Source organism: Sus scrofa, chromosome 4 (genome assembly GCF_054392235.1).
Source record: "Sus scrofa isolate SSC_HxYL_T2T_F1_AM1 chromosome 4, Sscrofa_HxYL_maternal_Yorkshire_Landrace_v2.0, whole genome shotgun sequence".
Lineage (NCBI taxonomy): Eukaryota > Metazoa > Chordata > Mammalia > Artiodactyla > Suidae > Sus > Sus scrofa.
Genome location: NC_139386.1, coordinates 79788302 through 79860390, shown reverse-complemented (window position 1 = coordinate 79860390; position 72089 = coordinate 79788302).

Here is a 72089-nt window from a genome sequence, read left to right as displayed (position 1 = left end):
CTATGAACCTGAAGCGCAGGACGGGGCAAGGGGCTGAGAAAGGTGTTTGACCTGCCACGGGGTGCCTCCTGGGGCACACGGTGCTGAGCATGGAAAGGCGCCTTAGCAGCTTGGAAAAGTCGAAGCTTAAGACTGAAAGGGGACTTGGGGATAAATTATTCCAGCCTTTATTCAATAGATATGGGAAAAACGGAGGTTCAGAGAGCCCGAGGGACCAGTCCAGACAGCGGCAGAACCAGGTCCTCGCGCATCTCTCTTAGGGAGAGATCGCTAGGACCTCCCTCGGGCCTGGTTGTTTCTGTTGGAGCAATTCCTGTCTGCTCGGAGTTGGCTTCTCTTAGTGAACCAACATCTTTCTCCGCAGCGTTTCAAAGGTCAGGGGAGAGAGAAAAGGAGAGAGGGCTGGCTTGTCCTGAAGAGTAAGGATGGGGTATTAGTGCCCTGGGCGCTGGGGAGGTAGTGGGAACTGAATGAATGTGTGTGGACTGACTGGCTGAAAGAACACCGTGGGGAGAGGTGGGTTTGGTTTGCATGCCCTGAACAGCGAGGACGTCTGCCTCTCACCTCCTCCCGCTTCCCCTGGGGCTCAAGGGCGTCCACTTCGGTATTCATTTCTATATGTTTGAACAGTGGACGTGAACTGCAAGGGATGCGTCTTTTTATGATCCTTTCAATATTTGTCAAAAGCTAATAGATTTGGCAGTTATCTTCTGGGAAAAAAAAAAAAGCTGCTCTAGAAATCAGACTCAAAACAGAGAAGGGAATCTTAAAGCATTTAATCCAGAGAATTCTGATTCCCAGGCTAGGATCAAGACCTTGTCTTCTTCTGATCCTATGGAAACAAACATTAAAAGATTCTCATTACCGAGACCAAGAAATGTGACTTTTAAAGGCCTGATGATGAGTGGTGTTTTAGTCAGTTCATGTATTCTGGGAGCCTGTAGGAGGGATTTTAAAAAGTCCTTCCCTGCCCTCTTCCGTTGGAAGGTGCCTAAATTGAACCATGTCTTTTAGGGGCTCATTCCTCTTCCGTCTCCCCGCCACCCAGACACACAGGCTTCATCATGGAAACTGATGTCTCTGCCCCTCTCTGTAAACTAGCAGCAGTGGGAGAAGGCAGTTCTGCACTCTGGGGATGGTGTAATGTTTCAGCATGAGAGCACCATGTGCTCAAAGGTTGGATGTTTGGAGTCACACCAGAGGTGGGGCAAATTTGCTCCTTTTCCATTTCAGTGTAAGGCATGGACTTTGCAAGGTAAGATTCTGTGAGCTGAGTGCATTACCGTGAAGGACCACTGTTAGGGCATCTTCTTAGACTGGCTCAGAAAGAACACAGAAGCAGAGAGGCTGTAAGCCGAGTTGGTTGGAAGGAGACGTTTATGCTGTAATAACCCACATCCTAGGGAGGGTAAATGCTGGCCGAGTCTCACCCTCAAACATCCAGGAAGCAAAATCAGCCCCTTGGAAGAAAAAGGGGCCTGGCGTAAGCTGAAAAAGCTGAGTTTAAATAATAGAAAATGTGTCAATGGGTCTCAGAGAAAGAGAGTGAAGTAAAAACAAATAAACATACAAACAAAAAACAGTTGGAACAGGAAATCGAACGAAGCCTGTGGCACACACTGTTTGCATCCTGTAAACTTAGGAGTGAAAAGAGGGCTCTTAAACTTGGCCTTCAGCTCTCAAAGAATAAATTTTAGTATTAAGCACAGATAATTAGACCATGAATAAAACAATTCACATTATGACTCATTAGATTCAATGAAGATACAGCTGCAGATCCAACCAATCTGCAGATTCTGGAGCAGCTTGACTTTTAAAATGACTCTTGGATTTGGTTTGAAGGTGTTTCATAGCTGCACCAGAGACCAGTCATCTTAAAAACTTGTATTGCCTCTTTGGGCCTCGATCTTATTTAATAACTTGGCTGTGATTTGCTTTTGGTGGTGTCCAAAATCAGATTCTAGATCCCACCTACTGGGCCCAAAGAGAAGGGTCTGTTTCAAAGGCATTCATTTGAATGATTGAAAACATCCAGCAAGGAAATGATTTCTACCACGGAGGCAATGCTGGGAGAGAAATTCTAAAAGGTTTTGAACAACAGTAAATCACTGGAGTAAATGCAGTGGCTGCAGGTTACCAGCTTCAGGAGGAAAGTCCTCTGCAAATGACCTACAGCACAAGACTGAGATAGGGTAGAGACTCAGCAAAGATGTTTCTGAAAAACCTGTTCCTCTGGTAGCATCTTTTATAGCTCATGCACTCCTGGGATGCACCCCAAAAATCAAGCTGTTGTCATAGAATTATACGGAGAGGAGTTCCTGTGTGTCTCGGTGAGTTAAGGATCTGACAGTGGCTCCTTCACTGCTATGGCGCAGGTTCTATCCCTGGCCCAGGAATGCTGTATGTGCAGCCAAAAACCAAACCAAAACAGAACCAAACAATTATATGGAGAAAGGGCTAAACCCTACAGATACTCAATTCTAACTCTAGCATTACTCTTGTGTCTACTTTGTTGTATATAGACATTAGAGCTTAGACAAAAATATTATTCTTATGTGCATAAATCCTGTGAACATCAGTATAGAGAAAGTGCACAAAGTGAGATAAGAGGAGAACAGAAAGGTAAACATATATGCTTTCTTTTTTCTACTCTGAAGTTGATATTTGATAATAAATTTAGTAGAAGAGCAAAGCCAGGAAATAGATACTCTAGAAACTAACAGGACACATAATTTCATACAGGGAAACATTTATTTGGGTATTTGGTATTTAGGATTAGAAATGCTCATTTTAATTTCTGTTTCGCTATCACTTGAGCATGCATACTTACGAAAGTTCATCTCTAAACCTAATTTTTCTCCTTTGTACCATGGGGAAAATAAAACCAACCACACTAGTATACATACCATATAGACATTCAATTTATATTAATGACACTTTTTGTTGTGTTGTAGTAAAGTTAAATTTCTGAGGCAGAATGGTTTTTTTTTTCCCCCCCTCAGTTTCTGGATTGTCATGTTCTTGGCCTCTTATTTGTGGAGCTGTGATTTGTGGAGTGTTCAAATAATGAAAACAAGTGAGTATTTTGATAACGGTTGAAGGAAACAGGCTATTTATCTGCCTGGATTCAGTGCTCCAAATTAAAAATCACAGCGATGGAGCAATTTATAATAACTGCAGGTAGCGAGCTGTTTCATGAAATGTAATAAGATAGTGATAGAAAAGGGGATTGGGGATAGCACACATACTCTTATCAATTGTGATTTTATTTGGGCTAGATTACAGAAAATTAATCTTCAGCACTTCTGCGTGGCGCAGAGCCAACTGGGGGAGGTAAAATGCAGAAGGATTTGGATCTGGGCACTCAGGCTCCACGGGGAGGCAGGGTTTGAACAAGCGGACAGGGTAGGAGAGAGAATACAAGGAAGGAACCTGCCCCGGGGACTGCTGTGGGAGTGCAAAGCAGGATGAATGAGGAACTGGGGTGACCTGGGGGCCTCTGGGGGGGGGGCAGCAGGAGTGTTACAGGAGGAAGCAGGTTGCCTGAGCGCTGCTGGAGAGGCCTGGGGACAAGCAGCTGGTCACCCGGGGCTGCGAGGCAGAGAGAGCCCTGGTTCCCGTGAGCCCACCGTCTTCTCCGCAGTGCCCACCCCTACAGTGAGCTCATGAAGGAGCTAGGAAGCCCCCAAGGAGGTTTGTTCAGAGACGGAGGTGAGAAATCCTTCTGTCCTCGGGTATAATGCGAGTTTGGATTTTTCACTTTATATGCCCAGAGAAGATGTGGGAATAAGAGAATCTTAAACCCATGGGGATTATAACGTATCATTTGCCCGGCCCATCAGCTTCCCCTAGAGGGCGCCCCGCACACTTCATTGTTGAATGGACATTCTCTTCAGCTCTTGCCAGGCGTCCTCCAAATGTCTTTGCTTCCTCCACCTAGGTTGTCCCCCTTTCTGCATGTGACGTCCTCCCTAGCCTCAGGAAGCTCATGTCATTGACTACATCCTCCTCTCTTGTAGTGTCAGTTTTAGGTGTTACTTCTTAATCCTCATATACATGAATATGCATAAAATTTTGCTTTTCTTCTCTTGTTTTTATATTTTATTTTATTTTATTTTATTTTATTTTATTTTATTTTATTTTATTTCCAGGGCTGCACCTGTGGGATATGGAAGTTCCTGGGCCGGGGGTTGAATTGGAGCTGTAGCTACCGCCTACACCACAGTTTGTGGCAACACTGGATCCTTAACCCAATGAGCTACAACGGGAACTCCTTTTTGCCTTGTTTTTAAAAAGAGCACTTTCTTCCATCTGCAATTCTCCTCCTCCATGCTCAGCTTCTATGTAACTCTGTCTTCAGTGAAGACAGGTGAAGAATGGCTTGATTCCTTTGTGGGCCCTTCCTTATCTCCTGCAAATCCCTTACTCTGCTGCCATTTTACTTTCCTTCTTTCCATTCAGGTGAAATCATACCTGTTAAGATCAGTAATAACTTTCAGAGGAAAACCCAAGAAACTCTTTTCAGTTCTTATATAACCTGTCGTGTGCAGTATTGCACACTGTTGTTCATTCCCTCTTGCTCGGAATTCTCCCTAACACTGTCCCTCTTCCTTTTTTGGTTGTGCCTTCTAGCTCTGTCTCCTGGACTTTTCTTTCTCCCTCCACCCCTTAAATGGTGATGGTTCCCTATGGTTTTGTCCTATGTCTCATCCCATCTCAAGATACATGTTCTCCTTGGGAAAACTTATCCACTCCAGGACTTGACCTCGCACCTGTGTGTCAATTATTTCCGAGGCTGTTCAGGCTCCTCTGCTGCCTACATGCAAATATTTCAATGTGCATGTGCTCTAGGCACCTCCAACTTATCATGTGTTCAACTGCTTTACTCATCTCATCTTTAAATCTGCCCTTGCTCTTGTGTTCACTCTCAGAGGATGGCAAACAGTTAAAAATCACTCTTTTTAAAAAAATTTTAAATTTAACCTTTTCTCCCCCCCCCTTTTTTGGGTCGCATCTGTGGCATATGGAAGTTGCCAGGCTAGGGGTCAAATTACAGCTACAACTGCTAGGGTACTACAACACAGCCATAGCAATGCAGGATCCAAGCCACATCTGCATCCAAGCCAACTCTCAGCATTGCTGGGATCCTTAACCCACTGAATGAGGCCAGGGATTGAACCCGAATCCTTATGGATCCTAGTTGGGTTCGTTACCACTGAGCCAAGATGGGAACTCCTAAATTTAGCCACTCATTCTTTTTTTTTTTTTTTTTGTCTTTTGTCTTTTTAGGGCTGCACCTGTGGCATATGGAGTTTCTCAGGCTAGGGGTCGAATCGGAGCTACAGCTGCTGGCCTATACCACAGCAACGCAGTATCCAATCCATGTCTGTGAACTACACCACAACTGACTGCAATGCAGGATCCTTAACCCACTGAGAGAGGCCAGGGATTGAACCTGCAACATCATGCTTACTAGTTGGGTTCGTTAACCACTGAGCCATGACAAGAACTCCCAGCCATTCATTCTAAGGCGTGTGTAGTGATAGCTCATAACTTTGATTAGTATTTCTCTAATGACTCTTAATGTGGAGTTTCTTTTCATGTGCTTTCTGGTCATTCATATCTTTTGTGATGTATCAATTTGAATATTTTGTCCATTTTTATTGGGTGGTTTATCTTTTCATGATTGAGTTGTCAGAGGTCTTTATATACCCTGGCTACAGGTCCTTTGTCATAAATACATAATACTGTGAATATTTTCTCCCAGTGTCATGCCTGCCCTTTTATTTTAACTGTATCTTTTGAAAAGCCAAAATTTTTTATCTTAAGAAGTTTTTGCCATCTGTAAGGTTGTGAAGATACTCTTCTGTTTTCTTCTGGCCTTTTTATATGACTAGTACTATACTGATTGCTCTGTTTAGGTCTTTGATATATGTCAAGTTAATATTTGTGTCTGATAAGGGTCAGAGTAAATTTTTTTTCAAACTGAATATCCAGTGTTCCAGACTATTTTGTTCCCATTTAATTATCTTGTCAACTTGGTCAAAAATTAATTGCCCAGAATTCCTTCTTCTTTTAGGGCTTCAGATTTTGTTCTATTAACGCCTTTAACTGATGAACAGAGGGCCACTTACTTTATGGAAGGGAATCTGCTCTATTCAATATCTACTGATTTAAATGTTAATCTCACCTAAAAATATAGAAACATCTTTGCGGAAATATCTAGAAAAATGTTTGACTCAATATCTGGGTACTGTGGCCTAGTTCAGCTGACCCATATGATTAACCATCAAACATGCTATGAATGTCATCTTCAGCAGGTGCCGAGTACAGTGGTTAAGATTACAAGTTTCAGAGCCAGGCAGAAATGTATTTGAACCTTTGACTCTTTAACTTACCAGCTCTGTGAAATGTATATAAAATTTCTAAACCTTATCTAGGTAAAACAAGAAAAGCAAAGGATTGTTCTAATTGTAAGAGAATTAAATCATGATGCAGTTGACATGTTTAGAATTGTACCTGGCATGTACTATGAATTCAGAAATTAATAGCATCTTTTCCTGGTGAAAACAAAACAAGAAGTCTGGTTAAAAGGAGACAAGCCCAGGAGATCTGTTTATGGTTCTCCCTGATCTATCTCAAGTCATATTTTCTCTGAGTAATGCCTTTTTTCTTTGTTGTTGTTCAAATAAAGACTCCATTTCAAAAAAAATTAATTGACCATAAAATTGTGGGTCTATTTCTAAATTCTCCATTCAGTTATTTGTTCCACTAATTCATATGTTTATCTTTATGCTAATATTCCACACTGTCTTGATTACTGTAACTTTATATTAAATTCTGAAGTCAAACAGTGAATTCTCCAACACTGTTCTTTTTTTGTAAATTATTTTAGCCATTACAGGTTCTTTATGTTTCCACATACATTTAGAGGCAACTCATCAATTCCTACAGAAAAGATTGCTGAGATTTTTATTGGGGTGAATTAAATCTGTAGATCAGTTTCAGGAGAAGTGACATTTTAACAATGGTCCCCCAATCCATGAAGATGGTATGTCATTCCATTTATTCAGATCTTCTCTAATTTTGATCAGTAATGTTTTACAGTTTTAAGTGTATAGATATTGCATACATTTTGTAAAATTTATTTCTAAGCATTTCATACCTTTTGATCTCTTTCAAATGGTACTATTTTAAGGTTTATTTTCTATTGTTTGTTACTGGCTCTATTTTTTTTTAGTAGAGAGGGACAAACTCTTATAAGTCCTGATCTAATGTTATTCTACCTTAAATTATAATTCATAGTGCATTTCTCTGCTCCTAGCCTTTTGAGAGTCTTCTTTTAATTCCCCATGTGTAGGCACAGGGACTTGTATTTAATAGGTCTCAATAAAGTTTTTTGAATGAAAGTACCACTTTCAAAATCAAGTCCATTTTGGTTTAATTTTCAAAATACCATTAAAAAGGCACTCAGAATTTAAAACTCTGGGGATTCACATAGCTTGAGCTAAATCTGAAAAGCAGAATGAAGTGATTTGACAATTACTTGACTGATTTGAAAAATGTAGACTTTTTTCTACACTTGATTGGCATCCAAATTGTTCATTGTTCATCTTAGCAAGATAAGTGTCAAATCACATCCTTGCTTATGTTATCCCTGGAGAGAAGACTGAAAGATTAAAAAAAAAAAGAGAGAGAGAAAAAGGGAGAGGGAATGGCCGATTCAAAGACAATAGTAATGCACACAGGTATGGAGGGCAGCAAGCAGAGACAGCTCAGAACCATTACAATAATCACAGAGTCTCAGGGTTGCAAGGAGTTTCAGAGGCAGAAGGGAAGAATTAGAGGTGTCTAGAATCCAAAATCTAGAAAGAGAAGAAGGCTTTCTTAGCTTGACAAGTTGCAGCTCCATCTACTTTGGAGGCTCAAAACTGGAAGCTCCAGGCCAAGTGCCCCATCACAAAAATTTTATTTGCTTGGAGTTTGTTTCAAAAATTTTAAAAATCTGTATTTTAAAATAAAAATGAACAACTAATTAAAAACCAATTTTCATGATTTTAAATTCAGACTTGGGGGAAGAGCAAGATTTGGGAGTTGTCTAGAAAACAGGAAGGTGTAAGAGGCCTTGGCCTTGGTTCTTCAGTGGCAGCAAGGGCTGGAAGAGGAGAGAGGCTGCTCCCTTTATATATGCTTTCTACTTTCCTATCATTGTCCCCATCCTGACCCCTTTCCTTTTTACTAATATATTTTACCTGCTTGGTCCCTGGAGTCAAGCTCTGATGTCTGGGAATTCAAATCAGAAACATACTTATCTGTGAACCCCACCATTGTCCCAAATCTCTAGCTCCCATTCATCTCCAGGCCCTAGTGATTCTACCTTTCTAACAGCTCCTGAATCTGTCACCTCCTCCCTTACCCCCATCCTCACTGCCTTTATCCCTCGCTGTTTCTCAGATGGACCACTACAGACACACTGCATTCATGGGAAGAGGGAAGCAGAGGAAGGTGAGAGAGGTGGGGACTCAAGGTCTTCTGTCCAAAAGGGCAGTAGCAATACTTCTGGAGCAACCTCGGCCAAGGGTCCAATGTCCTGAGCAACATTCTTCCACCCCTTGGATGCAGAAGAAAATGAAGATCCTAAGTGAGGCTTACACTTCATGGTTTTGTTTTTGTTTTGTTTTGTTTTGTTTTGTTTTTGGCTGACAGTCCTGTTCTTATCAGATGAACCAGTGGTCAGTTTTACTCTCATCATCCTCAAAGGTCCAAACGGATCATACTGACAGCTTCTCCTTTTCATCTGACTAGATCTTGGCAATGAGCATTAATTTCAGATGGCTCAGCTATTAGGAGCAGCTTTGAGCGTAACTTCTTTTCTTTTCCTGAATTCAGGAGCCATAAAAACTGACCAGGAGGAAGCCTCAGACCTAGTTCTTTACTGAAGATTTTGCAAAATAGTGACTAATATTTGGAACTTGGCCCATAGATGTGTTCTGTTTGACTTAGACCATGTTTTAAAATTTTGAATCGGTATGCAGCATTCAAGAATAAGAATGCTCACATAAAAACACAAATGTGCAGCCTATTTTGGCTTCCATCTACATGGAGACTCCCGGGTTTGGACTGAGATGCGGTTGTCCTGGGAGGTGGGTGGGTCCTGCAGGCACACATTCCCATCTCTCTGGAGTTTTGAGTCCTGTCACTGGCTCCACAACCCTTACTAAGTGCCTGATTTCAAAGGACTTACCCTCTCTGGGCTCAGTGTATTCATTTGTAAGCTGAGCAAGGATACTTCCAGCCCTCAAATCCATCCAGCTGCGAACATGGCATCTGATGTGGGCTGAGGTGTCCCTGTCACCCTTGACTTTTAAGCCTTCATTTTCCTTCTTCTTTGTCCACAGGGGCAGGGCTCCTGGCAACGAGTCTCTCCTTGCCCAAATCCTAGTCCAGCTCTCCCGAGATGGCTTCCTCCTAGACCTCAAATCTGGTTGAACCCACACTAACCTAGTTTCTCTCTGCACAAGTCTCCTCCCAAAGGTGACTACTCTAGGTGCTCTGAAAGTGCTGGCCTGAGAAAACTCAACTTTGACAAAAGAATTTGATCTTTGTTCCAACTAACCCCTGAAAACAGGGCCCCGTCTCCCAGTCTCGCTGGGAGGGGCGGAGCCGACCTTCCACGAGCATCACCTGGCACATCAGGTGCATTTCACACAGACCAGTCCCCCCAACATCTCTTGCCTGTTTTTTGTATGCACTCACTTCCCTGCCTCTACAGAGCCCCTGCTTGCCCCCCCATCCCATCCCCCCTTCCTCACTCTTCCTTTAAAGGCCCAGTCATTTTCATACAAATGGAAGCTGAGGGCAGCTTCTTCAGGCAGCTTGCTACTCTTGCCATCGTGCATGTCCTCTATTGCCATAGTGCATTTCCTTTATTGCCCTAGGGCATTACTGATTAAAACGGCTTGCAGGGCTCTCCCACTTTGTCTTTGCAAGCCTTCACCTTGGAGGTGTTCAGAGCCAGCCAGTATGTGAAAAACCCTTAGGGGAACCCCAACTGTGTTCCCCACATCAAGCATACATAATATTAATTGGGTCCTAGTACTTGATCTCAGTTCCATTTTTAAGCCTGGGAGCACGTGGGCTCCCAGTAAGCAACCGATGAATGAAGAGATGGTGCAAGCTTGACATTCAGACTTACAGGGAGGGAGAGGCTGCCGTCCTAAAGATTAGATTTTCTTCCATGCACCAAAAAAAGCAATCCTCTGGTGCCACATCCTTAAGGACGTGTAATTAGCAATCTCGGATGAGATGGCTTCCCATAAACTGAGCTGCCAAAATGAGTGAGAAAATATAGTTTACAGTTGGGCTTCTCTCTCTTAAGTGATGCTAGAGTAAATTCTGTTTTTAGTAGTTTGTGTTTTGGTGCAAATAAAACATTTGAAATGTGTAAGTGGCAGAAGAAAGCCAGCTATGGTAGGAAAGTGATTTGAATTTTCAAGTATTGTGGCTTGTTTCCCTGTGAAATGAGTAGATGATTCAGATGATATGGACATGAGATAGAAACTTGACCTTCAGATACTGGCTCATGGAATCGTGGTGGATTTAAATGCTTCTTTCATCCACTCTTATCCAGTGCCTCATGTAAGTAGCATTTATAGAAAAACACAGAGGATGAAAGACAAACATGTATATGCCCACTACCTAGATATAATCTCCGGAATTAATATCGCCATACTTTCCCCCACTTTTAAGGAAATGAATTGTTAAGAAATAAAGCATTACTTTTTCTACTCCTTTTCCAGAAGTCCCACATTTGTCTTAAACCATCCTCCCCAGAGGCACCAGGTTCACGTTATTATTCAGACTTTAATTTCATTCTTAATATTTGATAAGTGGAGAGTTCCCTATATTTTACACTCAATTGTATGTTTGGAAATGCTTTTTTAAGTTCTTACTTTATTTGGTGTTTTGTGTATGTTTAGCAGGAACAGGGCTTCTTTACAGACTTGGTCTGCCACATTGCTAGACAGCCTCTATTTTCAAAGATGGTTTTCTGATTAAAAGCACCCTGAGAGTTTGGTCTCTGGATTTCCATGTGTGTTTCGTTGGTGCCTCAAATGTTTTAAATTAAGTGCTGAATTATTTTCCAAAAGAGTGAAAAATGAGCCCTCCCATCTGAAGCTTGCCATTCTCATGAAATCCAAAAAAGTTCTTTTAAGAATTCCCCATCCAGACAGTTGCATCCTGTACCATCTCGATCTCTGTACTGCAGTTTACATTTCCTTCCCAGTGGCATATGCTTTATACACCTGGTTTCCTCAGTGACTGCCTTTTTCTTCTTGTGAAAGCATCCCCTCAATTACCAGGATCCCGAGGTTAGCACAACTTTCCCTTATTGTTGCAGACTTTTTTCTTTTCTTCTCTCATCAGATAATTAGTGTGAAAACTATGATAATCTGCATATTTGTGCCATTAAGCATTTGGAGATTTGTGGAGAACAGACTTTTCCTTCCTTCCTTTCTTCCTTCTTCCTTCCTTCCTTTCTTCCTTCTTCCTTCCTTCCTTGCTTGCTTTCTTGCTTTCTCTTGCTTTCTTGCTTTCTCTCTTTCTCTCTTCCTTCCTTTCTTTTTCCATGGCTGTACCTGCATCATATGGACGTTCCTGGGTCAGAGATTGAATCTGAGCTGCAATTGCTGGCGTATGCTACAGCCACAGCAACACAGGACCCTTCACCCCCAAGTGAGGCCAGGGATCAAACCCACATCCTCATAGACAGTGTGTTGGGTTCTTAATCTGCTGAGCCACCATGGGAACTCTGAGAACAGACATCTTTCATTTGAGTCCTTTTGGTATGTATGGTTCCATTTTAGGTCTGGAGTGATATGTGCAAAGTATATAACATGCTTTCACCCATGAGGATTGTACCACCTCGTTGACATGAACAGACTTTTACAAGAAAGGATTTTATAATAATAATTAGACAGCATGTAGTCCAGTGCTAACACAATGAATAGTAAGTCCACAGATAAAGGGGGTAACCCCACAGGGAGTAAAAGTTTGAAGAAGTCTCTCCAGGAGCCCGAGTCAGGTTCTGAACACACTGGAGGATTTGGAAGGACACAGAAAGGGAGTGACCGTCCCAAGGGAGAAAGAGCCTGATCAAAATACGATGTGTGCATGGAACATGAAATCTCAGTAAAGGGATTGAAAAGGTCCCCTCAAAAAAATCAGCTTCAGAAACTAAACAATATCAAGGAAACCATCCTTGAAGACAAAATAACTCATTTTCTTGAGGTGTACACTTTGATGGGTGGATGAATCAGCAGCTACGTTTTGTTGGGTCGAATGGAAATCAAAGGGCCAACAAACTGATATTAACTCAGAAACTTCTCCAACCACAACAATTTTTCTTACACATTTGAAGGCATCAGGAGGTGGATTTTCCCTTGCAAAGGAATTTAGAATGTACATTTATCAGTCCTTTTCCTTCTGGGGTCTAGGCTAATATTTGGGAGACAAAATGTGCCATGTATGCAGGTTGGGATGCCCTGATGGTCCTTGTCAGAAAGCTCTGGATTCCTTACACCTCTCCTTCTCTGAGCATCTCTTCTAAAAGTGATTCATCTCTCACCAGTCCTTGGAAATTAAATTTTCTCTCAAATAAACTTAGTTACATCTGCATTCTTTAACAGTCTCAGTCTTGGTGCGTGTATTATTTTCAGGCACGTTACTCAAGAGACCAACATGCTTCCCCCTGAAGAGATTTTCATGTCCCTTCCTGTTTGCACTGTTCCTATCTCTATATTTCACGCTGGAGCCAGCAGGGAGTCCCACATTCTGCCTTGGATCCTCTGTGGGTCTCATCATTCAAGGGCAAGAACAAATTGCTGGCAAGCTGTTCCACACATGGTTATAATCACCAACATGTGCATTGCTCCAACCAAAAGATGCATTTTTCCTACACGCATATATGGAGGATGGTTAGAAAAATCTGTTTTGAGTTAAGCTTCCTCCCTTTGATATGTTTCCAATCGCGAGGCAAATGCTGCTTTACTTTTGTTTGCAGGGAGCTGAACTGACACCACGCAAAAACAGCCCTATTGTTTGGATGGGTCCTAGACTTGGCTCTCCCTGCCGTGGGAATCACCAACATTGGCAGATCAACATTTAGGAAGAAGTCACTTGCTGGACTGAAGGAAACCCAGCAAGACGCTGCTATTATATATATTTTTTTTTCCTGCACGTAGACCTAGTTAGCAGATGGAGTGCACATTTGCACAGGAATTAAAGAAATCTTTATTCCAAAGATGAGGAACCAGTGGGAACTATGGCAGCCATACAGCATTTGTATGGCCAATTGAATGGCCTTTCTATTTACGATGGTCCATTTTAAGTAAACTTCTGCAGGCAGGCTCGCTTTCCTTTCGCTTTTATTTATTTTGAAAAATTAAAGTATAGCTGATTTACCATGCTGTGCCAACTTCTTCTGTACAGCAAAGCCACCCAGTCCTACATATATATACATTTCTTATATTTGCTTCCATCATGGTCTATCCCAGAAGACTGGATGTAGTTCCCTGTGCTGTACAGCAGGACCCCCTTGCATATCCATTCTACGTGTCACAGTCCTCTCTCTTTTAGTGTAGCTTTCTTGCTCATAGGTATCCCACTCGAAACTTCCCATTCATGTCTCTGGGCTCTTATCCTGCTTCTTCCCTCATCTCCCTCCCCCGTTTTCCTGTCTGGACCACACAGCCACCACCGCCTTTCAGAGACCACTGTCCTCAGCGCTGCCCATCTCACCAGCCAGCTCTGGGCACGAGAGACCTCATACTCTCTCCCCTCCTCACTGCAGCTGAGACACATACTTTGGAGCTGGTTTGTGGGTTTGCTAGTTTTGTGCTTCCCCGTTCCTTCATCCTCCTTCGAATGCTCTCTCGTGGCTCCCCAGCAGATCATTCTCCACTCCCCTCTGTGACAAGTAGAGAGATGACCACAGGAATTATTTCACTTGGCATTTTCCTTCTTGCCTTTCCCCAGGGGGAATTCTTCAGTGCAGAGTCATCTTGATGTTTCCAGCGCCGCCATCAAGGCTTCCCTGCTTCCCTAAAACAACAGGGAGAGAAGAAAGAGGAAAATGACCAAGCTCCTTCCTGGGAGCTGGAGAGGCTGAGAAAATGAACGCCTCACAGGATAGTTGGCCCTGATCTCTAATTGGGGTAGTAAGTCTCCAAAAGAATTTCTCTGAAATCATTTGGGTTTTAATGAGGTCAGAAGTAATCAGGACCCTGAAATGGATGCCATTGTTATAAATAAAATTTTGGCTTTCATCGTTAGCAAGCAGACAGATTGTTCTCTGTCTGAAAGCTATGAACTTTCCTACTTTTCATCCAAAATCTCTTCCTTAATTATTTTTGCCTGAACTGTTTTGCAGCTATTTTTCTTTATACTTTGTGTTAGAAACTAAATAAACCTCTTAACTAAGATTTATAAAACAAACTTCTTTCTTTTTTTTTCCTCTCTAGGGCCGCACCCGTGGCACATGGAGGTTTCCAGGCTAGGGGTTTAATCGGAGCTACAGCTGCCGGCCTACACCACAGCCACAGCCATGCAGGAACTGAGACACGTCTGCAACCTACACCACAGCTCACGGCAACACCAGATCCTTAACCCACCAAGTGAGGCCAGGGATCGAACCTGCAACCTCCTAGTTCCTAGTCGGATTCATTTCCTCTGCACCAGGACAGGAACTCCCAAACTTATTTATTAGTCCGTTCTTTGATTTATTATGTACTATTGGAAAAATGATCTATGCAGGGAGTCATTCTTTTTGTGTTAACTGGGAAAGCCTAATGGAAGAATATGGAATCTTTATCAGGAAGGAGCCATCCTTTCTCCTTTTCCAACTTGACAACCCAATTCTCAACCCCAAGGCAAGAGAAAAATGTAAGAGATCTCTCTCTGCCTCCCCTTGGCCTCCACCATCTCTCTCCCCACAGTTGATCCCACAGGTGGAGCTAGGAAAGGAGAGAAATAAGATGTTGCTGGAGTTCCCGTCATGGCTCAGTGGTTAACGAATCTGACTAGGAACCATGAGGTTGCAGGTTCAATCCCTGGCCTTGCTCGGTAGGTTAAGGATCCGGCGTTGCTGTGAGCTGTGGTGTAGGTCGCAGATGCGGCTCGGGTCTCACGTTGCTGTGGCTCTGGCATAGGCCAACGGCTATGGCGCCGATTAGACCCCTAGCCTGGGAACCTCCATATGCCGCGGGAGTGGCCCAAGAAATGGCAAAAAGTCAAAAAGTCAAAAAAAAAAAAAAAAAAAGAAAGAAGACGTTGCTTTCCATTCATTCATTCATTTCATTCCTTCACTTGTCATACTGAATACTGTGTGCAGGGCATTGTGTTTTCCCTGTAAAACCCGGTTCAGACTCAAATGTTCAGTCATCAGTGTGTCTGATGGCAAGTTTGCTGGGAGGATGCTTTAATGTGTTCCACATGCTTGGAATTGACTCGTAAATATTTGCGGCTCAATAAACATTTTGTACCACTGAGGCCACTAAGGTTCTTAGCATGTTGGTTACTGTGGTCCTCTTGCTGCTACTACAGCCACAGTGTCCAAGGCTCGGACCTTCAGGTTGGACTACAATCAGTGTGTTGGACCTGTGGCCACCATGCCTCTCCAGGTGGCTGAAGGAGGCAGGAAGCAGCATTCAGAGTCAGCATTCGCAGCGCAGAAGAGTAAGTGGCAGCTGGAAGCAACTCAGATCCTAGGCCCAGGCAGGCTGCTCCTGAGCTCGGAGCCCTGCCTCCTGCCTCTGCTGCTTCTTTTTGGCTGAATTCTTGTGCTTGGCTCCTTGGTTCCTGCCTTAGATGTTCTTCAGGATCCTCTTGGCTCCGTGCTTCAGGCCCTGGAGCTTATTCGTTAGCTCTTTCTGGCTTCTGCCTGAGTCCAGAGATTAAGTAAATGGTACCCTTTATTATGCAGTTCGGTCCATTTGGAAGAAAAAGCTCCAGAAACAGAACTTACAGTCTTGGTTCTGGTATTGTCTGGGTAACATTAAGACAGTCATATGCATCATGGACATATCTAGTCCTGAAATTTATATTTAGAGATGATTTTGTTATTGCTGAATGATTAGTTAATGAGCTCGTATGATGTGCTGGACACAGAGCAGGGCATCTCTAAGGTCTCCTCTCCTAAATACCTGCTGCAGAATGAGAACTGGGACTCAGGGCAGGCTGACTTCTGAAAGCCATGCCCTGTGTCACCTACTGTAATCTTAGGATGCGCTGTGGCCAGCATTACTAGAAGGCGATTTTTAGTTAAATCTTTATTATACAGATGAGAATATTGAGATGCAGAGAGGGAGAATGTCTTGCTCCAAATCACACAGAGGTGTGGTGGGAGAGCAGGGTGGGGACCCAGTGTCCAGGGTTCTAGCCCAAGGTTCTTCCCACAGTGCTTTTGCCTGTGATTTTGGAGCAGTTCAGCCCAATCAATGAAAATGATTACATAATACATAACCTCACTCAGGTGCCATATGATCCATGCTTTCTGTAAACTTCTTTTTTTATGTGAAAAGTTTCAATCATATACCAAAGCAGAGATCATAAAAGCGTGAACTGTCGTGCAGAACACCAATGACCCATTACCATTTTAGCTTTTTTGGTTTCATCTTTTAAGAATTTTATAACAAGTATTTTAAAACAAATCCCAGACCGTGTCATTTCTCCTACAAATACTCCTGTTTATAGTTCTAACAGTTATGAAATACCATGATCATATTTAATATAATAAGTACCCCAAACGCATTCTATACTGAACCTTTCTCAATTTTCTCAAAAAAGTAACTTTTAACAGTTGCTTTCCTTTGTTCAAATTAGATGCAAAATAAGGAACGTCTGTTTCATTTGGGGGGCTGTGTCTTGTAAAGATTTTTTTCAAACATTTAACAATTATCCATCTTATTTCTTTAGCCCTGCTACTTATGGGCTAAAGAAATAAAGCAATTTTTCTATAAAATTTTTCATATTGCAGACTCAGCCAACCACACCCTTGTTTAACATGTGTTGTTTGACCTATTTCTCCATTGAAGATATTTCCTGTAAACTGGCAAATGTATGTAGAGGCTCTATTTGGTGCAAGTTTGTTTGGGGGTTCAAGTTTTTTTTTGGGTTCAAGTTTATTTTGGGGTGTGAATGTCCTCGATGGTGTTGTGTACTCTTCCAAATTGTATCAGGTGACACTAACACCTGGTTTTTCTACTTCTAGTGATGTTAAGATTAACTGGTGAGTTTAGGTAGGTAGGTCTGATCCATCCATTATAAAATTCCTTATCAGCTTCTCATCTAAGTGTTTTCACTACCATTGCCCAAATAAATTATTTTATTGGGATAAAATTCCTTATCAGCTTCTCATCTAAGTGTTTTCACTACCATTGCCCAAATAAATTATGGTGGTTTTTTATTCTGTCCTTTTTCTGCATTTGTTAACTGGAACTCATGTAAAGAACTTGTCCTCCTCAACCATGTGCTGACTCTAGGATACAATATGCATGTGACAAAGTCAAGATAAATGCCTTCGTTTCCAGTTTTAATAATAATAATAAATTAGTACCCTAGCATGAGAGGCCATGAGGATGATTACTTTGAAATTTCAAGAACTCAGGGGTTTTACATATTTGATGTGCTTTAACCTGGGCTTTAATGTTTTTCATGTTCACGTTGTCAATGGCTAACAGAAGCTCCTTCAAGTTGGTTCCATGTTGAGCGCAACTGCTGTAGCTTTCTTGCCTTAGGCTCAATAAACTGTCTCATCACGTTGTATGTATTCTCCTCTAAACCTGAAATTGGCCATTTCGCCAAGGCATACTGATTTCTTTGAGGGATTAGTACTCAGAAAGCATTACTCATTACTAGGGTCATTATTGCCCTTAGACTTTTCAATTATCATGAATTATGATGATATTATTCATTTATGTAATAGATTGCATGGTTTTTACTCAACTTTGATTTATTATTTATTTTTTGTCTTTTCTTTTTTTTTTAGAGCCTAACCCACGGCATGTGGAAGTTCCCAGGCTAGGGGTGAATTGGAGCTGCAGCTGCCAGCCTACACCACAGCCTCAGCAACGCCAGATCCGAGCCACGTATGCAACCTATACCACAGTATGTGGCCACACCAGATCCTTAATCCACTGAGTGAGGCCAGGGATGGAACCCACATCCTTGTGGATACTAGTCAGGTTCATTACTGCTGAGCCACAATGGGAACTCCCTGTTGAGCTTATACTTATCTCTCTCTCTCTTTTTATGATATTCTCGATACTGCAATGCTTGTGGGGCTCACACATAGTCCCACACGGGGATTGTCCCCGAGAAGACTGGGCCCCTTGAGACTCCCTGACCTGCTCATGGTGAGGCAGCCTTTCTCTCCCTGGAGGGGAGGGAGAGAGGGTGACAGGTTGGTGGAGGGAGAAAAGTGGGGGCTCAGCTGCATTGTTTCTGCCTCGAGGCAGCTTTGCTCTTCACTTCCTGGGTTCTAGCAGAGAGGAGCTGGCTGGGCACACAGAAGGGCTGTCCTCTACCTCCCAGAGGCTCCGGCAAAGCTGCCACGCAGGTAGACCTTTGATTTTGCTACGTGTTCCTCATCCCCTCTCATTTCTCAAAGTCCCACTTTGTTTATTTCTATTATTTGGTTCTCTGCTATTGGCTGAAAAATACACTATTTAAGGAAAAAACTTTGTTCAAGACTGGCTATGCTTTGCTTTTGTTCTTTAGAAAGCAATATGTATTCTGTGAAACATCCAGACACATTTTTCTTGGGATGGCAATTAATTCAGCTTACTGTAACTCAACAAATATGTACTGACTATTTATCTGTAAGATGTGTATGATGGAATAAGTGCCCTGTGGTAAGCACTAAGAATTTTATTTTATTTTTTTATTTTGAGAAAACTCATTTTAGTTTAGTTTAGTTTCATTTTAAAAATGTTTATCGAAGTGTAGTTGACTTACCATGTGATCAGTTCTGCTGTACAACAGAGTGATTCCGTTATCCATGGAAACACATCCATTCTCTTTCAGATTCTTTTCCCACACAGTTGATCACAGAATATTGGGTAGAGTTCCCTGCACGATACAGCAGGTCCCTGTTGGCCAGTCATTCCATAGACCACAGTAGCACTAAGGATTTTAACCTGCAGATAAACAAGTAACATTTAGGAGTATATTTTATGTGCTACAAGAATCACTTTACTACGTGGGTTTAGGACCTAATCCAATTAAAAAAAAAACACCTTTGAAAACATTCTGTCTTTCGGGCAAGCACAGGCATCGTCACCTCAGTCTTGAATAACTTTCTGGGGCTACAGCATGTTCTGGCAAGCAGCAGTCTGTAGAACATTTATCTGGGTTTCAGCTTTTGTCTCTGAAATAATAGCCTGATCGTGTTTCCAAAGAACAAGTCTGGAGTTAGGGCCAATTTTCCTTTGGACTGTGTATCTTTTTAAATAAGAAAATATCTCTGCAAGGAAATGTACTAGAACATCTAGGCAGAGGATGGGATGAAGCATCTCCAGATAAGAGTATGTACAGATCACTAAAAATCAAACTGGAGATAAAGCTAGAAAATGCCCAGTGCCCCTTGGCATTTTCTTTCATCTAAAGCTGCTTCTGTTCCTGAATGTGACGGAATTTCCACCTGGTGAGTGCCTTCCTCATCCTCAAGTCAATGACAAAGCCCTAATTCAGGCACTTCTTTATAGAAGCATATAGTTACACACATTTGCAGTCTCCCGTTCAGACCTCAGTAAGACCTGATCAACTTTTTCCTCGAAGGCCCCTAAGATGGTAAGCAGATAAGAACAGGGACCGAAAATCATAGACGCTGCTGCAAAAATGTTCCATCAACAGAAAGAAGAGCTCCATTTCACTTTTAGGAAAACCAGCTGTGCTCCTTACTGGCAGGTGCTTGCAGCAAATCCCTGAAGGTGTCTGATTATGGTGCATAGGGAAGTGGTGCCTCCTGTACTCAGAATGAGCACAGTATCATTTTACGCTGATCAGTGGATGTGATAGGGACTCAAGAAATTATGTGGCAGGTGGTGCCATGTAGCTTGGTGAGCCACCTGGCTGCATCCCTTCCCCTCTGCCACCCCCGCCCCCCGCCATGTGACAATGTTCTTACTGTAACCGTGTTTTCCTCTTGTTGCACAAAAGCCCTAGAAATGAAGTTTTGAAGTTTCAGCATAAGCCCTGTAAGGAAAAGCAGGAAAAACTGTCAAAATACGATATGAACAGTTCCAACGAGATGTCTTAGAAAAAAAAATAAATAAAATGTGTTTTGGAAGAAAGGTTTGTTTGAGTTTTCTCGCTGCAGGTTTGTCTGGATTTTGGTCCCCAGAGGAAAAGCCAGGCTGCTGCCCTGCCCCCTCCATTACTTCTGTGGCCAGTTGCCCTCAGGTCTGAAGGATGCTCACAGTTTCCAGGCACAACTGGCTCTCTCACTGCTGCTGTGGGGTTCAGGCACACGACGGTATTTGGGAGAAAATGAACATGACCGTCAGAGCCCATGATGGGCAAACCCTGGGAACGGGCTCTATCAAGAGCAAACGTGGGTGGGATCAGCACAGAAATGAAAGGCTTTATCCTCGGCTGCTGAGTGAGAAGCCACCTGGCAATCTGTTCTTACATCTCACTGTCCAGGTGAGTCCAAGTCCAATGCACTTGCTCAGGGAGTGCCAGGTGAAAGAATCCACACTTGGAAACAAGAAATTCTCAAGTTAAAAATGCATCTGGCTGAGAACCATCAGACTATCCTATAGTTGACGTGGTTTTATTTTTCAGTTATCCTTCAATTCGAAGTCCTACGTCCCCTTCTCTTTCTTGCTCACAGGATTGGCCCTGGACTGGAGTTCTGGAAACGCCTGTAGAGGCTCTCGGGGCCTCCATTCTGGTGGCCACAGCTGGGGACCTCGGTGGCACTATGCCTGTCGGTTTAATCTGGCAGCTCTGGCTAATGGGCACAGCATTGCCCAGTAGGGCTTTTCCTGGAACGATCTTAATGACTGTGAAAAATAGTTTGAAAGGCCCAACACCTGATCTTCCATGAACAGAGCTGACTGTTTCGCCCTTAAATGTCCCCAAGAGCCAATGATCCTGAAATCGCCAGTTAGTGTCCCAGGAGGACCCACAGAGCTGTGTACTTCAGCAAAGGCCCCTCGCCTTCCCCATCCGGCCAGTTGGGGAAGGGTGTTTAAGGTGAAAACGCGTCCTTCTACCTTTTTGTACTGGCCCGTTTCTGAGTACTTACTTTGCAAAGCCTCTTGCCCTTGGCATTGGAGGGGAGGGGTCTTGTGTGGGCTGTCAGCCTCCTGCAAGGGGTGGGGGCAGAACCCCCCCTGCCCCATAGCCTTACCTGACTGATCTGATGAAAGACATAGGTACAGGACACAGCTATTCGCTGTGTGATTTTGTAGTTCTCCTGGAATATAGATAAGACCTATGTTGAAAGTGATTGTATTCCAAGGAGTTCCCACTGTGGCCCAGTGGGTTAAGGATCTGGAAGTTTCTCTGAGGTGGCACGGGTTCGATCCTGGCCCTGCATAGTGAGTTAAGGATCAGTGTTACCTCAGCTGTGGTGTAGGTCATGGCTGAGGCTCAGATTCCGTCCCTGGCCTGGGAACATTCATATGCCATGGGTGTAGCTGAAAAAGAAACCAAAAAAAGTATTTCTACTCCAAACAAAGAGCCATTTTCGGGCAGGGCTGCCGTGTTCTTGATGTAGTCCTAAGCTCTGTGGTTCCTGGCAGAGCTGGATGCCGTCACAGGGAGCCTGGAAACTCCAGGTATGGGAGCAGAATAACCAAGAAATGTACAATAATAATCTCATTTGGGAAGAGGCTGAGGGACAGAAACCTCCATGGAGGAATTTTAATAAGGGATTTTTCTCACTTGCAAACCACATTCAGGAACACTGGGTGGATAGCAGGACTGAAGGGAACCAGTGCAGTCTTGAAATTGGCCAGTTTTCCAACTCATTTGGTTTAGGAGATGTAAGAAAAACATTTACATCTGAGATGTGAGAAAAACATTTAAAGCATTTCCACAGATCTTTGGGCCTGTTTATTTTTCCTACTACCTGTTGTAGCAAGCTGATGGTGGGTATGCTGACAAATATTTGGATTTCTTTCCTATCTGCCAGGGGAGTAGATTTTAATTTACATTTATTTTCTATAAGCAAGATTGAGCACCTTGTTATGTGTTTAGGGTCCATTCGCATTTCCTTGTCTAAGAATTTTTGGGTTGTTGCCTCTTGGCCATTTTTCTATCGAGTCGCTGGTGTTTTTCTTCTCTGCTTTTAGGAGTTCTTTATATGTTAGGGAGCTTAGCACTTTGTGTCTATGATACGTTTGTAAATATATTCCCCTGCTTTGTCATTTGTCTTATACGTCGCGACTGCCAACTTACAGTGTTTTAACTTGATGTAGCCAAATTTATCACTCTTTCCCTTAGTGCTTCTGTGTTTTGAACCACAACCAAGAAAGCTTTGTGGATTTTCAGGCAATGAAGAAATTCACTCTTTTTCTTCTCATACTTGTGTGGTTTTATTTCCTACCTTTAAATTTCTAAACAACTTGGAATTTTCCTGTTATCCAATATAAAGAACAGACACTATTTTATCATTTTCCGTATCACAATTCAGTTAGTACAATATCACTTTATTAAGAAATACATTATTTTCCCACTGATTTGAGGTTCTGCCTTTCCCATATACTGCATTTCTTCATGCAACTGTGTCTATTTCTGGATTTTTCTATTTTGTTCTATTAGCCTATCTGCTCATTCATGAACTAATATCATGCTGGTTTTTAGATAGGCTTTATCTTTGATACCTCAGCAATAATTTATAAAATCAGCTCACTTATGGCAAGAAGAGTTTCTCCACTCTACCTGACCCATTGTGCTCCTTTTCCAGGGTTTTTGTAGTTATTCTTATTTGTTTTTTCTTCAAAATGAAATTTATACCCACCTTGTCTGGTTCCAAGAAAAAAAAATATCTGTTGATATTTTACAGAGATGGCTTTAACCTGATAAATTGGCCATGGGAGAATTGATGTATTTACAGCACTGAGTTTTCCTGGTGAGGCATACTGCCTGTCTTCCCATTTGTAAGTAAATGTTGTGGTTTTTAGGAGTATTTTATGCTGTTCCTATATAGGTTTTATATTATACTTAATCTTATTACTTTTATGCTCAAATGTTTTTTAAAATGTAAATAGAATCTTCTTTTGCATTATATATTTCAATTGACTTTTGTTTTCTATATGGAGTCTATTTTTTAAAATATCAACCTGTAAGTACTGTGCTAAACTATCTTATTGTTAGCAGTAGTTTTCCATTGATTTATTTTGGGGGGAGAATATTACAGATGTCTAGTCTATCATCTGTATTCTATCACATGCACATAACTGTATCCCATACCTACTTTTTACTTTTTACTTCTTATGCCACAATTTGCTTTCTCTTGTTTTATTACTTGGGCCCAAATCACCAACAGTGTTTCAATAGTAGCCCATTGCTATTTAAAAATCTATTCCCAGAGGATGAAGTTGATTGGGTGACCCCTCCGTGTTGTTTTGCTCGCCTCCTAGTAGAGGGGTGGTGTGGAACAGCAGAGGGACAGAGGGAACACAGGAAGCTGGATGATTTACAATCGGGAATTCAGACCTCGGGACAGCTACGGTTCCCTTGAAGTGCATCATTTTCTGTCAATATTTCAAGGCTTCATTTTTTTGGGTGCTGCTGAGATAATTAGTCCCTTGATGATCAAGAACCTGCAGGCTTACAGAGATATTTAACTTGAGTGATTTCCTTTGCCAGCCTAAGACCAAGCATGAGTAAAAGACTTAACTTGGATAAGAAGCCCATCTTCTCACACCTTCTGCCAAAGCCAGAAGCCATTTCCCTAAAGTTCTCCTAACATTTATTTAGGGTTTATAAGCTGCCAGATCCGACACTACATATTTTATCTCTTTGTTAAGCATAATACCCCAAACTGAGGTCTGAAGATATGATATGTAACTTGCTCAAAGTGTAATACTCACAAGAGGCAGAGATGGGACTGAAACCCAGGACCGCTGGACTCCAGGCTGCCTCTGGAGTGGCCAGTACTCCAGCTGTGGCCCCTGGTTTGGATGTAAACATGCACCAGCAATGAGGACCTCTGAGGGGAACTTCTAGGGTGTGGGGGTTTCGCGGCTGCCCATAAAATAATCACCAACTATCTCCAAATGATCACAGGCATTAGCATTATTAAACATTCAGTCAACTTGAAGAGTCCATTTGGCCATGTGGCTTTGTCACATCTGCTGACCACAGAAGATGACTCAGTCTATTACCCTGACAAACTGCCTTTCAATCCCTTGAGACAGATATTCAAATCAGAAAATCATCCTCGCTTTTGCACCGAAGCTGCCTCTCTGGCTTCACTGCAATCCGTACCCCCAATCTTCTGACAGAGCAGCAACAATTGGCATGTTTTAAGGCTTCTCTCTCTGTTTTCACCTGAATTATTTACAGTAAAGCTTTGGAAAATTAAAAAAAAAAATAGAAGAATGAATTGCTGCCTGTTTAGGCCTGTTTAGAGAATTAACATGCCCGCCATACTTTCTTCCAACTGAAAATCAAGCTTATTTTTAAGACTTTTTTTATGCTTTTATGAAAATGTTACGTGATTTTTAAAAGTATTATTCATAAAGACAATAGGAAAGTTAAAATAAAATCTTTTTCATTAGTAGGTATTCACTGATGTGTCAAATCTTGATATAACCTCAATTGTCTTCTTTCAACTTTCCTTTTGGGTTTCCTGATTCTAATTTTTCAAAAGTTGACAGACGTCTTGTTATTGTCACTAATTTCTCCCACTCAGCTCTCAGACGTTCATTGTTCTGAGGAAGAAATTGTCCCCTCCCTTCTCCTCTCTGCGGGTTCAGTTTAAGAAAATGAGGCAGTTGTGGGTCTTTTATTCGGGCTTCAGTACAGCCTGGCATTTGATCCTAGAGTGTCTCGAGCCCTGTTCTAGAAAGTTCTGACTCCTCTGCTCTTCAGTCTTCACAGCTTCTGTGGGGTGTGTGTGTGTGTGTGTGTGTGTGTGTGTGTGTGTGTGTGTGTGTGTGGTGGGGATGGTGGTGAAAGGATGACGGCTTTTTTCCAACAGGAAGAAGCCCATGAGGTGATACGTAGCTGCTGGGGGCATCTGTTCTAACCCCTAGTTAGGTGAGAACTTTCAAAACTGATAGGATCCAGCTTCATCTCCAGAGCAGACCAGCAAACTCACCTGGATACTGGGCAGTGATCCATACTTACCTAAAGCTCCCGTGGCCTTCCTTTTGAAGCTCAGCCTACAACTTTCTCCATGGACAGTTTAGACGGCTGGTTTAGTGCAACCCAGTTGGTGGCCTCTCTCATTTAGTGTCTAATTTGAATTCCCCCCCTCTGGAGACAGAGGCGGGGGCTGGGGTCAGGGGAAGACTGCTGGCTGCTCAGGCCACTTCTCCTGATAATTGGAGCCTGAGAAAAATTAGGACTTCAGAGGTCTAATGCTGGCATTCTGGAAAAGCTTTTGTTTCTTGGGGATTTCAGCCTGGCCTTGATGCCTGGAGCCTAGAGGCAGCCCTGTGGGAGGATGTGCTTTGTAAGTTGAGGTGCTGGGGACCTGATGCCCATGTGACTTGCTCTACATCTTTTTTTTCTTTTTTCTTTCTTTCTTTTTTTTTTTTTTTTTTTTTTTTTTTTTGTTCTTTTTGCCTTTTCTATGACCACTCCTGCAGCATATGGAGGTTCCCAGGCTAGGGGTCTAATTGGAGCTGTAGCCCCCGGCCTACACCAAAGCCACAGCAACATGGGATCTGAGCAGTGTCTGCGAACTACACCACAGCTCACGGCAACGCTGGGCAAGGCCAGGGATCGAAACTGCAACCTCATGGTTCCTATTCGGATTCGTTAACCACTGTGCCACAATGGGAACTCCTTGCTCTACATCTTTCAGTAAAAGAGGACCAACACTGCTCACCTGTTTTACTGTTAGATGATCATTGGATGCTTTGTTGGCACAGCTCAGTTCAGGTCCTTTTGACACAGCCATTCCTTGAACCCTTTCTCACTATCAAACCTGCCCCAGTTTGGACTTCAAGCTCTGTTGATTCCTTGTTGTTTTTAGCAACTTCATTATTACATTCTGTATTGCTCTTGTGGAAATGCTTAGTTTCTGGCCTTACCTATTTTTCCTCCTAGCCTAATTTGGGCTAGTCTCTGTCCTCTCCAAATATAGTTAATATCTGAGATGGAATCAGTCAGTCCTGACATTGGATGCTTTATTCTCAGTCAGGCTTTCCAGCCACTTCTGCAAAATATCCACAGTTATTTGTAAAACCAGTAGTGCCAATCATAAGGCAATTTAAAAAAATCCATGTATTGTAAATCTATGCTTTTTAAGGCATCAATTCAGGGCTGTTTAGTATGGTTCTCATAAAGGGGTATCACCAGAAGGTCTTGTTCCTTCCAAGCATCTAATTGCTAAGCATCTAATCCTAGGGACTCAGTAAATTAAGAGGATATGGGTATTTTGGAATTCTATCAAGGATTTGAAATACGGGCCATTTAAGGAAGAGATGAGAATTTCGGGGAGCCTAGCAGGACTGACGCCAAGCAGGGAATCTCTGTGGACCTTCTCCTGGTTGGAGCTGCCCATGTTCCCTGATGGGATGGGCTGATGCGGCCTTTGCACAGACGGCCTGGCTGGTGGTGAGCCGAGGGCCTGGTGCCCACCCCTGCTCCAGCATCTTATTTGGTCTCGGTCCTGCTAGCCTTCTCTCACTCCCTCTGCTCTCTGGGCAATGGTTCATCTTCCAAAGGTCACCAAGCCTCTGGTGTGCAGGATCTTAGCAAGCATCTGCTCATTAAGTCTGAGAGTTCCAGGGTCCAGCATGTGCCCTCCTGGCCTCCGTGGGGCCGTGGCGTTCAGCTCTCTCCCTCGCTGCACCCTCTGCTCCCCGGAGACCTTCCTTTCAATTCCCAGAATGACTTATGGTGACTCCATGATGAGCTTCACTTAGATTCTTCCCAGGTTTAAATGACACTAAGAAACAGAGTTCCTAATGTGCAAAAATGTGCTTTCTGGAAGAGGAAACAGGAGAAAGAAAAGGAGACTCAGTAACTTGAGGAAGAATTCTTCAGAAGGCAAAATTTGACAGCATATAAGGCAGCCAGGTAGTTTCTCAACCTGGAATGTGCATGAGGACCTGTGAAGAGGCAGGTGAGATGCGGACTGCCAGCCTGAGACCCAGTCTGCTGAGTCAGTAGGACCAGGTGGGATCCAGAAACTCACCTTTGTAAAGGTCCACCAGGGATTCCACCACAGAGGCTCATGGACAAAGCTTTAAACCTCTGGCAGCAGCCGTGCCCACACCCAGAGCATTTTGCCAGTGAGCCACCCCCGGGGATGAACAGCCATCCTGGAGGGAAGTGAGGGGTGAAAACTGAGCAAACTGGGCCTTGATTAGATGCTGCAGGGGCCTGCCCTCTCTGGTGGAGGAGCTGCCCCCGCAACAAAAATTCACATACGGCAGATCTCGTCACCACTTAGACTATTTGGACCATACGCAGTGCTTGTTACTTGAAAACTCCAGATGACCTTATTAGGAATGTAGGTTTCCTTTTTCCATGAAGGCAGAATCACATGGAGGAACCCACGGATGTGTGTGCCTATTTTAATCATTAGTAGGGAGCTCCTGGCTCTGTTGCTAGTGTTTCTCTGCAGGCATTTTCTCTCTTTGCTCTGTGTTCTGGAGAAGGGTTCCCACCCCCTCGCTAAGGGCAAACACGTGTTTATCCGAAGATCCAGAGACTTTCAGCCTCTCCTTTGCTTGCCCCATATCTCTGTCTCTGCCTCACCCCCGGGGCACATGAGGGGGTGGGGGCGGTGGGGGGGAACCCTGATTTTGTGCAGATCAGCCTGCCCGGAGAACCAGCCAGCTTCCGCGGTCACAAATATGCAGCAAGAGGCACAGTGAGTTTGTTAGGGAAGCAATGAGCAAGGTGTTATGAAATATTCATGTCTCAGTACAGTGTGATTCTGGTCATCAGATTAACTGGAGTCTTCTTAACTTTGTCTAACCATAAAATTATACATGTTTATGATAGAGAATTAGAGACTGTTAAGAAACATGATGAATGAAATAAAAATCCCCTGTAAACCCACCACTCAGAAATAACTTTGGCCACATTTTGCATATCACCTTCTAATGTGACCTACATAGAAAATATTTATTATTACAAATGTCTACTGTACTACTTATATATTTCATAGAATATTGTGTATACACACATATTATATATAATATTTATATCTGAATATATATACACTGAAACACATGGCAATCATTTTCAAAATTTGGAAAAAATTAGTATTTATTTTGCTTTTCTCATCTAACATTATGTTGTGCTCTTTTCTGGGACTTTCTAAAAACAAAATGAAGGATTATTTTTGGCCATTTTATTGTTGAACAAATATTCATTATCATTCAAAAAATGCTTCAATGAGAAATCCCGAACTTATATCTTGGATCACATCAACCTGTGGCTCCTTTAATAAAGCCCAACCAGGGAAGATTGTGTTCTGCTTTGGGGTCTCAGTGGAGCTAAGTCCAGAAACCCTTCCAGAATCAGCTCACTGACTAGCTCTCCAAATGCCTTGTTCTCAGAGGATGGAAAGGAGCCTGAGAAAGCCTCTCACCTCTCACAGGCTCACAGCACCTTCCCTCCCCATCCATCGAACCCCTCCAGATTCAGGGGAGCCCTTGTTAACACTGGCATCTGGATTCTGACAGCACCAGAGCTGCCTTTGTGGCTATTTCAGTAAAGCCTGTCTGTGTGGCACTGGTGACAATCTCGGAGAATGTGACAGGGCTCACAGAGTATCCACAGAGGAAACGCGGCTGTGCTGAGCTCAGGTAGAGAAACATACCAAAGAGCTCATAGAACATCTTCAGAACCTCAGCCCCTAGGACTTCATGCCTTGGAACAGTCTTTAATTGCTAATAATGATTAACGAGATGTCAGAGTCACCAAAGCGATAAAGGCATTGATTAATAATCGGTTTGTGGAGACGGCAGCCTAGTGACCAGGCATCATCAGCCTCAGTGAAAGCATGACATGAATATGCAAAACGGCCTTTCCACCATCCAAGTCGGAGTGATTATCCCAGTAAATATGGTTTGGCACAGTGAGAAGGCAGAGGTGGAGCTCAAGGTTCAGGATGAAGAAGGAAGATCTGGAGCAATGACTTGAGTTTCTGAGCAAGAGGAAGTTCACTGCTTCAGCAAGCAGTCTCTCGGCAGCTTACCTTGGGGAGGTGGGCTCAGCGCTTGCCTCTGGAGACTGGCCTGGAGGAGGCCTTTGCAATGTCGCTGGGCTTAGGGGGACACTTTTGCGTTAGCCACGCCTGGATACCCCACGCTCACACCAGCTCTGCACTCCTTCTGAGACCTGCCACCAGCCACATCTCCCACCTGAGTCCCCAGCCTGTCTGCCCTTGGCGACCTGTCATTGGCAGCCCTCACTGCCTTATTCTCTTGTGCTGTGGGCATTGTCCCTGGGGGTCTGCTGCTTGGGGCTGATCCTGGCTTTGCCCACTTTCTGCGTCTGCTAGAGACAGATGCTTCACCACAGTGAACCCGTCTCCTACAAAATGAGGCTAAGGAGACCAACGTCATGGGTTCAAGGGGTAGGTGAGGTGATGGACAGCTGGCTGCACTATGAAGACTGAATGGCCACTGTTAGTGATATTATTAGAGTTTGAGAGAGGGTTGGGAGCTCTTCAAAAGTCAGGGGACTCGCTTTAAGCTTCTTACTTTATCCTCGTGGAACATAGCACCAGATCAGACATCGGTCATGCCCCATACTTGTTCTCTGCCCCTTTTTTCCTAGAGTTTGGTGATGTTCTCTCAGCACAGCCTTTCTGGGAGATTCCCAGCTTTCCTGGCAGTGCCCTGGGTGGGGTCTGCAGACCTACATCAAAGGCTGTAGCCTCTTTCCCATTTCATATGCGATCAGCCACTGTTCCTAAATGTTTACCAACCAGCTCTAAAAAAACAGCCCTGCCTTGAAGCACTTTGCGTCCCTGTGCCGTCCATACTCCCACGGTGGCCAGTTTCGAGCTTCCACTGTGATGTGGACTTGCTGCAAAGGCCCTGAGAGATTTTTTGCTGTTGACTTTCTCAAGCTGCCTGCCACTGCGGCTCATCCTCTAGAACTAGAAAGCAGAGGTCTGAGGTGGTGCTTCAGAATTCACCAGGGCTGGGCTGGTGCCTCCTGGGCTATTTAACTTTCCCGAGACCCTGAGTGAAATCCAAATCCACATTCAGACTCCAGCCTCCAAATCGCATGGTGGCGCTTTGGGCCGTGGTGTCTATCCTCCCCAAGATCCTGGGTGTCACCGTGAGACATGTCAGATTTGACCTGCTTTTCGGGGCTAGCCACGTCGTCAGAAGAACCCTCACCAGTCATACGGCTATGTAAAACGGGTTTAACTTGCATCACGGTTGTGGCAATTATACGAACAAGGGCAGCATCTGCAGAGGCTGAGAATGCCCACAGTGCTGTCACGTGGGGTTGCATGCGGCATGCACAACACAGCTTGTTGGGCTCTGGAGGGAACACGCCCCTGGCTGTTGTTGTTGCTGCTTGCTGCCTGTCCTACTTTTATTTCCGTGCCTTCCGTCCCGGGTTCACCGAAGAAGCTGATGACCAAAAAGCTAGAAAATAAGCAATGCCAGAAGGTTCTAATACGGTAGTTTCTCCTGCTCAGAGCTGTAGAAAAGGCATCAGGCTTTCTACCCCCCAGCAGGTACATGGCCTGTATCCAGTTTAGCAAAGATTTGTTAAGTGCTTATCACATATAAGGGATCTGCTCAGAGCAACTATAATATTATAATGCCCCCATGTGCCTGGCACAGATTTGCAGCTGCCATTCGTCCTGTCTTAGAAATTTCTTTTATTTTTTATTTTTGGCTGTGCCATTGGCATGTAGACATCCTGGGCCAGGGTCAAACCCAGGCCACAGCAGTGACCTGAGCTACAGCAGTGACAATGCCAGGTCCTTAACCCAGGGAGCTGCCAGGGAACTCCCTGGACATCTCTTTTATAAAGCAGCACTCTGTTCACCTTCTTCTCTTGGCTGAATCATCCACCTCAGTGTAGTTTCCTTATTTAATTAATTTATTTTTTTAGGGCTGCATCTGTGGCATATGGAAGTTCCCCAGCCAGGGGTTGAATTGGAGCTGCAGTTCTGGCCTTTGCCACAGCCATGGCAACGCCAGATCAGAGCCACATTGGTGACCTACACTGTAGCTCGTGGCAATGCCAGATCTTTAACCCACTGGGTGAGGCCAGGGATTGGACCGCACCCTCATGGATACTAACCTGCTGAGCCATGACAGGAACTCCCACCTCGGTGTATTTTATTGTGCGCTCTACTGTGTAGGGAGAAGGGACAGAACCACAGGCCACCTCCAGAAGTTTCCTATCTTTCTGGGAGAACACATGTGCACATGTGACATCCTTTGGGAATAAAAGACTAAGAATATCCCTTGACAGTGACATAGTGGCTTTGTTTAAAGCCCAAACCCATGCGAAAACACCCATCTAGATGCATGCCATTCTCTCTCATCACTCTGGGAAGCTAAGTATGCGAGGGCTGCTGTCATTGTCCAACCTGTACAGTTCCTCTTTTGAAACTGCCTGCGGAATCCACGGCACATTCTTGTGAACATCCCCGGTTAACACAATTCGTTTTGAGGGTAGATTTAGGGCTAATTCTTGGGAAAACTCATGGCTTCGTTTATAATTTTGAAGATGTGGCAGATGTTATAGGTTGACATTCAATATCCGTCCAGCCCCCGGTCCCTTGCCTTCCTTTATTACAGACGCTGGGGAGCTGAAATATTCAATTTCCTGGCTTTTGTGTGCAGCTCGGTGACCAGGCAATCCTGTCCTCGCTGATAATGTGTAGGTGGAAGCGCTCCTCTCAATTCAAAAGGCAAAGCCTTATGTGGAGGAAGCCTTTGGCCCCTTTGCCTTCTTCCCTGCCTGTGAACCCCCTACCTCCCTGGCATTCTGGGGCCAGGATCAACCAGTTCACAAACACGAGGGGACCTTGAGGACAAAAGCCACACCCTAAGGATGGTTGGACAGGATGACACCCTGACAACATCACAGAATGGCCACCTGTAAGAGGAATTCTCAGTCTAGCTTGTGTCAGGGCTGGATTGGTGAAGACGTATTGCTTCCATCATTCAAGGTTGGGGTGGTTAAGGCTTGGGGACATGGAGGTGATGGAGGGGCTGATTTCACCGAGAGTCCCAGGCACTCTTCACGTGGTGCTTCCTTTAATGAGGTCGATGAAATCAGCTGGTTGCATTCCCACAGCCCCCACATGCAAAGCCGAGGGTTGAGGTCTGAGTACAAGTCAAGGTCTCGAGGGTGTCCCCGCCTGGGATGTTGAGGGTGAAATGGGGCCAAGGGCATCTGAGGAAGGCTCTGTGGACTGGAGCAGGTGTAAGCAGGGAGAATGGGAAGAAGCCTAGCCTGGCTGGAACTGAGAAATCGTTTTGAGAAGCACAAGGTGATAAATGTGGGCAAAGAGAAAGCAGAGACAGGAGGGCAGTGAATTAGGGAGAGTCTCGAATCTTCACCCAGTGACTAGACCACAGGTTGGTAGGAAGCAATTGCACATCCCTTGAGAGGAAAATGGTATATGGGGGCTCCTGGAAGCATCATCTGGCATCAGGTTTCACTCTAAAGAGAAAAGGAAATTGATGTAATCAAGACCAGATTCGACTATTCTTAGGGGACTACTTTTGCCAACATGCTCTTTCTTAGACTGTGTTCCTTGGACATCAGGGACAGTGAGGGTGCCTGGCTGACATGTGTGCTGGAAACTGGTGATGCAGGTAAGGACACTAGACAGGTGTTCACGGAACAAATGGAAGAGGAGTTGGCAACTTGCCTTGATGTCCTTTTACTAACTTTGCATTCTTAGTGCTAATATTTCTCAAGATTTAATAAAGGCTAGACTAGCTCATTGCATCTACAATACAATAGAGCATTAGAAAAATCTGCCATCATTGAAATCAATGCAGTGAAATCATGCATTACACAAAGTAGCAGATTAAGTTTAATTGTCGAAAATTTGAGGCTGCTGAGCTGACTATATTATGGTTAGTATTTAGTCACAGCCTCGTTCTGGTATCGCGGTAACCCTCTTAACAAGGTGGTAAACAGTTAGAGGCTCAGTATGGTTTTAATGAAATAGCTTGAGTCAATTTTTTTTAATTTAGTTTTAATTTCTTTAGATTGAGACTTATTTAATTAGAATTTACCACAGTGTATTTCTGAGGTTTTTGCCAGCTTCTTCACAGTATTTAATTATAGAAGGAGGTTACTGAGACCAGAAGACCAAACTTAAAGTTGATGCTATTAAATATAATAACATTTTTATATGCAGATACCAGTGATTATCTGCTTGATCATTCCTCCTTCCCTGACTGTAGTAACTGCGACTCATCTTCTTTTTCTGCAAATATAGTCTCTGTTAAGCCTTGATGGTGAACCACGGGAGTCACATATAAGACATCATCCATGGATTCGGATATAATCTAGGCAGAGATTTGTATCAGCTCATTTCCCTTAAAACTAAATTAATAAAATATTTACCTAGGTTTTCCATACTTTTCTTCAGACCTAGAACTCTCAGAGGTGTCTGCATGTTGCAAGGATCTAATCCCCATTAGAGGTCTGTTTAGCTCTAGACGTTTTAACTGCTTATTATCTGGAAGCACCCAGGCTGCCCTGAAGCCAAGGAGGGTGGGAGAGAATTGCATTGTCATGGCTGATGCTCAGCCACTAGCCTGGGGCTTAGGCTCCAGCTCATACGGGAGCCTGCCTTTGCTAAACCTAAAGATACATTAAGTGTCCAGGAGGCATGATATGGGACAGTTTTATTGCACTGGTTCTATTTCCGTGATGGGGCTGAAGCTGTTTGTTGCTTGGGGGCATTTTATTTATTTATTTATTTATTTATTTTTTGGCTTTTTAGGGTTTCACCTATGGCGTATGGAAGTTGACCAGGCTAGGGGCCTATACCACAGCCTCAGCAACACCGGATCCTTAACCCACTGAGGGAGGCCAGGGATTGAACCTTCGTCCTCACGGGTACTAGTCAGGTTTGTTACTGCTGAGCCACAGTGGGAACTCCCAACTTGGGGGCATTTTAAATCTCCCTTAAATACACCCTGTCTCAGCCAGCCCCAGCTGGTGTGACAAAATACCACAGACTGGGTGACTTAAACAACAGATGCTTATTTCTCGCAGTTCTGGAGCTGGGATGTCCTAGATCACGGTGCAGGCAGATTCGAGTCTTGCTGGGATCTCTCTTCCTACTACAGAGGGCTGCCACCTTGCAGTGTGCTCACGTGACCTCTTTGTGTGCCGGGGCCCAGAGAAACAAAGGGTTGTGGTCCCTCTTCCTCCTCCTATGAGGGCGCTGATGCTTTCATTGTTAAAACCCTCATGGCCTCGTGTAAATGTAATTACTTTCCAAACACCCCTCACATTGGGGGTCAGGGCTTCAATGTAAAAATTTTGGGAGACACACACCTTCTGTCCACAACACCCCCCCCCACTCCCATTCCTTCAGCCCCCAAACCCTAATGTCTATGCTTCAGTATTCCTCTTCACTTAACAAAGCAGTGGGACCTTTCTTGAAAAGGCTTGTGGGGTTTTGGTTTGGTTTGGTTTGGTTTAGTTTTTGGTTGCACCCGAGGTACGTCGAAGTTCCCAGGCCAGGGATCGAATCTGTGCCACTGTAGTGACCAGAGCTGCTGCAGTGGCAATGCTGGATCCTTATTCCACTGTGCCTCCAATGAACTCTGGCTTATGTTTTCATAATTTTACTTATTTATCTATGGAAAAAGACTGTTTTAGAGGTATTGTGGTGCAAAGCCAGCAACATTTTAGAGGATTTTAAAGCCAACTTCTCTGAGTCATGCCAATGGTGGGGCAACCACATTTGCTTTACATTATTTCTTATTAATATGTTTTGAAATCTTACCCAGATAAATGGCTATTACACAAAGGGTAGATCATAGGCACAGTTACCAACAAATAATCCAGTTGTTTAGAAAATAAAATGGGATCCCTCAACCAAGTTTTGGCGGGAGCTTGTAACAACACTCCTGGTGACATAAAAAGATATCCTGCAGTTAAGAAAAGAAAGAAACAAACAAACAAACAAAACTCCGCAATTCCTGAAATAGTAATTTCATGATGGAAATCTCAAGGTACTTAACCAGCATTTTCAGGGGATACAGTCATCCCTACAGCAATAGAATTGAAATAGGTACATTGTTAATTCATGTGGGGTTAAAAATACTTTGTATTTTTCTTGATAATTTTAGCTCTAAACTCTGGCTCAGAAGTTCTGCAAATTCCTGAAGGAATGTCAGCGCTGCTCACGGCCTCTCCTACACGTCCTTGTCAAACTGCAGCGACTGCTCTTGTCATGAGCTTTACTATTCCTGTTATTTTCCCTGCGGGCACAGAGTTTAGAAAGCCTGCTTTTTTTTTTTCACTTTGTTTGGATCTTTCTTCCCCTTTCTGGAGGGGGAGGACGACATTCATATTCAGTTTCGGGTCCAACTTTGTCCCCTTTCCTTTAGAAAATTTTCACCCAATGTGCAAAACCCCATGAAACCTCGAGGAGGGGGACTAGTCTATTAGTGGGGTTGCTGATAGGACTTACCCCCAAAGAGTGAGTTCCAATTCCTAAGATTTGGCCTCTGCGAGGCTCCGGCATGAGGATCTTTGCTTTATCATGTACCGACGTCTGCACGGGCTTAGAAGGGAAGGAGAACCCACTTGCAGATGCCAAAAGTAGTATTTCTGCCATTGTAGTTACTCATAGCATCTGAAGTGCATGAGACTCTGAGACGTGAATAGCTGGGAATGTCATCGGCGGGAGGGGGACACAGGGAGTCCCCAGGCAAAGGCCAGCCCGGGGAGCTCTCTTTGGCTCCCAGTGGGACAGCGGGAGGACCCTGCAGATCTGGGTTACAACTCCTCTCTCTCCTTGGGGATCTCTTCTCTGCTTGGTCCCAGACTGATCTCTTTATAAGAAGACTTTGCCAGGTGTTTTTTTTTTTAATTTTTTTATTTTTTATTTTATTTTATTTTTTCATTTCTTAAAGTTTTTTGAAGTCGAGTTGATTTACAAGGTTGTGATTGTTTCTGCTGTACAGCAAAGGGATTCAGTTATATATGCAAACACATCCGTTCTCTTTCAGAGGCTTTTCCCACATAGATGATCACAGAATATTGGGCAGAGGTCCCTGTGCGATACAGCAGGTCTCCAGTGGCCAGTCATCCCATAGACCTCAGTGTGCATATGCCAGTCCCAAACCCCCAGTCCATCCCCGTCCCCCAACCTGTCCCCTTTGGTAACCATAATTTTTGCAAAGACTGTGTGTCTGTTTCTGTTCTGCAAATAAGTTCATTAGTATCCTCTTTTTTTTTTTTTTGATTTCCCCATATAAGTGATATGACATGATGTTTGTCTTTCACTGTCTGACTAGCTTCACTTAGTATGATAGTTTCTATGTCATTTGACAGGTATTTTTTTAAGCCTGCAGAAGAGGTCAGAGCAGGGGCAGAGGGAGATGCTGCAGGGTCTGAAATGGAGCACAGGAAGATCCCCCCCCCAACCCCTTTCTTGGAAAAAGGCATGAAGACATTCTTTTCTGACGGTGACTATAACCTTTTAGTAGAGTCCAGAACTGTGTACCCACTGTGTGCCTGGGCCCACGGGTGCTTAACTCTAAAGGGTCCTGGACAACCTCATGGTTTCTCCACGGAGGTGATGATATGCAGGGGAACAATGGAAAGGCAAAATAGTCACAGGTGACAGCAACAATTAGAGTGACAGCAACAATGGACAGAATTCTGGGAGAGGGAAGAGCTTTGTTTCAGGCTCAATTTAGGTAAAGTCATTGGGAAGGGACTGTCTGAACAGTTGGATCCTACTGTGAAGCGTGAGGAGGACCCAGCATGGGGCAGAACAAGGGGACAAGCATTCCACGCAGAGGAAACAGCAGTGACGAAGACGTGGAGGTCCTTTCACCTGGAAAGGAACTGACTTGGGTCACAGTGGACGAGGGTACCTATCTTTCAGCTAATAACCTATCTTTAAAAGGCTCATTCTTGTGAAGAATAATTGGTCCTATCTGCTCTTGATATTGACATTAAGTGTGGATAAGTGGGGCTGGGAGCTGACTATCAAAGATTATATCCTGGGCTGGATAAAAAGTTTGTGACGTTTCTGTTTTTGTTTTGCTGTTGTCCTTGTTTTTTTTGTTTGTTTGTTTTTTCGTCCCCCCCCCCCCCCAGGGAGCTATTTTTCAACCAGAAACCAAATATGGCTTTAATGTTAAAATCCGATTAATAATAAAACACCTGTGCATGTTTTTTTCTTCATTTCTCTTTTGTTCCACCCAAGAGCATGAATATAGGCTTATTTTAAAAGTAGGTGTGAAATAGAAGTGCCTATATCACACGCTTTGGAAGGGCTATAATCCCTCCTTCTGTCAATCAAGTTCATTTTATATAAGAGAAGCTATTTCCTGGCTGTTTTTTGAGAAGTTCTGAATAATTTTCAAAACAAGGTGGCATTTTACTCTTTTTGAAAAAGACAGCAAACTGCATAGCTTTCAATTTGAAAAGGGTGACAGTGTTGTTACTCAGACAGACTTCATTCTTTTCTGAAAAAAAAGTAGTTCTTTTTCTTTTTGTCTAAACTGTTGTATTTGACACTCAGAGTTATTTTGACAATAACACAATTAAAAGTATTAAAATTTTTAAAATTTAATTTAAATTTAGTACGTTGAGGAATTTGTATTTAAGTTAGAACCATGAATCTGTGGTAGCCTTATTTTTTTTGTCTTTTTGACATTTCTTGGGCCACCCCCGAGGCATATGGAGGTTTCCAGGCTAGGGGTCGAATCGCAGCCTACGCCAGAGCCACAGCAACGCGGGGTCTGAGCCGAGTCTGCTACCTACACCACAGTTCATGGCAACGCTGGATCCTTAACCCACTGAGCAAGGCCAGGGATCGAACCTGCTACCTCATGGTTCCTAGTTGGATTCTTTAACTCCTGTGCTAGCCTTATTATAGAATCTTATTTACAATACATTTGGAAATGTGATAGGATCTACTTCTCACAACATTCCTGGTTTGTACTGCCAGGCTAAATAACAAAGAAGTGGAGAACACAGACCCACGGTGGTGAAAAATGGGCACTAGCCTGGGCAATTTGTCTTCAAAATGTTACTCTGTCAGAAGTGGCTTATCTTTCTTGGGCCCGAAAGATCTAAACTATACACTTAGTGCATAAACGAAAGGAAAAGCACAGAAAGAAACGTTCCCAGAATGAGTTTGCTTTAGGTTGTTTTAGCTCAGGGTGAAAGATACGGGAGTGACTAAGAAGAAGTTTCTGGTGAGGAAACAGCTGGTGCAAAGAGCAGATGAATTTCCCCTCTCGCTCCGCCATCTGGGAGGTGTGACATTCCTTTGCTGTCTGTACTGGGAGCGGGTCGTAATTTCTTTGTGATTCTGCTTTAAGGCCTTGGCTTGTTAGACAAAGGAGACAGAAGGCAGGAAGGCTGGGGCAGGAAGGAAGCGGCGTGGTGCTCGGGTCTGTGGACTGTGAGGATCAGCATCCTTCGGCAACACATCATGCAGACATTGGGTACCGCAAATTTCTCGGGGACCGTCTCCTTGTCTTCCTCACTCGTTATGATCATCCACAATGATCCCCAAAGGCCTTTGGCTGAGGTTACCGATGCCCTCGGCCCTCCCAGAGCCGACCCACCTGTGCGTGCTGGACCTTTCTCTCCTCTTCCATCCACTTCAGGAAGCCTCGTCCGCTTCCTGACTGTTTATATGGGTTCCTCTTGGCCACATCCATTTGGGCTCCATCAGGTCCTCCATCAAATCTGCATCCCTTCGGTTTTCTCTCGGGGCCCCTGACCCAGGTTTTCGGTTGCTTACAAATTGCTCCTTCTGGAAGCTTTGCGGACATCAGGTTAACGCATCTAAAATGTAGGGTTTTCCCCCTCGAGTTTAAAACTTACCTTTCTTCTCTGGTTCCGGCCACGGGGGATGCCTGCCGCCACCCCTTTTGTGTAGAGTTTGTTTGCCTATGACTTCATAGCCATCACTGGGTTACGGAGCCCCGTGGGTGCTGTGACATCAATGTCCTCAGTCTGTCCAACCCCAGTGCTGTCCTTCCTGCCTTGAATCCCTCACCACCGTAGCTTCTGTCTGCTACCCTCAGCACACAGAGCGGTGCTGGATACTCTTCCCTCAAAGACAGATGTGGTTCCTTCACCCTGTGGTTTTTAAAGTCCTCAACTGGGGCCCCACCATCCTTGCTGTGGGTAGGATGGAGTCCAAACTTGGCGTGCCTTGATATCTGACTTCACTTACCTCTCATATGGGGTTGATTCAACAAATATTTGTTGTGCACCTAATGTGTGTCAGACGCAGGAAAATGTGAGGATGGGAAGATGGTCCCAGGACGCTTGCAGTCTGGAGGGTCGAGGGACAGACAAGCCAGTGATTGAAAAATAATGAGCGCACGCGTGAAGCATGTGTGCACACACAGCCTTTTACTCTCGGTCACACTGCGCTCCTCACTGCTCCCAGGGCTGGCTGAACCTGACTCTTTTACATGCATTTCTCCTTCTTGGAATTTCCTTTCACCAATTCATTACCGAACCAGGTTTGTTTGCCTGGCTTACAGCAAGCTGAACACTGAGTCTTCGAGGTCTGTGACAGAGGAAGGGTTTATTCACAAGACAGCCAAGCGAGGAGATGGGAGAGCAAGTTTCAGATCTGCCTCCCTGAAGGCGAGGAGTTTGGAATGTTTGTGAGATAAAGAAGCAGGGTGGCCTGAGGGTGGGCACAGGTGATGGGAGACACGAAAAATGATGGAATCGGTGTTCTGCGCAGGCACATCTGAGCATGTGCTTCTTCTTGCGATGAGTGTTGAGAAAATGACGGCCTTAGCAGGATCTGAGGATGGAGGCTTTGGCCCTCTGCTGCCCAAAGGCCATCCATCGGATGCTCCCACAGGCCCAGCTGAATGGTCAGTGGTCTCAGCCAGTCTGATCTGGGCAAGGCTAGCTCCATGTTTCCGAAAAACAAGCAACGGTTACTATGGCAACCCATACGTCAGAGGTGTTACGTATATGCTGGTTAAAGGAGCCTGGCAGTATGTTGTCCAACTTACAGGAAACTTGGAGGGTGTGCCGTTTGTACGAACAAATTAAGGTGAGCTTGAGTGATGAAGGCAGGTTGCAGGATGTTGTTTCTTAAGTAAGTTGTGGTTTAAGGGCTCTGACTGCCCTTGGTTTCACTTTGCTTCCTGCCAAATTCTGGCTCAGGCTTTAAAACCCAGGGGACTCCTGTGCGAAGCTTCTGCATCCTTCTCCAGACAACTGTCTCCGCTTCGGTTCCAGGCTCCTGAAAGGACCAAGGAGATCATCCACTGCCATCCTGCTCCCTGGGAGGGATGGATGTCCTCCTCTCTCTCTCTCTCTCTCTCTCTCTCTCTCTCTCTCTCTCTCACCTTCCTTGCATGCCTGCACCCCACAGATGCCCAAGTTCTGTTTGGTGAGTGAATGAGCATCCACGTTTCATCTAGAGCCAAATATCTCACCCGCAGGGGTACCCACACCCACACCCCGGAGATCCTGGCCCATTGGAACCCTGAGGTCTGAGGTTCCCTAGATGAAACCTTAGAAAGCAAGACTGAAGAAAAGACAGCTTCTCTCTCCTTCCTCCCTCCCATGATTCCTTATTTCCTTCTTCTAGGAAGGAGAAGAGGATCTGGAAAATACTAGCGGGTGATGGCGGCCTGAGGGCTGGCTGAGGAAGGTGCAGGAAGGGTGAGATTGCAGTCACCTCAGGACAAACTGTACCGTGTGCATAGCTCAGTCACCTGTTTTCTGCTTCGTAGATGGGGAGTGGCTTTCTTCACGTTTACACCTTCCCAACGTCACTTGTAACGGATGCATGTGTACATGGGTGTCCTGTAATTTCCTTACCTGAGCCCCCATTTTTTGGGAATTCAGATTGCTGTTTCCTTTGTCCTTTTAAAAAAGTACTTCTGAGGATAGTGAAAGTTGTGGGAGGTGGGGGCCCACTAGTGACCCCACCCCTTGCAGCACCTCCCCAGGGCTGCCTCCTGCCTTTGAACACAATCCCCAGCCATGCCCTTGTCTTTGGCAAGGAAGGCTATGTCTGGCCAGGGCTTTCTGTACCACCCAGCCTGTCCTCTGGTGCAGCCAACCAAAAAAAAAAAAAAAGAAGGAAATAGAAGATCGGATGATTGAAAAAAAAACCTGCCTAAGGAAAAAAAAGTTACTTTTGCTTTATAGCACATGGAACAAAATCTAGTCACTTGTGATGGAACATGATGGAGGATGATGTGAGAAAAAGAATATATATATATGTATGTATGACTAGGTCACTTTGTTGTACAGCAGGAATTGACAGAACATTGTAAATCAACTATAATTAAAAAATAAGAAAGAAAAGAAAAAGAAAAGTTACTTAAAGTCCCAGCTTCCAACATAAGTTTAATGATTGGGCATAGTTTTCTGATCTTTGCTTCTAATCATTATTTTCTAACCCACGGCTGAAAGTATTTTATGGTTTTTCATTTCTCCATGGAACATTAAGCTTTCTATTTTATTATCATCTTTATGAGCCCTATTTTCATGGCTGCATGTTGTTCCACTGAGTAAACTAAAGCATAGTTTATCTGTAATAGTATTAAGAACCATCATTACTCGAGTGCCATTTGAATATCAGGCTCTAGATATTTTATAGACTTTTTTTAAAATAAATCTTTCAACAATCCTGAATTTTTTGCCTCTCTCCCCACTTCAGAGACAATCCTGAGGCTGCATCTGCTGCACCACGTTATTCCAGCTTTCACTGCCTAACTAACAAGGTGATGTCTACATTTGCATTAAGTGTTTTAAAACCGATTTTTTTTTTCTTTTCTAAGGGCAGTTTTGGCAGGTCTTCTTGACACACCTCATTATTACAAACAGAAGAAAGGATGAAGCAACTCAAGCTCTGAAAAGGGGGGAACCTTGAGGAACCTGGGGATCATTGCTTAGGTCCACAGCAGAAACAAGGCTCCAGTGTCTAACATCCATCCGGATAATGTCCTTTCCTGTCCCTTGTGCCGATTATTAACTACTGTTATGCTATTAGTCAACATTATCTCTTTTCCTCAAGACAATTTCAGAGTCATCATGAAGATGTCCCAGACCAGTTTCTAGTGGAAAGTAGAATTTCTCAGTCTAAGCTGGTTTTTCACCCAGGTGGGTCAGCTCTGAGTTGGGCTCCATCGTTAAGATGACACATTTCCAGGTGAATCAATCTGGGACCAACACTGGGGACCGGGAAGATGACAGCTGCTCAGTCACCCACCTACAGCCCAGCTGTGGACCTCCTACTGAGTTAAAGTTGGGCAAAACCACTGCAGGGGGTACTGCTCTCCTGGGGGAAGGACATCATTGATGACTGTCGCTATTTGCAGATAACCGTGCCGAGGCTCCTTGCCTGAAAAAAGAGAGAAAGGTATCATCCCAGGACCATTCTAGAGACACTTTTTTTCTCATCAGAGAAATCTATAACTACTTTCATCTCCAGAGTGATGCTGCATTTCTTAAGCCATATACTTGTCTTTATACCATTGCACAAGAAAAAAAAAAAGAGTAAGTTGTGGATCTATTGTTGAGCTAGGAATTCAAATAATTGATGTCAAAGGGAGGTAAACATGCATAAAGGAGCTGCAGGTAGAAAAGAAAAATTGCAGCTTAAAAACTGAGGGAAGGAACACTGAACTCTCTGTGTATAATTAAAAATTATACCACTTGGAACACAATTACAAAAACAAATTGCACCTGAATCTTTTGTGTCCAATTATATGATTTAATACAGCAGATTTTTTAAAAATCACTGCTCATTGTTATCCATGCATCAAGCATTAACCCCCCAATGGTATTTGTAAGCGTCCATTTTTATTATAGAAGAGAAATAATGAAGGCTATTGTAATTAACTTTTTCATGACTCAAAAATTCTGAGTAATGTAAGCACCTGCTAATGTGACACACAGAATAATATGGTATCTTTAAAAATACTGGCAATTTAAAATAATTTGATAACCCATGGTAAATGAGAGTACCTAGGAAGAAAATTTCTGGAACCATCGTAGGCAAGATTAAGTACAACTTATAAAAATTAAACTTCTGCTCACAGCTTTTTTTTGAAGGACGTGCGTGACTCAAAGAAACCAATTCATGGTGAGGCTGGCAGATGTATAAATTAAAGTATCTGTGCAATATTGAAAGTAATAGTGCCTCTTTGATGGCTTCCATTTGAGGCCCAGGTATAGCCCTTATTTCCATGATAGCCATCCAGATAAAAATGTGCTAACGGAATCAGAAATTCTAAGACTCAGTAAGACGTCCCCTTTTTCCTGATTCTCCTCCAAAGCAGCTATCATTTCTATGGTGTTCCTGTAATTCTCTTTGTTGGAAAAAACAAACAAACGAACATCTGGCGACATATTAATTTTGAACCAGGCTGAGGCTATCGCCTTGTTTGATCAAAATGATGGCTGAATTTTTTAATTTGACTTTTTTCTCAGAGATGATATGCTAAAATCTAGGTTTTGCTTAGCATTGAAATTTCCAGTCAAATGGATGGGGGATAGAATACACTGGTTGGGAGCTGTCTCATCATTTGACGTGGATGTGGTCTTAGGAGCGAGTCGGAGGCCTATTGGTTGACGAGGAGATGTTCCTGGATGGAGTTACTAGGAAACAGAAGATCTGAATTCTGGTTTCAGCCCTGTTGCTCATCCGTTGAGGGACTTTGGGAATCTGCTGGCATCGTGTAAGCCTCGTTTCTTCGTAGTTAAAGAACACAGTGAGCCCTGCCACGGTGAATCATGCTTCAATGTGGGTGGCCTGCTATTGTTTTAAAAAATGGTGCAGGTTGGGATCCAATGTATGTGTTTTTTATATAAACGAGTAATATCAGGCTTCTGATTCTTATGGGTATACAGTGGATAGTGCTTTGTTGCAGGGTGAAATGTTTACAAGAGGTGTCTGACGGGCAAAGCCATAAATGTGGAATGAGCCACCTTACGAGGAAAGCTGAGGGACTGGGGCAGTCTGGCTGCTGCAGGCAGCTGCCTACCTCACTCTTGCCTACACCTCTGCCCTGACCTGCCACGGTACCTGGTTCCCAGTGCAGGGTTAGTAAGGATTTGTTGAGCAAAGGGACCGATATGGCACTGATGCTTTCTTTGCTGTGCCTAATTGTCTGGAGGCCCTGGGCCCCTCCGAATCTCCCCAGTTTGCACCTGTTCTGATGCAGTGGCTCTGCCGAGCATGTGCCTTGCCTTGGCCAGACATGCTTTTGGTTTAGTTTGTTTTCTCTTTCATCTGCAGTTGCTTGGAAATTGCGGGGATGCTTATAGTTGACTATACTGGTGTCAAACATAAGTGCTTTCCGTTCTTAACTCTCACTGGACCTGGGACCAAGGATAAGTCATTTAAGCTGGGACCATGGCGACTTTCTCATCTACAAAGTAGAAATATCCTCAATGCTCTCTGCATTGAGAATTTCTAGTTCTTACGGCTTGTCACTGTAAGACACCCCTCTAAATCATTCCTGTCCTATCATAGTGTTTGATGATTTCGGTTCAATGACATTGAGATGAATGACCATGTCTCTTTTTTGCTTTAACAGTAACAAATGACTTTATCACATTTTTGTTGTTGTTGTTATTAGAAAGCTTGAAGGAAGTAGATGGGGATAATATTTGGGGTTTTCTCTTTCCTGCAAGTTGATTTTCTCACTCTGCATCCCTGGGGCAGGACAGACTTCCTTTGGATGGGGACATTATAACACAGTGTCTCCTTGACAGGTCCCTTCTGGCCAGAGGCTTGTGGGAGGGAAGGCAGGCAGCCACTGAGCCTCCGAGTGCTGTGTTACTCATGTGCTGGGCCCCCACTTTAGAGACGGGGCTCTGGGTGGACCAGAGCAAAGCTGAAGGCTTGGCTTCATTTGCCCCTTGGGATCTGGGCGTGTCCTGGGAGCATCCTGCAGCCACATCTGAGTAAAGAAAATGGCAGTTGGGCATATTTAGGCAGAGGTGTCTAGTGCTAGTGACCATGGGCTTGCTTTGACCTTGGGTGGCCTGGAAAAGTCTCATGAGAAGGCATCAGGAGGAGGGACAGGGTGGCTGATGTTGAAACCACTAGGTGAGCACAGCGGGCTTGCATAGAGGGTGTCGTGATCCCATTGTCGACGGCTGCAGGGTAGGTGGAAGGGGAGACCCATCCCCTGTGAGAACCAAGGCAGGGCTGTGCCGGCTGCTGAGAAGGAGGTCAGTCCCACAGCGGAGATCTCGAGACGCCTGGGCGGGGATTCAGGAGCAGAGGTGAACAGTGTGGGCATTTGCCAGAACCCTGCATTCCGCCTTGCTCTCACGGAGCTCACCAAGGGCCCTGCAGCAGACCCAGTGCCTGCCTGACCTCCAGACCTCCGGCCGTGGCCCCCTGGTCCACCAGGGACCGAGGAAGCTCAGACATCCCCACCCCCACCCGCCAGATGCAGTCCAGGCAGGACAAGGGGGAAGGAAGGAGACCATCGGAAACCTTAGGGCCTCGCTGTCATGTGAACTGCTGAGTTTCAAAGGCCTTTCCCTGCTCAGTGTCCAGCGGGTGGATGGGGTGGAGACGAAAGGAAGAAAGATGAGAGGCAGAAAATGGACAAGACAGATGTCCGGGGCCCACCTCAGAGGAAGGGGGTGGCATTTCAGTCCAGCCACAACAGGGCCTGCAGGGGAGGCTGGCCTGCCTTACCTGCCCCCCACCCCCACCCCAGGAGTGAGCCTGTGTCTTCCTGGGCAGTGTCACCCTGGCAGGTGGCCAGAGCCCCGCCGTGCTGGGGGGAGGGGAAGGGATCATGGAGCTCCCACTGAGCTCCCTCTGTGCACAGAGGGGACAGGGGCTTTGAAGACCTGCAGCCCTAAAGGCTCCCTGTTCCAGCCTCCATCCGAGCCGTTGTTTTCTGTCAAAGAACTGCACTAAATAAGAGAAAGAGGTAACTCTCGTGCCTGCCTACTGTTCTCCTTTCTGGATCTGCAGCTGGTTGCTAAAAGGCGCACTGGTTTTCCTGGGTGGAGATGGGAAAGTGACAGGTCCCTGAGTGACCTAGGAAGGAACTGATCTGGAAACAGCAGGAAACTTGTGCGATGAGTTTGATTCCAAAGTCTCTTAGAATTAAGGTGAATTTATTTAAAAAAAAACACAAAGGGTCTTTGATGTCCTGTCACAACTGTAATGCTGGGCAATGGCCTCGGGTCCTCTTATTGGGAAAGACCCCCTGTGATGAGGGGTCAGTGCTGAGGAGGCAGGACTGATGCTGGGGGGGAGAGGAATGCAGCTTTTGAACTCCCTGTGCTGGAACACGTCCTTGGCAAAGCCTGGTGATCTCATGAGAAGAATAACCGTCGTTCTTTTTTCCCCACGAGGCAAAACAGATGCTGTTTCTATGACGACACACTCACTCTTGGCCCAGCATCCATTTCTACAGCCGAACAAGCAACTCTTCCTGGGCCAGATGTCCCCGTGTGGTGGGGACAGCACACCCTCCCCCCACCGGGTGAACCTTAGGCTGTTGAACCTTCAACACCAAATTTCAGCTGAGAGATGAGAACCTGCAGGAGACAGAGGAGCCCAAGTTCAGCCCAGGCCTGGTGCCAATGAGGAGCCAGGGGAAGGGGGGCCCATCGGGTCCCTGGTCTCCTGGGAAGGTGGCAGTGCAGGTGGTGCTTTAGAAAGTGGCTTTGAGAGTGCCAGCAGGCTCTGTGTTGTTTCTTAAGACTGTCAGGGGCTCTGCAGTGAGGCTGTCCCTGTGCCCTGAAGCACTTGGTGACAGTGATGGCCAGTGCGGGGCAACTTGATGGGTTAACCGAGGGTTTGCTTGATTGGTCCATGTGAGGATTATTCTGCATGCCTCCCCCTTTGGTCCCAGGTAGGCAGGGCATCCCTCCAGGGCTGGCATCCTGTGTGTTTGCAGATGAGGGCTGGCTGCCTGGAGGTCACTCCCCACCTTGTCCAGCAGGTGGGCTGCCATCCACCGTGGAGCAGTGACACACCTGTGGCCCCTCTGCTTTGGTGATGTCCACATCTCCTGCTTCCCCCAGTGTGTTTCCCGGATCAAGCATTTCCAAGGAGCAGTTTCTCTCCTCTGGAAAATTTTCTTATTCTCTGTCTAGACACATTCTTCAAGTCTAGACAGAAACCAGATTCTCCCGGATGCCTCTGCGGAAGATGCCAGCCTGTGATAACTTTTCCTCCTTCTCAGTGCCAGTTCGTCTTGTACAGATGTCCCATAGACTTGCCTGTATCGTGGTACCAGAAATAATTATCTTGCTTTTACATTTTTCTGTCTAAAATGCAAGCATCGTGCCTTCTACTTTCTCAGATGCTCCTAGACCAGCGCGGCATATGGAAGGGGATCCACATGGGTTGGGTTTTAAAATGGTCTGAGATTCTGGAAGACTGTGTTACAGTGTAATGTGTGTGTGGTTTGTGTGTGTGTTCATCTGTGTTACATCTATGTGTGTGTAATTCGTGTGTGTGTGTGTGTGTGCATCTGTGTGTGTGTGGGGGGGGATGGACTGACCCTTCCCGGTCCAGGTCTCAGGATATAGGTTTAGACAACGGAGAGTTCAGACACATCTCCTGAAATATCTACAGAATTGTTGCCTTTGGTATATTGGTTAAAGGCAACAGGGCTATAGATAGTCTCCAGAGTGGTTTGTTTTATGCGGCCTTTCCCACCCCCGCCAGCTTGTGGGAGTAAGGACAGGAACCTCGACCCCCATCGATCTCTGTATCCCCAGGACCCAGCACAAAGCCAGCACACTCATCAGGGTGGATGACAGCTTGCAGGAGGCATCATTCTTTCCCCTCCCCATCGTCCTACCTCGGCCCCAAACGAGAAATAGGAAGTCCCGCCCCTTCCGGAGTTTTAGAGGAAAGTGCTCCTTTCTTGGCCCTCACTTGCTGTCGCAAAGGGAGGGAGGCAAGTGGTCCCATTGTGAGATGGGGAAAAGGAGCTGGAGTCCCTCTTGGGGTGGCCTCTTTTCCAGAACAGCTTGTCCTGGGTCCACCACCCTGTGGAGAGGAGGGCTGTGGTCCAGCTCGGCCTGCATGGGGCTGGGGGTGTGGTTCCAGCGGAGGACGTGATGCTCCGTTATGTCCTAAGTGTCAGCTGCGTTCTTCCAGTGCAGCTTCCTTCGCTTCAAACCTGATGCGTTTGTTTACCTGCGTTTGTCTGCCGCCGAGACTCTCTTGGTTTGTTCTAAACTTTGAGCAGGAAAAGGAGCTGTGATGAACTCCTGGGTGGAAGGCCGTCCCATCCTTATCCCTGCTCCCTCGGGCGCGTCCCTCTCCCAGACTCTGGTCAGAGACGCTCACAGCAGCTCAAGGAGACCGCAGGGCTGAGGCTGCTGGACGTCAAAGAGAAAAAAGCAGCGCGATCCCCGAGTACCCTCTCTGCCTGGGCTCCCCTCCACTTTCTCGAAGCCGTATGTTTGCAAGGGATTAAGGCATCACGGTGAGAATTCGGGTGAAGGTGGGTTGGGAGGAGCACTGTGTGAACAGGACAAGCAGGTCGGCGGAGGCTTGGAAGGAGAAATCACACATCAAGCACATCTTTCCCCTGGGTTCACATCCTTGGACATCTCGGGGCCTCGCGGAGGAGAGGACCTGCCCCTCCCAGGCTTAGCCGAGCCACGGAGGCAGCAAATCTCCGTAGCGAGCGAGTTCCCTTCCACGCGGACCGCACTCCCATCCAGAGCCCACACTCCGACCACTCCTGCACCTGCACTCTGGGGCCCCAGCCCTGCCTTCTCCCGGGCCCAGGTCCCAGAAAACCAGGGACACCTCGAGGCCCTAGAGTCTACTAGGGTTTAAAACAGCCAACTTGAGATTTCCCCTGGAAGCTAAGGTAATGAATCCAACTAGTATCTAGGAGGATGTGGGTTCATCCGCTGGCCTCACTCAGTGGGTTAAGGATCTGGCATTGCTGTGGCTGTGGTGTAGGCCGGCAGCTGCAGCTCTGATTTGACCCTTAGTGTGGCAACTTCCATATGCCATGGGTGCGCCCCCCCCCCCAAAAAAAAAGAATAATGCCATTTGCAGCAACATGGGTGGACCTAGCGATTATCATGCTAAGTGATGTGTCAGACAGAGAAAGAGAAATACCATATGAGATCACTAATATGTGGAATCTAATTTAAAAAATGATACAAAAGAATTTATTCACAAAACAGAGACAGACTCAAAGAGTTTGAAACCCAACTTATGGTACTGAAGGGGAAATGCTGGGGGGGAGGGATAAATTAGGGGGTTGCGATTAACATATGCCCACGACTACACACAGAAATTGCTAAGTAGCAAGGACCTACTCTACAGCACAGGGAAATCGACTCAATACTCTGTGATAGTTTATATGGAGACAGAATCCTCAAAAGAATGGGCATATGTATATAAATACCTGATTCACTTTGCTGTACACCTGAAACTAACACAACTTTCTAAGTCACCTACACTCCAAGAAAATTTATTAAAAAAAAAACAAAGAGGGGCTATCTTTGTACTTATTTTGGTTCCACTTGGTAGAAGGGAGTATTTGGGCCTACGTTTTGGAGTTTAGCCTAATTTCAGTTACTGGTTGAGTTGGCCAAGCACTTTGAATATTGAGTGTCAGAAAGTACAGTTATTGTCCAAAAGGGCCGTGTGAGTTCTGAGTCTAAAATGATGAAGTTTCTGTGTTTGGGTCAAGCTTTGTGGAGGAGGGCAGATCGAGTCAGCAGGTGCCTGAGTCTTTGTGAGGTTGATGTTTGAATGGATTTTTGTGTTTACAAGTCTTGGATTGTTTTGATAAAGTGGCCTTAGCAAATAGGTTTTTGTTTGTTTCTTTTCTCCCCTCTGGTGTAAAGATTTTTATCGTCTTCGAATCATTCCGTTTTGTGAGGGTTGTCTTTGTTAGGGGAGAGAAAGTTAATAGATAATATGTACCTTTAACATTTTCTCCCTTCTAAACTGGCCCTTTGTTGTAATTTCATCATTTGAATTGAGTTCGAAGCGGCAATGCTATTATGTGAGTTTGGAAACCTCTTGGTAATTGTCTTGATCACAATCATCAAGCATTAAGTGAGCTTCAAACTCCCCAGGACAGAATGGCTATTAGAAGTTCAAGTTATGGATGTTTTCCTTTGAAGTTTATGGATTTTGCAATATTTCAATACTCCTTTCCTCCGTAAGAGATGATAAAGCATATGAAATGGTTTAGCAACCCAGGAGACTAGATTTCTCTCTTTTTAAAAGAAAAGTGGGGGTGTTTATAGATAATCAAAGGAGATTGCCTATTATCTCAGAGAGATATGGATAGATTATACAACCTTTTTTTGCATATGAAGTTGGAAGGAATCACCAGGCAGTACACTGGCATAGAGATGTGTACTTGAGAAGGAAAAATGTAAAGAATTATTTCGAATTAGAAAAGTTACCACTTATCCCCCCAAAAACAATCAGGGTCATCTGAGTTCTTTGCACACTTGAGTTTCTATTATTTTGCACAGACATCCCAGGAATTAAACTGACCCTAAGCAGATGAGAAAAGCCCACAGAGGAAGTGGAGGCTTAAAAGAAGAAATTCATCAAGGGTGGAGATTTAAAAACAAAACATGAGACTAACAGACTCTTGAGACAGACCATGATGGAAGATAATATAAGAAAGGGAGTGTATATGTATGTAAGACAGAGTCACTTTGCTGTACAGCAGATATTGGCACAACACTGAAATTGACTACACTTCAATAAAAAAATAAAATAAAAAAATAAAATAAATAAATGAGACTAACACAAACATTGATAATAGAAATACACTTCTCCTGGTAGAAGAGGAAGTTTGCCTTCAGCTTTCTTTCTAGTGGCTTTTTATGAATCAACAGGTGTTGAATGCATTGATTGCAAACTCCTGGGGTGATTAATGAAGATGAATCAATTGGGAAACAATACCTGGATTACTGTGGCTGCACATGCCTGAGAGTTTGAATTTAGTAAAATAAACTCCAAAGAGATGAAAGTTTCAGAAGTCACTTAGGCTTTATCCCCCACCAAAAAAAAACTTTTTGTTAATGATTTGTTACTTTTTTTTTTAAAGATTGTATTAGACATCTAAGGAATTTAGTCTTACTGAACTAATTCTTCCAAAAATAAAAGGCAAAAACAGGAGTTCCTGTTGTGGCTCAGTGGGTTGAGAACCTGACTAGTATTCACGAGGACGCAGGTTTAATCCCTGGCCTCGCTCAGTGGGTTAAGGATCTGGCATTGCGGTGAGCCTTGTGGTGTAGGTTGCAGACACGGTTTGAATCCCGTGTTGCTGTGGCTGTGGTGTAGGTCGGCAACTGCAGCTCTGATTCAACCCCTAGCCTGGGAACGTACGTATGCTGCAGGTGCAGCCCTAAAAAAAAAAAAAAAAGACACACACATATACACAAAAGGGAAAAACATCTTTGAAAGGGAGGAGAAATTAAAAAAAAAAGAAGAAGAAGAAGAAGAAGAAGCTCAGAAAGACTACTTTGTGCTTATGTTTATTTGATTTGTTCAAGTTTGATGAGGAAGCCTCAAACGTCTTACAGGCTGTGTCAACTTTGAGCTGCTTTAAGTTTCTCTGGGTTTTTCATATCTGCTTTCTTCTCTCTCCACCTGAGATCTCTCGTTTCTCGTGGTCAGGAACTATGTATTCTCAGCTCAAAGAGAATACATAGCAAAAACCCCTTGCAAAAACCCCTTGCAAAAACCCCTTGCAAAACTGGCTTAAGGCAACTCTGCTGATTGTATGGACGGCAGGGAGTGCTGACAGGACAGGTCAGAAACTCATGCTTCCCCAGGAGCCTCAGAGAGTGGTTAATAAAATGCATGTTCCAGTCTCTTCTTACTCTTTCTCTCATGAGTAGTTTAGGGTTGCAGAGTCTGCCACATGGGCCAGTAACATCCGTGCTTCCTATTCTATTATTTTTACTATTTTTGTTAGTTATTCAATCAATGGATTTCCTTTTTAAAAAAGAAACAAGCTTGTAAGTCAAGACGTCTTTATCTAGATGCTTCTCAATGGCTCGGCCCCATAGTCCCTTCCTCATGGGGTCTGGATAAAGTTTGCCCGGTCAATGAGTTTGTGTTTTGTGGGAAAGGCACTTGAGAGTAGTTGGAACCGGTGTCTGTCAAATAAATACAAATTCCTAATTAGGCAGAATGAAAACCCCCAGGATGTCTTATTGGCACAACCATTCCCAAAGCGGTGCCGAGGTTACATCAGGAGCTCTTACTCTGGCATTTATGATCAAGCTCAGTGGGCATACAAGCCTGGGAGCCTGGAGTGATGCTTTCTGAATGTATATTCAAACACGTGTACAGAAATCCAAAGCCTAATAAACAGTGTCAATCGGTTCTCAAAGAGATTATTGGTCAAATGGCCTGTTAGAAAAACTGAAGCAGCCTTGTTCCTCGGCAAGAAGAAGGCTGAAAAATAACTAGACATCAGTAGAACACCAAAACATTATTGGGGAGAAGAAAGGGCACTGTGACTTCTGAAATTCACAGAAATAAAGGTCAGTGCAGACACCTAGGTCCTCATTCGTACTCTGCGGTGAGGTGACTACTAATGTGGATGAACTTAAGAGTTAGGGTAAGGCTTGTGCAGTTCTGGAATATTCCTTGGGATTATTCAAAGAATAAAAAAAAGTCTCATTTTGCATTCCCTTTTGTGTTTATAATGGGCAACAAAATGCATTTTGCTCACATATGCCTCAGTTGATTTTCATGTCTTAAAAGGCCGAATTCAAGGGGACAAGTTAACATATAAATTAGGACAGAGTGGTTCCTGTTGCTCTCCTTAACAGCCAGAAGTCAGACCCAAAGGAAAGACAGACATAGGAGCTAGAAAGGCAAAGAGCAAAATCTCAGCTTTCTGACTTGTCAAAGTCGGAGGGGAGAGGAGGGAACTGTGCCCAGCCTCCCTCTGAACAGATCCCATCCCCAAAATTGCCCGTCCTAGTCCTCCCCTTTCAGGGCCGGAGATGGTCCATCCTGCGGAGGCCAGCTGCTCCTGCGGATGCCTGCCCAGAGCGAGGGCTCCCAGCGTCTCCTGAGGGCCGGCGTAGGGCATGGTGCTGCCCCCTAGCGGACGGCCCCCGTGGACAGGATCAGCAACCGCCAAGGACTGTTGCCTGCTCATGCTCCTGTTTAATTCTCTTTTTGCTTGACTCTAAAAAATGCGGCATGGTCCAGAGGAAATGGGGGTTTGGTTCTTGCATTTTAAACTGCTTTCGAATCGCGTGAATTCCTTGTTCCTTTGAAATGAAGTTTCACTGGTCTCCAGGTTAAACCCATTCTTGCTCTGCTAGCATAATTTAAAATAAGACAACTGGGACTTCCTGCTGTGGCTCTGCGGTTAACCAACCCGACTAGCATCCATGTGCACGTGGGTTCGATCCCTGGCCTCGCTCAGTGGGTTAAGGATCCCGTGTTGCCATGAGCTGTGGTATAGATCCCAGATGCAGCTTGGATCCCTGTGGTGTAGTCTGGCGGCTTCTTCTCAGATTGGACCCCTAGCCTGGGAAACTCCACATGTCTCAGTTGCGGCCCTAAAAAGACAAAAATAAAATAAGATACCAATGTTATATAAAATAGGGTAAAAATATAAGTTAAACATTTTTGCCCATTCTTACCAGAGTTTCAAGATATATATCTTGACAATGACAGGGCTGGCCTCCATGTTTTCTTGCTCTGATTAAAATAAAATTTGAACTACCAACTTACAGCAAAGCAAGAGCAAGGGGTAAGCCCATTGGGAGCGTGGACTGGGGTGCTTCCTATGGGAAACACAGGCCTGGGCGCCCCTCTTGCAAAGTTGGAGGGTCTAACGAGGTGGTGCATTTACTCTGCCTGGTGCAGTGTGGACTTGACCGCCATGGAGCTGCATGGGTACATAGTCTATAGAAAAAATGGTATTTGAGTCTATAAGAGTTGTAACAAAAAGAACAACTATGTAAACCATTTGGAGAGAAAGGCTTTCTCACAGAGCTGCCATCGGAAGTCATCCATCTTGCTTATCCTCTGATGTGACTTCTGGCGGCTCTGTATCCGTTTTCCCTCATGTGGCTGCATTGAAGCCATGGGGCTGTCTGGGGTTTGTTCCTGAAAGTTGTCTTTGCTCTGTGAATCCTATCTTCACTCTACCCAGCCATGACTACCTTTGCATCTCCACAGGACCTGGCATTATGTTAGAGGCATCAGGTTCTCCCTTCCACGCATAACAGAAAGGAACAGCCGAACAACCCCCATATCTGGCATTGCTTGCTCAGATTCTTTTGATTCTGTAATAATTTAAGGTTATTTTTTTTCTTTTAAAAAAGTATTTGACAAACACTAAGTAGTGCTTCATAAGTACCAGACACTTGCCTGAGTACTAACTCATTTGCTTTGTCCATGGGCAGATTCTGAATTTTATCCAATTTGATAGAAAACAGAAACCAAAATAGAGTGTTGCCAAAATCTTGGCTGCCTCTGTGCCCTGATGCCAAATAGGAACGCCAAGGCAGAATTGGAGGAAACAGAAAGAGTAGCTTTAATCCAGGCGAAGAGGGAACACAGCAGCCTAGTGCCTCAAGGATGGCGCCCCCCCCCCCCAATTCCAGGGGGTAGTGAGGAGTCTTACAGTGTCAAGGAGCAGGGCTTGGTCAGTTTGTGGACATCTTCCTGATTGGTGGGTGGTGAGGTAATTCAGTGTTATCAAACTTCTGATCCAAAAGGTCTGGGATCTATATGCTTGTGGGCAGCATCCAGTGAACTTCTTCCACATGGTTGGGCTTCAGCACCTGCAAAACAGCTCCAAGGACACAGCCTAGAATATTATCTATAATCCTGGAGGAAGAACTAAAAGTCCTTGACTTTGTTGAGTGGTAAAACTTCCTATTCTGTCTTGCTTGACTATTTTCCTTTTTTCTCTCTATTTTCTCCCATCTCGGATTAAATTGATTCGTTGACGAAAGTTTCTCTATAGATAAAAGGCAGGCAGAGGACGTGAGTGGGGGTCCCCTCTGGGAAGGCCTCGCAGGGTCTTGCTCATTCACAGGAGGCCAAAACCTACCCCCAGCTCCTCAGCTAGTCATTGATGGGATTCCAAGCCAGGGAATCTGGTCCCAGCCTCTGTGCTTTGAACAATTCTTGGTGACCCTCATGAAATCATCTTCAAGTCTCCGACTACCAAGGAAGGGAGAGCTGGGTCTCATCAGATGGAGATGGAAGAGTGGGCACCACAGCATCCATGGTTAATTCTCTGATAAATGGTTAGTGGGAAACTGGGGGGCTGGGGGAGAGCTGATCCTTGGACTCAGTGAAATGTGCTCATCTTCCCAGAATGAATGAACGTGGGATAAGCATGATACTCCAGGGAGAGGCGATAGCTGTGTTTAGGTGAGGACTTGATGAGTCCTCTTTGATGTCAAGACGATACGTACAAGTATAGATGGGGGGTGATACAGTGAGATAGATGGATAAGCAGGTGGTCGAAAGACCTTTGTAGGAAATGCTGAGAAACGATTGGTGACCTCAGAGTAAGGAGCTCCTGGGATCCCTTTCCAGGTCATATTTTCTAGTGAATTAGCTCTGCAGAGATAAGAGCTGACATGTAGATAATTCATGGGCTTTTAGCGTTAACCTTTAGACACTTCTCAGCAATTCCATGTTTCATTTTGGAGGACTTGTTGATTTAATCTAACACATGTCAAGAGTGACATTAAAGTTTACTACATGAAAGGGAAACGGTAAACCTCATATTCAGTCATGAAGCCTTTTTTGTAACTAAGACACACTTAAAACTATCTTAAAAGTAAGAATGGAACTCTTTCATCCTTTTGTTAAACTTCACCTATTCGGGGCTATTATTATTATTATTTGGTCACACCAGTAACATGCAAAAGTTCCTGGGCCAAGGATCAAACCTGAGCCACATCAGTGAACACACCAGATCCTTTAACAGCTGAGCCACCAGGGAACTCCCAAGGGCTATTATTGTATCAATCTTTTACTTTGATCTCATTCACTATATACCCCTGTTTAATGAATTATATTGCTAGAAATGGAATTGCAGGAATAAATGCAATTTAATGCAATTTATTAATTGAGGAATAAATGCATTCTTTTTGGTTGGTTGTGGTCCTTTATTCCTTTAACAAACAGTGAAGTCTCCTTTTGTTTGATAGTTGAGGCTTCGGGGATTGAATGGTAATTGAGCCATGCCAATTAGAGGAAACCTGTTTCTTTGCCAATGATTGGTCAGGGATATGCATGGGACCTGGTTCTGGCCAATGAGCTCAAAGGGAATTGTCTTGGGCGTTCTGGGGAAGATTTCTCTCCTTGATGGGGATGAGGGGGGGGAGGAATGTAGCTCCCTTTGGTCTCTTCTCTTCCTCCTTTGAACACTGTTGTATGAACACAGTGATGCCTGTAAGGCAACAAACCTAAGGACAAAAGCCCACATGCTGAAGATCACAGGCAAAGGCTGAGGGCACTGAGCATTGCCCGGGAGCCTGACCACCCCGGGGACAGCTGCCTGCTTCCGAAGGGTACTAAGTCAAGGATGCCTTCAAGCACACTGCCGGCCGTGGCTCTCCTTCCTGCTCAACAGATCCTAACTGATGACAAGTTACCCCTAATTCTTGGAAGCCTCCAGAATAATTTCTTCCAGCCATTCTGGTACAAGATTAAAACACTGCAAACTCCGAGTCAGTGTATCTGTTCCTTTCAGAAGTTAATGCAGACTGCGGGGGTATCCACGCAGAGAGAAAAACATCAAACACCATGTGGCCACTGAGAGACTGTTTCCTCGATATGTTTATAGTGTTGCCTTGCACCCGATATGGGAATTAAATTAATTTGAAAGCCCCCCGTTTGATGGATGATTCAGAGATAATATTTAAAACATCAAGAAGATATATGCATATGGAAAGGGTAAAATTAAAAATAAATGAGATCTGACACTTTTTCAGTGCATTTTTCACTTTTCTTCTTCATGCGGGTTGATTTATTATGCCTTTTCCACTGTGAGCTTATCGTATTGCCATCTTCCCTAGGAAAAGCAATTTGAAGGTTTTTGTGGCTGAAGGCACACTGTGATGATGGTGGGAAATCAAATAGAATACTGACTTTTTATTTCAGATTGTCAACTTGATGAATAGAATGAAGCTGGCATAAAACAGACAGGACCCGATAAAAACGATCTCTTTCTAACAGGTCGAAGGCATGTGGAATGATGGTTAAATAGAGCATATTTGGTTCCTGCATTATGGAAGTTATGCATTTGCTCCTTTTGAACATAGAGAATGACAACAAGCTGAGGCCTAGAACCTAGACTCTTTCAAACCAAATTCTTTTTAAATAATATCTATTTTGAAATCCTATACTTAATTCCTCCTTTTTCTCTGTGGCAGGAATTTTAAATCTTTGCAAATTACTTTGGCTTAGTTTGTCATTCAAAAACAATATGCCTCCTTGGAATGAGTTTTATTTTCTAATTTGCTGTAAAATCCTAACCTGCATGGTTAACCTTGCACCTTGCGGGATTTTCTTTACTAAAGCAATTACGCAGGCTCTGAGAATCACTCAATCCCATTCATCACATGTTTGTTGACTGCCTCCTCTGTGCCCTGTGGTAGGGGACAAAGACCTCAGTTATTCCCATAAGCAGATATGCTGCTAGAATTTCAAGACTCTATGATAAGCGTTTTGAAGGAACAGTCTATGGATCCTGATCTGATTGAAGGTCGGGAAAGTCTGAACTGAAATCTGAAAGACAGACAGAATCTGTGTGCCAATACTGTTTCTATCCTGTGGTTTTTCCCCTTGGGAATTCGATTTCACATGTAGGTGTTGTGTTCAGGAGACCTTCCTCTGCCAGGGAACTGGTCTGAGCCCCAAAGAGTGAAGGGAGAACCAACAAAATCAGGGAAGCTTAGAGATGGCTACCTCAAGTATTCCAGAAAGATAGCATCCTGAGATGCCGAGAGTCTGAGAAAAGAAAGAAAAAGTCAAGTGGCAGGTTCTGGGCAGGAATAAAAATAGCTCATTTCTGTAGCTTTTGGATCCAAGAAAACACATCAAGTGATTAATCTTATACAGGAATAATCTTATGTAATTTGAGTTTTATGTCAGTCATTTAGCAGCTTGTAGGATCTCTAAGTGCTAACAGTTAGAGCTTTAGCTTGAGGAGGAGCCGGTCCAGCTCTGTATCTGGAATAGGGTTCCGGTCCAGCCCTGGAAGATGTGGATCCCAGAGGCAGGGGCTGATGTCTCCCAGGCACGGCTGTGTCCCCTGCCCCCCCGCTGCCTGGAGCAGGGCCAGGTACGTAACCTGTAGCGAGTGTGTAATGAACACCTGCTGAAGGGAGGAGGGAAGGAGGGAGGAAGCAAGGAAAGGAGGAGGAAGGGTGGAAGGAAGGAGGGAAGGAAGGAAGGCAGGAAGGAGGAAGAACTGTCAGCTCCAAAGTGAAAGTGCACGTGCAGGGCTGTGCACGCGTCAGGAAGGACATTTTCAAAGCTCAGTTTTCCGTTATTTCTCCCACTCACAGTCCCAACGTCTACAGAAAAGTGCAGCGATGTGTTCTAGAGAATTCCTAAATGTCTGTGCTTCCAACTTGAAAAACGTGTCTGGTTTAGCACACCGTAGAGTTGCAGCTTGACAGAATTCCCCTACAGAATTATTCCTACTGCCCTCTACTCGGTAGTCACAGGCTCAGAGGTCTCTCTTACTGAAATATCTTTCATCAAAAAAATATAATAATACACACGAAGCCGACCATCATTAAAAACAACCTTGGAATTGATTAGCTCATCAGCACAGAGGTTCCGTGGACATCTTTGTGCTCAGGAGAGTGCCTGGCTGGTGAGGTGTGATTGGTGGGTGTCCCTATTCCTAAAGGCCCTCACCTACAGTTGTTTATGTGTAAGATTTATCACTGGGGGGGGGGATACCGCAGCTTTAAGGTTCTTGCTAAATACAAACTGCCCATGGTTGAGAGTGGGGGGCATGATAGACTTTCATCTGTCTCTAATGCTTTAGTATGAATTAAGACCCTGTTTGAGCTGAAAGAAACTCAGAAACCACTTGCTACACACTCTTCGCTTCCTAGTTGAGGGACCCAAACCCAGAAGGTGTAAGTACAGGTGCTGTTGATGCTGGAGAAGATGCTGAGGGGATTTGAACAGCTCTTTCATCTGAATTATGGGAAGCCTGTTTTTTCACAGTTCCAAGGATAAGCTCTTATTTACACCAGAATTTCAAGGGGTCTCTAGAAACCCTAAGCCTGCTTCTCTCTTCTCCTCATCTCACCAGTGAGTAGGGTGCAAATGCTTCCCGTTGAAGAAAGGAATACACTCCTAAGGATGAGCCGTGTTCCCTTCTCTCTGGTGAAAACAGCCCATGGAGAAAGCCTGGTGGCATCCAGCGCTGCAGGAGCCAGTGCGTTTCTTTCCATGTTGCTTGTATTTGCTAAAATCCTCTAATGAGTGAATCGACATTGATGCACTCGAAGGTCATTTATTTCCTTGGATAGGTTTGCATATTTATAGAAAAACAAATGCCTCCAAGCCCTGAAAGAACAAAGTCATGCATCTGCTTCAAATCTTTTAATTATGACAGAAACAACTTTTTAGTTGTCAATCAGTAAAACTCAGCTAAGTGGAAAACTGACAGCTCCTGTTTGACAAATACGTTTTCCCAAACATGTTGAACACTTTGCGTCTCAGACACTGTTTTACTGGGATTTCTAATTCACAGGCTTTGCAAAGATCCTGACCCAAGTGATTTTTTTTCAGAAGCATCTGATTTGCACCATTTGAGTTTGTTTGCTTATTTATTTATTTATTTTTGGCCGTGCTCGCAGCGTATGGATGTTCCCAGGCTGATGGGACCCCCGCCACAGCACCAACCCAAGCCAAAGTGACAACACTGGATCCTTAACCCTCTTCATCACAAGAAAACTCTATCACACCATTTGAGTTTTAAATACAAATGAGAGGCTTGTAAAAAAGCAAAAAATTATTTAGGGGTTATCCACAGGAAATTAAGTTCCTTATTGGAAGACACAAAGAAATGTACTGAGTCAGATAAATACATTTCCTTCAACAAGGTAATTCTGGTTTTATTCCCAAATTAGCTTATAGAAACAGTCTTTGGTAGGAAATATTGGACTTCGGTGAGATTAAATCGTTATAGAGTCTCTTGCACTCAAACTTTGTTTTGGTTGTTAATAGATTTGAAAGTAGGCAAACCAAAGATGAAAGTTTATTTTCCCATGACTCCAGAAGGATTTGTTTGGAGTTTCATATAGGCTTTTTTGGGGGGCCATGCCCAAGGCATATGTAAATTCTTGGGTCAGGGATCGAACCTGTGCTACAGCTGAAACAGAGCCACAGCAGTGACAATACTGGATCCTTAACCCACTTAGCCATGAGGGAACTTCTCATATAGGTCACTGGGTGTCTTTAACTTTTTTTAAGTTCCTAAATTTGTAATTAAAAACTATATTTCCCTGAAGTTGTTTCATGTTCATTTGGAGAAAAAGTCATTCTGATTTCAGGAGAGTTGATATTTTTAAAGAAAAAAAAAATGCTCTGGAATGTTTCCAGGACACGGTGCTCCAAGTCTGACAGCTGGATGCTGAGATTCTCCAATCTTCACTATTCCTTTTATTCTCCTGAGCTCATTTATACCCTGGGAGCTAAAGCAGCTGCTTTTGGAGAAAAAAAATCAGACCATCAACCATAAACTATTTGAAAACATCTTTTTTTTTCCAAATAAAAAGGCACAGAAAATTGCTCTTTTTTTCATTTTAGCTTCTGAAATACCCAAACAAAAATCAAAGAATATATTTGATCTCAGAATTCCCATATTTCTACATTTTAATACATTTTCTACTTAAAGAGTGGATTGCCACCCCAAATTACCTCATTCTCCATCTAGTAAGGCTTTTGCTTATTCCAGAAAACAGCCAACATTTTGGCTGCACCTGGTTACATTTTTCTTCCTAATTTTGCAAGAATGCAAGACTCCACACTGAGGAACAGTTAAAGAATTTCAAAAAAAATTATTTTCCAGCTAAACTCATGGCATCTTGATATGCACCGTAAAGCATATCTGGTATGTTTTGTGATATCCACATAAAGCATATGTGGATCACATACCCATGGTGGTATAAACACATTCTTTGGCTCCTTCTGCTCTTTGTGTATTGATAGTTATAGCTAAAAGGTTTATCAGCTCAGATTAGATTTTTCTCTTAAAACAAAACTTCCTCCTAGGTGGTGGTTTTCACCCTCACCAGGAGCTATGCAATGTCTGGCTTGCCTCTTTTTTTTTGTCTTTTTGCTATTTCTTGGGCCACTCCTGCGGCATATGGAGGTTCCCAGGCTAGGGGTCCAATCGGAGCTGTAGCCACCGGCCTACGCCAGAGCCACAGCAACGCGAGATCCGAGCCGCGTCTGCAACCTACACCACAGCTCACGCAACGCCAGATCCTTAACCCACTGAGCAAGGGCAGGGACTGAACCCTCAACCTCATGGTTCCTAGTCGGATTCGTTAACCACTGTGCCACGACGGGAACTCCTGGCCTGCCTCTTTTCTTGTTAGGTACCAGCCACTGATGAGTGTTATCTGACTCTATTACTTTCCTAGACATTGCCAAATAGTAAAATTCTATTTTTTTATTTACTCTTCATTTATTAGCTATAAATCTTCTATAAAGAGAAAATTTCCCTTGTTGATTCTGAGTTACCCTAAAATATAGATTGTATAGAATAGGTAAGATCATTTTTTCCTTAATTAGCCAGTTTTCAAAATAACGAGTGGTTCCTTCTGATCTTCCAAAGAGAACTAGTGCATTTTGTCAAGTATAATTATGAACTTATGGGTTTAATGAAATTAGATTTAATAAGTTTTAATCCAGTGCAGTTATTATCCTCATTGGTACTCAAATCAACTTATTTATGGCCAGCGGGTGCCTTTAGTACAACTCTTGGAATTGGCAGCTTGCTTGTTTTCTGTTTTTACCAGACAGTAAATATTTTAGGCTTAACAGGCCATACAGTCTCTGCTGCAGTTGCTGTGGACAGTATGTAAATAAGTGCACATTCTTTCTGTTGTCGTTGTTGTCTTTTTAGGAGTGCACCTGAGGCATATGCAAGTTCCCAGGCTAGGGGTGGAATCAGAGCTATAGCGGCCAGCCTATGCCACAACCACAGCAACTCGGCATCTGAACCGTGTCTCTGACCTTACACCACAGTTCATGGCAACACTGGATCCTTAACCCCCTGAGTGAGGCCAGGGATCAAACCCAAAACCTCATGGATATCAGTGGGATTTGTTACCTCTGAGCCACAATAGGAACTCCCTGAATGCGTTCTTTATAAAATCCAGGCCCATAGGCCATTGCTTGGGGCCCCAATCCCAAAGTATAAAAATCTATGGTCTAAAAGAAAAATATAGAGCAAACACATCCTTAAGTTCATGTAATCCTCACTCCCTCTCTTTACTCCACCAAAATGTATTCTTGTTAATTAGAAAAGGAGAAAGGAGGCAAGCTCAGCAAAGCAGAGGTGGAGTGAATGGTGGGGGCGGTGGCATTGACTTGATGAAATCATAATGCTAATTTCTTACTGTGATTAAACACATATATTTTATGGGAGGTCCTGTTGTGGCTCAGTGGGTTAAGAACCCGGCATGAGGATTCGGGTTTGATCCCTGGCCTTTCTCAGTGGGTTAAAGATCCCACATTGCTGCAAGATGCTGCATGGCTTACAGATGTGGCTCGGATCTGGTGCCGCCATGGCTGTGCCATAGGCCTCCAACTGCAGCTAGGATTCAACCCCTGGTCCATATGCTGCAGATGCAGCTATAAAAAAAAAAAAAAACAGCACACATATATTTTATAATTTTGTACACTGGACATGTATATACATACCAAAATACATACATGCCTAGAGCTCTATCTCTATGTATGCACATATACATGTATACATGCATGTAAATGACTCTGGTTGCTTGGCAGAATGCCAACTCATTTTATAATTCCAGGGAACTATCCATTCTGGTCATGCTCAAATCCCACTTCAGAACTTCCCTGGGGATTGCCAGGTGTGCTTATTTGTTAGTAGCCTCCAGGGATCTCCGGATTGGATGCGTTTCCTGTCATGTGGCTTTAGAGATCATCTAGCAGGCAGCCATACAGAGGCTGTTCCATCCATCCTTCTGGTGATGAAGGCTCACTGTCTCCTGAGGCAGCCTGTTCCTTGAATGATTCCGTAAGTGGTTTTCTTTGTATCAAGCCCACATCTCTGTTTGCTCCCATCGCTATATGGAAGCCAAGTTCACTTGGTCAAATTCCTCTATTACATGCTTTCCTATGATCTTGACCTCTTTTTTTTTTTTTTTGTCTTTTGTCTTTTGTCTTTTTAGAGCTGTACCTGCGGAATATGGAGATTCCCAGGCTAGGGGTCTTATTGGAACTACAGCTGCTGGCCTATGCCAGAGCCAAAGCAACGCCAGATCCGAGCCGTGTCTGCGACTTACACCACAGCTCACGGCAACGCCGATCCTTAACCCACTGAGCAAGGCCAGGGATCGAACCCTCAACCTCTTCCTTCCTAGTCGGATTTGTTTCTGCTGCGCCACGATGGGAACTCCCTGACCCTGTTGTCTTCTGTGTAGAATTTATCACCTCCATTTGTGTGCATGTTTGTTTAGTTACCACTCCTGTATTAGACTGTAAGCTTCAAGAGAGCAGGGATTATATGTGTTTATCCACTTTGGGTACCAAACATCTAGCACATGGCAGAGTCTTGAGAAATATTTGCCAAATGAATGAATCCATTCTTCTTTTTCCCTCTATAGGTGTAGAAAATATGTACCACCCTTCACAATATCATACGCCCCTTAAATCTTATTTTTTTTCCTAAACATCTAAACCTCCCGGGCATTTCCTCCCATCGCAGAGGTCTCTCAATTTGTTTGCTATCATGGTTCTTCCCTTCTGATAGATTCTGGTGGGCGCTCAGAGCTGATCAGGAGTCCTGACCAGGTGAAGGCAGGACCAGGACCCTCCCGTTCTTGTGAAGACACTGAAAACACCACCAATGTTTGGTAACAACGTTGCATCATGTTGATTCACTTGATGCACTAAAAACATTTTGTATCCTTACTTTGGTATTTCTGAGTGTTGATGGGATCTCTCGGCAGTTGACACATCAGAGCATTTGACTTGAGTTCAGTGTAGTCCCAGTTCTCCCACACATGATATGGGATGAAATAAATGTCCTACTTCCTGTGTTTTTTTATATTGAAACCTATGTGCGTCACCCCTGAGTCGCACAACTGATCGTAAACACATTACTATTCTCCAACGATCTTAAAACAGAGAGGGTACTTTCTTCCCAAACGAGTAAAGTCTCTCCCTACCTCCCCCTAACACAGCCCAGCACTGCAGTGGGTTAGAAGGTGATCTTTGCAGAGTATATCCTCTGAGGAGCTCCCTTGCAGTATATTTTGGTTACTAACCTGTCGTTTCAGATCCATTCCCTGTTTTGGACAGTGTTCCAGAGCAACTTACCTGTTTCCATGCACCTGCTAATTTCCCCCTCCACGCCAGCACAGCTCCCCCTCCCGTGGGATGTGCAGTGATAACTGGACGTCCGGGTTAGGCATCTGCTCTCATGAATTCCTTCCCCGGAAGACACGCAGCATCTGTCTAACCTCATCTCTCACATACACTTGGGCCTGGAACATTGTGGTCTCTCATTAATTAAAGGCATGGAGCACTTGGGATCCGCCACGCTGAGAGACGCCAGGCCAGCAAGGGCTCTGGAGAAGAGCTGGCCCAAGAATAGATGCCCGCCAACCCTTTTCCTTCTAGGGTGTGGATCCCTCCAATTTCCTTTCAGGTAAGGAGGACAGATGCACTGAGTTATAGAGTTCCTCTCTGCCTTTATCATAATATTCCACAGCCATCACAGTGATGGGTGTAAACACGCATCCTGGGAAATCCTAGGTGAGCCGGGTTTTTTTGCTTCACATCAGAAATGCAGAGAAGGTTAGTGCCATGGTCTCTGGTCAGATGCTTCTACAACGTCTGCGGCATCTCCGCTCAGTGGACGCTCCTATATTTCTTTCCCAAACCAGGTCCAGGAATTTTGTTGTGGGTTGGATACCTCCAACTGGATTTTGACATACTTCCTCAACCTGAACATATCAAAAAATCAAAGTTATCACCTCTCTCTGCGAATTATTTCAAAATCCTATCTTTCTGTTAATGGTAATAACAATAGGAGTCACCTGGTTCATCAGACTCAACACCTGCCATTCTTGCCACCTCTTTGTTCTTTTCTCAAGTGTCCATACAGCTTGCAGCCTTTGAGGGTGAAATCCCTAAATCCCTCTTAATTTTTTCCCCACCTCAAACCCTCAATCCATCTGATACATTTAAGTCTTTCAAAAGTGTGCTCACTAGACCAGAAGTCCCACAAAGGCAAGGGTTGCTATTTTGTGTTCACAGCTGTATTTCTGCTCTGAGCACACAAAAGTGTTTCCTAAGTGACTTACAAGCACCACAAATTTCCAAATCTTGTTATTGCAGCCTGATGAACTCCTTAGCTTGGTATTCAAGATGCTCCAGGATTGAGCCCTAATCCATTACTCAAAAATCAAAGCAGTTCTGTCAAATGCCACGACTAAGAAAGAATAAAATTACTAAACAACTTGCTCCACTTAAAAGTAAGTGGGATTTTTTTTTTCTTCCAAAGAAGTCCACCATGAAAGGCAACAGCTTTAACAGTCTATTTCCCAGACACAGTGATGAGCATAAAAAGAAAAAGAAAGAAATATCATGATATCATTGGGACCATTCATACAGAAGGTACAGTTTTAATTTGGAACCAATGCAGGATGTAGTAAAATTGCCATACTCTTTTCAGGCTTTTGAAATAGTGAAGATCTGATAATTTTGAAGAATTTAACAGGTCAAACTTACTTAGGATTTAATAAGAAGAAATTATGGCCAATTGTGAGGCCTTCTCATTTACATACAACTTAGCTCCCCAAGTATGTATTTATCACGTGATCTTTTTCATAGAAGCGATGATGCTTTTATAACTGTTTTTTGGGTATAGAATGATGGGACGGAGGGTGAAATGAAGGGGCGAGAGAAAGGGAGCCTTCCTTCTGTAAGCTGTTAGCTAATTACCAAGCTTTTGAATAGCAGGAAATAGCAGCAGGAAATGGGGCAATTTGGCCTGAGGGCCGGCCTCATAAATGGGTAGAGGGCATGGTTGCCCCTTTGCTGTGTGGTCAGAGGCCTCAAGGATTCTTTGTCCCCACAGAGTGTCAGCCAGTGAGGGCCTGGCAACTAGATTTATAGTATAGTCATTTGCCTTAACGTTTCCTCTCCCTTTCCGTGAAATTCCTCGCAGGTTAGGGTCCTGCCCTCCCTGGCAGTCATTTATACTGTTAGGGGACTTCCTTTTGCAGCCTCGTCCTCAGAAATGAGAAATTTCAGCAGCGCCCTGGTCCATAAGAAGGTAAATAGGACACACTCAAGTGGGGGAAGTGGTACAAAAAGAACGTGACACTCAAACTTCACCATTAAAAAAATTGTTTTTTATGGCTACACCGTGACATATGCAAGTTCCTGGGCCAGAGATTGAATCTGAGCCACAGCTGCAACTTACACCACAATGGTGGCAAGTCTGGATCCTTTAACCCACTGTACCCAGCTGGGTTTGAACACGCAACTAAGCTGCTGCAGTCAGATTCTTAACCTGCTACACCACAGCAGGAAACCCCAGACTTCACCAGTTTGACAAGACCCACTGGCTGTCCATTCATCCATTCCATGCACAGTGATGGGATACCAGAGCGCTGTTGTCACGTGGACCAGGTGTAAACTCCTACAGGTGAGGTAATGTTTCCTAGGGCGAGGACACGGGTGTGAGGGGCAGAGGGAGGACAGATACAGTGATCCAGGAGTTGGGATGAGCACTCAGGGGACAAAGATTTAGCCAGCTCACCTCTGGCTGGGGCCTCCCCTGTATCTGTTTCCCTACCTGGATTCAAGCTTGCTTTCAGAGGTTGTACTTAGAGTTCATACCACAGGTAGGGGTGTGTGTGTGTGTGTGTGTGTGTGTGTGTGAGCTGGCGGTCAAGTGCACCGTGTTCGTTCATTCCTTCACTGGACAATGATTTCTAGAGCGGCTGCCACGTGCTTGGTGAGGGTGCGGGATCTGGTGGCTTCCTAAGAGCAAGAACCCTGCAGGAGGGCAGGCAAAGCACAGGCGACCACAGGTGTGATGGGTGTTAGAGGCTGGACCTGCGCTGACCATGGACGTGTGAAAAACACAGGGGAGGGGAGTGGGAAAACAGAAGCTGTCCTTGCCAAGGAGCTAACTAGATTATTCAGGAATTTTTAGACTGTTGATTGATGGGGGGCTTTTTTCTTAGGGCAGAAGGAATTAGTGAAAAGCTCTGAAGCCAGAGAATAACCTAAGCTTCTACATGGAGACATTTAGAAACACAATCACATTTGACGTGCTGTTTGAATCAGACTCTGAAACTTTGGTCGAAGTTGAGAAGTTCCTCATCGCACTTTTTTTTTTTTACATTTCCTAAAAGTTACCAAAAATATGACATTTGTCATGGCAATCTAAAAGATTATGACTGTGATGAGTTAGTCACAAACTTGAGGGTACTTAAGAAATAATACTCAACTCTGGGAGGCAAAAGAGGTCATTGAAAAGATAAAATTAAAGAGGGAGTTCATCTGGCTTGATTTTTAAGGGCACAGTGGAGAACTCCGAACACTTCTTAACATTTTCTTTTCTAATTCTGGGAAACTTTGCCTCTCTTCCATTCTCTTCCCTCATTTGAACAAAAACCACCGCACACTTCGATTGCTCTGAGCAATAGTTATTTTAGAAGATTTAAAAATGCTTTTCACAGTCTTGAAAGTTTCTGAAGGTGTTGAGATTACTCAGAGGTTGTGATATAGTTGTGACTTGGTGGATTATCCCTCCCCTTTATTTAATTTTTTTTTTTTTTTTTGGCTGAGCCTATGGCACACAGAAGTTCCTGGGTCAGGGATCGAACCCTTGCCACAGTAGTGACCCGAGCCATAGCAATGGCAATGCTGGATCCTTAACTACTTGGGCCACGCCTGTGACTCTGTTGGATTGAGGTGTTATTTCCACCTGGTCCCGAGGTCACAGGTGGAAGGAGAAACCCTTTCTAGGCTTGACCTTTTAATGGGCCACGGACCACACGTGCAGTTTCCTCCTCTTCCCTCTTTTTCTATCTGACAATGGCTGCTGTTGGTTTGCGATTTCAGGTGTGGTCCCACTTTGGCGACACTATCTTCTGTTCAAACCTCCAGAAGGCAGAGCAGAAGGCTCATTCTTTCTTGACCTTCATCCCAGCTCTGAAGCTTTCCTTGAGACAACCTCCAACCTTGTTATTAATCTGGTCCTTTCTGCCCAGCAGGGGGATGTCTAAGCTGATGAGGGTGTTGGCATCTGTGGAAATGGAACCCTGTCCTGGAAGAATGCTATCCTGTGGACACAGTTTATAGTGTTTTATTAAAACGTTAGCAAAATGTTTCATTTGGAGTTAATGATTTGCAGAAAATTAGAAAGCAGGAAATGATCAAAAGCCTTCCATTGATGTGTTCAGTGATGTGTTCTGACGTATCCAACCGTGGGTAGAACCTTTTAATCTCCCACCTGCCTTTAAAATGTACAATGGGAAAGCCATTGTCACTGTGATTCACAGCAATGACAAATACCCACTCTTGATTTTTTTTTTTTTTTTGACTGTGCCTATGGTTTGTGAAAGTTCCTGGGCCAGGGAGCCAATCTGCATCACAGAAGTGACCCAAGCCAACGCAATAACAATGTTGGATCCTTAACCCACTGCATCACAAGAGAACTCTGCACACTTGATCATTTTAAACATGTTTATTAAACTCCACAGTCCTTTCTTCATCCTTTCTTTCTTTCATTCCTCCCCTGACCCCTCCTTCTCACCTTCTCTCCCTCCCTTCCATCCTGAAATGGTGAAATGATTGCAAAAACATCAAACATGAACCTACACACCAAGTTGGTCCTTCTGTCCTTCTGCTTTTTAGGGTGACAAATGATGGCTTATTGATGGAAATAAGCAGAAATAGCAGGTTAGAAGGAGATGATAATAAAAATGGTTAAGTTTCCTAGCATGATTTTTAACAAGAAAATAACCTGGAGGTAGGGAGATTTTGCATGAGGAATATCTGAAAACCTTTGAGTAGGAAGCAACCTCTGCCTGGTGTTATTAATGTTGCTTGTCTTTCTGATGAACTGTCACGGATTCCTTTTCCTATTTTATTAATATTAATGAGAAAGACAGGGAATCGGTTGCATAGATATTTGTGCAATTTCCTGTCAAAGACTGAAGAAACAATAAAAGGAAAATATTCAAATCTCCCTGAACTTTGGGAAGAAAAACCAATAAAGAAGAATGTATACAGAGCCCATTTCTTTGCATCCTTTGTCACAGGTGCTGACAAACACAGATAGGGTGTCCTGAGAGAAAGGATTTATTTGCCAGCAGGGGGAAGATGGTCAGACCAAAGAAAAAGAAAGCTGGCTTTTTGTTTGTTCATTTTTGCTTGTTTTTTCCTTCCAGACTCTGAGTGAACTGAGTGTCACAGACTCTGCTTTTTTGCAATAGTAGAGAAGGTCTAGACGGAGGGCAACTTCCGATGTTTTCATCATGATTGTCAAGAAGAAAGATCCTAAGCAGGTGTTTTTTCATTTTTCCTTGAATCCATGCAGTTATCTGAAGAGCTCTCAGTGTATTTTCCCTTGGTGACACAGAGCTCCCACTTCCCCCAGTCCTTCCCCACTCACTGGGCAGCGAGCAAGGACCTGGTGCTCAGGGACCTAGTGCTCAGCCTGCATCCCATGCTCTTCCCTCCCTTCTTTGTCTCTTTTCTTTTTCTTTCCATGGATATTTATGCGCATCTTATATATGCTGTGGACTTTAAAATGCGAGGTCAGCCCGTTACAGCCACGGTTCCTCAAGCTTCTGGTACAAGAGGGGTTGAGATGGAGCAGTAAAGAAGTGACTAGAGGGAGTTTCGGTCGTGGCACAGTGGTTAACGAATTCGACTAGGAACCATGAGGTTTTGGGTTCGATCCCTGGCCTTGCTCAGTGGGTTAAGGATCTGGTGTTGCCGTGAGCTGTGGTGTAGGTTCCAGATGCGGCTCGGATCCTGCATTGCTGTGGCTGTGGCCTAATGGGAACCTCCATATGTTGCGGGAGGGCGGCCCTAGAAAAGGCAAAAAGACAAAACAAAACAAAAAAGAAAGAAAAGAAGCTAGAGTGCTGCGGCAGCAAGACCAACATAGGCAAGATGCGAAAGAAGAGGCCGGAGCGCTGTGGGAGCCAATCAAAGCGAAGCCTTGGCGTCGGGGGCGGGGACGCGCAGGCCTCCCAGGAGGCAAAGCCCAGCAGGAGGGCCAATCAGGCTCCCCTTGTGCGGTGCTGGATGCTTAAGGGGCTGGGAAATCGGTGAGGAGGTCGTGGGTGCTTTCAGGTGCACGGCGGCGAGGGAAGGACCCGCACCGGGAAACCTATGATTTAGGAAGAGGATCACATTTACCTGGATAAACGAGAGAGGGCTACACTAGCAAACTTAGGAGAGACTGTCCAGGTTCACCGGTCCTTAGGGAGGGAGAGAGACAGGACCGCAGACAGGAGGGGTGGTTTGTGTCGGTGTAACCAAAACAATCAGGACCGCCAAGGATGGGGGCGGGGTACCAGTTCAGGAAAAGGGATCTAGGCTGCACTTCAGAGTTTGTGCAGAAAGCAGATAAAAGTCTGGAATCCTCTTTTGTGAGGTGATTCTCATGGATGGCCCCCTTCTTTGGGTTAAGTGGTTTAGAACATTATCTTGCTTTCTCACAACAAACTTTTGGCTCAGGAAGTGTAAGCAGCTCTTTTGCAGGAAACAACTCTCTGTGAATGGCCCTTTTGTCTTGTCACTCCAGCAAAGTTGTATTTTAACTCATCTCCAGCCCAAACACACCTCTCAAGCATTTTTTTTTTTCTTTTCTTTTCTTTTTCTTTTTTTTTTTTTTTAACTTTTAGGGCCACATCCGCAGCATATGGAAGTTCCTGGGCTGGGGGTAAAATCGGAGATGCAGCTGCAGGCCTATGCCACTGCCACAGCAACACCAGATCCCAGCTCTGTCTACAACCTCCACCACAGCTCGTGGAAACACCAGATCCTTAACCTGCTGAGCAAGGCCAGGGATCGAACCTATGTCCTCACAGACACTATGCCAGGTTCTTAATCCTCTGAGTGACAACGGGAACTCTTCAATTTTTTTTGGCTGCATAGTGCCTCCCCTAAACTGTTGATACTTTTCTTCTTAAAAAAGTAGAAATGAAGAATAAGTAATTCACAGTTGAACAGATCTTTCCCCTGGCTTCCCCTTCAGTCTGGAGAGCAAATTTTTTTTCCCAAAGAAAGCTCACAAGAAGTCAGCAAGCCTGAACCCAGTGGGAGACGGTGACAGATCTGATTCCCTCTGCCTCCCATTTCCCCTTAAAAACTTTCATGGCCGAGCAGAATCCTTGGACTTGGTTCTGGACTGGAGTCTGCCTTCCCCCCAGGTTGCTGGCCTCCTGAGTAAAGCAATCTTTTCATTCCTGTCGGCACTTGTCTCTAG